Below are 72,089 nucleotides of genomic sequence, written 5' to 3' on the forward strand. Positions count from 1 at the left end.
AATAATTGTGATTATTTACTTTTAGCTCAAAATTGACCAAAGTTGATACCAGAGACTTTAAGCAAGATTGCAAACATCTTTTGTAAAGGCTCATAGAATTTGGATCACAAAATAGACCAAAACCTTGATAAAAACTGAAATCTATACTGATTGTCGAGAACTTGAGTGTGAATTAGTAAATCTTGCTCAAATTTAGTGAAAGTTGACTCAGAGGCTTAGATTGAAGTGTTAAACATGTCTATATGCTCAGATACCCAAAAAGATATAAAAACTTACCAGAAGTAAATAATTACTTTTGTCCTATTTTTCAACTTTTTTGACCAACTAAGCATACCACAAGTTTTATCATGTTATATTGAGCATTCATATCAAATTTCGTAAGATTTGGATGTATAAAGTGAAAATTGTGGTCAAATTTGTAAAGTCAGTCTGCGGATAGAAAACCGTTGACAAATTGAACGGTAATTATCCAAACTTGGTGAAACTTGGCTAGGGAGCTTAAGTTGAGTTGCTTTACCAGCTAGTATCAACATTTTGGCAAAAAGTTACAAAAAAATACCAGAAGTAAATAATCGTGATTATTTATATTTGCTTCAGAATTGAACATTTTTGCACAATTGAGGACACCACAAGGTCAATCATATCAAGTAGATTCCACAAATCAAATTTGGTGAAATTTGGATCACAAAAGTGAGACTTAAGCCAGATTCTTGAATTGAGTACACTACAAGATCAATCATACCAAGTAGATTCCACAAATCAAATTTGGTGAAATTTGGATCACAAAAGTGAGACTTAAGCCAGATTCTTGAAATCAGAGTCTGTGGATACTAAACAGCTGATAACTTGGACAAATCTTGTTCAAATTCAGTCAAACTTGTCCAGAGACCACAACAAGGTGATTACCTGGCAAAACAAGCCTAAAAAGTGTAAAAACTGAGAAAAGAAAATAATCACGATTATTTACTGTTGAGACCAGAGACAAGATTTTTGACTTTTGAGCTTATACAGTGTTAGAACAACATAATACAAGGCCACTGGTCAATTTTGGGTTCCATCGGATCCAAATTGGTACTTGTTCACTCAGTTTCCAGGTTGCAGAGAGATTAGTTCTTTAGCTCTTTGCAAGGGTAGAATCTGGAAGTCTCAATTGCTGACTTACTTAGCTTAGATTGAAGTTATATACATAGACCAATCTAATTAGCTAGCAAAAATTGTACAAACTTGTGAAAAAATTGCTAACTTATTTAAAACTGACACAGGAATCAGGTTGCATGTAAAGAATTGAGAGCTTGACAGGAGTTGCATTCAAGTCAAGTGAAAAATGGATAGCAATTTAATCCACCGATAAGTACTCTATCCAAGGCTTAACAAGTCTATATGAACCTTAGATCTGGTCGTATACTAGCAAATCAAGGCATATTTGGAGAGACCGCTAGTAGAGTATCCACCGGAGAGAGTGTGAATCAAGGTGATCACTTTGACACTATCTTTGAAGAAGTCTCAGATACCTATTCTGACTCAACATCTAAAATGTCTTCCTATTCGACTCATTCAGGAACCGGAACGACGGTGCAATATAAGCACATACTCACCTTTTATAAGACTAATGGCCATGGAGCTCAGGTTTACCTAGATCCTAATGAGGAGTATGCCATTTGCATTGATGACCATGACATAGAGTTTAAAGAGAAAATCAGAGCAAACAAACAAGGAAAAATGTATATGTATAAAAACGTGACTCAGTATTTAAAAGTTGAAAACCTTGATGTGATAAAAAAAATGGGGGTTAGAGGTGAATACAATCATTCTTGATATGGTAGCCAAAGAAGGTCCACCAATTTTAGAATTCAAGGGATACGATCAAGATGATCTAAAACCTTTGAAACTGCTTAGCACGGATAATCCTAGGATTAGAGTCTATGCTTGGGAAATAGGAATGTGAAGGATCTTTTATGGACCTCTCATGCCAAATTGGGGCAGTTAACACCCATGAAGATCATTTATATCTTCAAAATCAAAGACAAGGATTCAACAGATCTACCAACTTACCTTTTTAGGGATTGTTATAACAATAACTTTGCTATGATGAGTCCTAAAGAGGTAGAATAGACCAAATACCAATGATACTCAATAAGAGATTGGATATTGGGCCAAGGACCAGAAACTATTCCAAGAGAGGAACTCTGCGAGAGATATTTTGGGAGCAATGTTAAAAAATCCAAACTTACCTCATCAGAAGAAAACAGAGTGACATTAAAGCCAGTCTAGGGCTTCATGAGTCACTATCTCCAACAGATTGATTTGAAGGACTCGAGACAGAACCAACTGCCAGACCAACTGGAGTTGAGCCAAATAAACATGTCAGACCAGTTGATTTTCAAAAATGGGTCAGAAAATACAGTGGATCTGGGGATCCATATGACCACTTAGCAAGCTTTAAGCAAGTGCTAAGAGCAGAACGCTTATTTGATTTTCACACTCAATTTGAGGGATTTGGGATGACATTAGAAGGAAAAGCATGGACATGGTTCCAAGACATTCCACCAAGGTCAATCATGGATTTGAATACATTAGCTCAAAGATTTGTAGCTGCATGTTCCAAAACTGGGATCAAACATAATACAGTAGCTCAAATCTATAGCTTCAAACAAAAACAAGATGAGTATGTTAGGGATTGTGCAACTAGGATGAAGCAATACATTGCAAGATGCCCAGAACTATAAATACCTGTAGAAGAAAGATTAGTATCATTTTCCCTAGAAGGATTGCTCAACAAAGAACTTCATGCTATACTGTATAACAAGAAGCATATGACCCTAGAAGAGTGTGTATCAGACGCTATTGACTTGGAAGACAATTGTGATATTTTCAATGAAGAAGATGTCCCTAAGGATACTCAGAGTGAGAAAACAACATCCCAAAACCAACACAAGTGGGAACGACTACTGCAGCACCACTTACAGCCATAGAAGACATGCTCAAAAGGATGAACAAAATGATGAATAACATGCAAAAAGCACCTATGAGAGGACCAGGGCAAGGGATACCTCAACACGGACAACCAATTAGGCACAAAAATGGTGTGCTATCGAGTGTAAGTGGACCAACCATGAGACCAATGAGTGCTATTATCGACCAAAGTACGATGGAAATGGTGTGCTATCGAGTGTAAGTGGACCAACCATGAGACCAATGAGTGCTATTATCGACCAAAGTACGATGGAAATGTTCAATATGTGCACATGAGGCCACAAGGATAGCCCATGTACAAATATTAGCCTAATATGACCCCAGCACAAAGACCACCAATGGGTATGGAAAGACCACAACCGGGTCAACAACCTCCATATCCTAGATATAATGCAATGCATGTAAAGTACATGCATTAGAAGGAGTCATAGATGAACAAGCATTAGTGCATGTTACACCTTACGTTGAGTCTAGTCCATCTACAACAATGGTAGAAGGGGAGTGGTATAATTCACATCCACCTTCAATGGAATAAACTGTGACTTATGCTACACCAGAGCTTACACCGATGTACTATGTAGCTAATCAAGGTGTTAGACCTCCTGTGGTAAGACCTATGATTAAGCCAAGGATTGGAAATTGCCATAATTGTGGTGCAGATGATCACTGGAAAGCTGAATGCCCAAAATCTGACAAGAACATTAAGCCAGTTGAAGCTTTTTATATACAATGATGCAAAAAAGGTGGACACTTCCCTAAAGAATGTCCAAAAAATCCGTTAAACAAAGGAAAAGCAGTGGTGAATGTAGTCCAAGTGATACCTATTAGCTCTTCGGAGAGTGAACATATTGTTCCAATCAAGGTGATCACTAGAGCCCAGGCTAAGAAAAAGAAACATAACTCCTCTAATGAATCAAAGAATACTAAAATTTCCTCTCAAAAGTCCAAGAGAAGAAGAAGTCAAAGGTATGAGATGAGAAAACAAAAACAAAGGGATGAAATTGAGAAAAAAGCCAAGAAACTATTCCAGGAAAGAATCAAAGAAACTGGGAGTGAACTCATAGAAACCACAATGAAATCTAGAGGATCAATTTTGGTAGACAAAATTTTTGAGCCAATCAATGCAGCCTTGGAAGCTTTTTAAGCGGGACTTAAAGCAGGCCAAAACATGAAAAACAAATAAAAAAACTATCTTTCTCTAGATATGGAAGCATCTAAGCTTGAAGCTTATCGAAATTTGGCGAGAATTACTCAAGAAATGCTGGAAAAACAAAAACCCAAGTTTGAGAGTATAGCAAAACCCGAGAAGCTTGTGGTAGAAACCAGTAAAGAGAAATCCAAAGTGGTGGTAGAACCCCACCTTGAAACTAAAGAGCCATAACTCATAGTGCCTGACAGTGAAGATGCTTTAGATGGAATTTTGTTCGTGGAAGAAGACTGGCTAAGACATTTATGGAAAAAAGTGAGAGAGATTAATGATGGGAGCGTAACTTTGAAGTCGGCTCCTATAGAGGAAGTTTGGTTAGACAACCTACCTCCTGATATGGACAATGATGTACAATCCTTGTATGGGGATTGCGGCTCTGAAGCATCAGGAATGTCTAAACCAATGACTCTAGAAACACTACCCTCTTACTTAGGAGACAACAAAGATGAATCCATAGTGTGTAAAACCACTCACGTAAAAAGAGCAAAATAGACCCTAGAGGTAGACAACATCCATTCAATCATGTCTACACCCATTCAATGCACTCTTACCTTGGGAGAACTGTTAAAAAAAAAGTGCACATTTATGGGCAGACAAGGAAAAATTCTTGGACATATAGTGTCTAAAAATGGCATAGCGATCGATATGGATAAAATTCGTTATTGTTGAATTGCCTAGACCGGCAATAGTCAAAGGGGTTCAAGCTTTCATGGGACATTGTGGATATTATAGACGATTCATTTAGATGTATGCTATAATCGCAAAATGCATGTATGGCTTGATTACACTCTTTGTATGGACTGATGAATGTGAAGAATCCTTCATGAAGCTTAAAGAAGCTCTCACTTCAGCCCCAATATTAAAAGCACCAGATTGGAATAAGATATTCCATATACATGTTGATGCTTTCAATTTTTCGGGTGGATATATATTAGCTCAACTAGGAGATGGAAAATTTGATTTTCCTATTTCTTATGCTAGTAGATAGTTGAATGTGGTAGAGAAAAACTATACAACCACCAAAAGAGAAGGATTAGGGATGATCTATGCCATAAAAAGTATAGACATTACCTATTAGCCAACAAATTTGTGTTCTTTGTGGACCACCAAGCTTTATTGTACTTGGTCAACAAGCCATGCAACACAAGAAGAATAGTGAGATGGTTCATCATTCTTTTAGAAACTGATTACAATGTAGTTGTAAAAAAGGGCACCGCACACCAAAGAGTAGATCATTTATCGAGGATTATTTCAGGAGAACCACCAAAAGGGGTAGACGATGATCTACTAGGGGTTGAAGCAATCTCCTCATGCTTGGTATGAGAAAGCTGACACTCAATTGGTCAAACAAGGCTTTCGTAACAGTCCAACAGAAAGCACATTGTATGTAAAGTGTGAGGGTGATGTACTTCTGATTGTGGTTCTTTATGTAGATGATTTGCTGATCACTGGAACAAATGAGAGACATATTGTTGAATTTAAGGCTGATTTGAATGCTACTTTCAAGATGAAAGATTTGTGATTGTTGCATCATTATTTGGGCATACAGTTTAAGTAGTCTGATGGTGGTATTGCCTTGTGTCAGAAAAGTTACATAAAGACATTGCTATGTAAGTTTGGACTTGAGGATTGCAAACTATTGCCACTCCCATGGAAACAAGTTTGAAGTTGAGTCTACATGATGCTGGTGATCCTGCTGATGTCACTCTTTACCAAACTGTTGTTGGCTGCCTCATTTATGTATGCAACACGAGGCCGGATATTCAATTTGCAATCTCACAGGTCAGCAGATTTATGCATAGCCCAGGGTCTAAGCATTGGCAGGCTGTCAAGAGGATTTTCCGCTACCTTAGTGGCACTTTACATCTTGGCTTGTTTTATCCCAAGGGGGGATCATTGTCGCCAGACTTACATGATTTTTCAGACTCGGATTGGGCTGGTTGTTTTGACACACGAGTGTCCACAAGTGGTTTTTGTTTCATGCTTGACAGTTCATGTATATCATGGTTGAGCAAGAAGCAACCTACTGTGGCCACTTCCAGCTGTGAGGCTAAGTACAGGGAAGTCTTCATAGCTACGGTTGAGTGTGTATGGCTGAGATGCCTTATGGATGATTTGGGTGTTGGACACGACACTGCCAACACTATCTACACTGACAATCAGAGCGCATTGGCAGTTGCGAGGAACCCAGTTTTTCATGCTCGGACAAAGGGAGAGGCTCTTAGTAGGAGAGATCAGCTTGGCTTATGTGCCAACATAGGACAACCTTGCAGATCTTTTCACAAAGGCATTGTCTCATGAGAAGCTTGAAGCTTTCCGCAAAGCTTTGGGCTTACTCCCCTTTGTGGACTGATCATGTCCTCAGGGCATGGCACTTCCCTTTTCTCATGTGCCAGCTCTCGTTCACCGCATCACTCCAGGGGGGATTTGTTACCATATACATGTGGTAGTGATGTGTGTGAACACACTAGGAACGCCGGGGCATTTTTTCCCTCTTTAGGAGGTTTTTTCCCCCGAGCATTGCATATATGCCCATCACTCTAGGGCTATCTATCTTTCCATTGCACACTAAGTAACACAAAGTAACACAGTCTCTATTGTGTGCCTTGAGCTTCCTTCATCTTCTCCAAGCTGTGTGCGTTTCTCTACAACCTTAATTCCAACACCGTCCACCTTAAATTCGGCCTGGTAACATCCAACACATCACAATCCGCCGACTAGCCAACTCATTAGCTTTGAAATTTGGTGTCTCAAACCTACTATTTGACTCAACCAAAAGTCTGACCCCACATCCATTATATTACCAAGCTTCTCCCCTTGCATTGAGCTACAAGACGCAACACTATTCTTTTTCATGTCCTATCCAACACTCTGATTAGCACAAAGATTGCGAACATCCCTGTTTTCTGTAAGCTTCTTTGATTCAATCAACCCTACTAGAGGCCAATCCAAATGAGGTGGTTTTCCCTTTAAAAAAAATCAACTTGAAACCATTAACAGGATTCTCAACCCTGGTTTCAAAAACACCAACTATAATAAATGTACCCTAACCCAAATCTTGGACACTCTTATGTCTCAGAGTCAGCTTTCCTGGGTGTGGACCTAATCTAGAATTTTAAAGCATTACCCAAACTGACCCATGCTTTTCTCCTTCTCTCAAACACCTCATTGATGTAAGAACTAACCAACCTGTCGTCTTCAAGATGCATCCAAAATTTTCTCCTATATTTGACTAGCAGTTTAGGGCTCATGTTTTTTGCACTTACTTTGAGGCTTGGCACCACAAACTCCATGGGAACTACATATTCAAGACCATATACTAATTTGAATGGAGTCATACTTGTTGTTACCTTGAAAGCTGTTCTAAACGACCACAATGTTGAATCCAACTTTTGATCACATCTTTCTGATTCTCCTGAACAATCTTCTTCAAGATTTTGACCAATGTCTTGTTTGTACTCTTAGCCTATCCATTGACATGAGGATGATAAGTTGTAGATTTCTTATGCATGACCATATGAGTTTTTGTCAATTTAGAAATCACCTCATTGAGAAAACGACTTCCTCTATCACTCACCAACTCCATAGGGCAACCAAACCTGGTCATGGTATTATGATAAAGAAATCTAGCTACACTCTGAGATTTGTTATCTTTGAGAGCTACAGTCTCCACCCACTTGGTACGATAGTATGTAGCAACCAAAATACATTTGCATCCCTTACTTGTAGTGGGATTTATTGGTCCCACAAAGTCCAATCCGGACTTCTAAAAAGATTCCAAAGGCAATTTAGGATGATCAGACATCCTATCTCTGGAATCAGGCTGACCAAGATTTTGAAAAATAACACAGCTTTTTGCATGTTCATGAGCATCTTTCAACACTGTGGGCCACCACAATCTAGCTTGTAACGCCTTTTTACCTATTATGTCACCTGAAAAATGTCCACCTACTACTCTCGAGTGAGCTTCCTTTGCAATACAGCTTTCTATTCAAAATTTGGAACACATCTTTCGATCACTTGATTAATCCCTTTCCTATATAAAGCTGCTGTTATAACCAGAAAGGATCTACTTTTAAGGTCAAACTTTCTTCTTTAATCACCTGTAAAACCTATTGGCATTGTGCCATCTGTCAAAAATATCAACATCTAATCATACCATGATTCAAATGTTGCATTTTGAACCTCAAATAACTCAACATCACGTAGATCACCTTTAACACTTGTTGGCTCTTCTCCAATTTCAATTCTTCTTAAGTAATTTTCTATAGCATGCTCTTCACCAGGAGCATGGACAATCACAAAGTCAAACTCCTGCAAAAACAACAACCATCTAGCTAATCTCCCTGTTAGCAATGGCTTCTTAATCAAATACATCAATGCTTGATGGTCAACATGAAAAACTACCCTGTTGCTCAACAAATAATTCCTAAGTTTGTTTAAAGCATACAAATTCCAAAAAAAAAAAGAATGGGTGTGTGTCAAATTTGTGATGAATTAAAAGCAAAGCGAGACACAGCCAAAACATCAAAACAAAAAGGTAAGCTTGATTTGGATTTTGAAGTTTAAATATAGTTTTTTGGATCATTCTATTCAATAACTAATATTGTTCTTTTATTTTGAATAACCTATTCAACTTGCACTCAAAATCCATTGAGAACAACAAAGCGCAGAGCTCAAAGGACTTTTTAACTCTAACTTTGGAGGTCTTTAATGAAGCTAACCCTAAGGTCTTTTAAGCTCCATTAGATGCATGTTGCTCTTTGATAGACTACCTCCTTTTGGACCCCTATTGAGATGTAACCATCTCTCCTCTTGGTCCCTTGTTGAGGTAAATTTAGAAGCACTTATTGCACATTGCTCTTTGGTAGACCGTTTCCTTTTGGACCCCTATTGAGATGCAATCATTTTTCCTTTTGGTTCCCTATTGAGATAGGTCTAGAAGCACATATCTATATCCTAACTCCTGTTCCCCTTTTATCTTCCCATATTAAATGATTAGTCTAATATGAGAAAATCATTAGTACAGTTAGATATTATATTTTATGACATTACCTCTCTCTTGAAATCATAGTCGTCCTCGACTATGAGGTAGAGAAGATAAAGCCTAGTCATTAATCCATGTTTCTTAGCAGGTAGAGGATCGATCCCTTTTTACCCTAAGACATCATTCCAGAATGGATGACTAATCCATTTGGTGCTTGAGAGACTTAGCTACCACAAGCATGTCTACTCTTTAGTCCATATCATACCTCCAAAGTAGAGTGACAAGTTCTACTTGGTGTTTGGGAGACTTTGTCACCACAAACATGATCCTAAGCATGCATTCTTAAATTTTGTGCACAATAAAAGAAAGAGAATGAGTCTTATAAAACAAAAACATTGTTCATTTAAACTGCATTTTTAGTTTCTTACTCTAGTGTAGCATTGTAAACATTGACAAGGTTTATATTATCCTTAAGCATTGACAAGATATCATTGGATAGCATTACCATTTCTTAGTACCTTGTCTTTGTGTTGAAGAATCGATTCGGGCTGCAACACCTCTAGGCTTGATCTTCGATCTTTGGCAGGTCCTCCATTATTGGTTCTTTTTGTGGATCTCCTTTGTAAGGCTTGAGTAGACCCACATGGTTAGCATTGTGAATGAGCCAATGGCTGGGCAACTTTAATTGATAAGCCATCTCATTGATTGGCTTAAGAATTTAAAAAGGACCATACTATCTTTTTGCTGGTTTAGCATAATACTCTTGGTGGCCCGTTGGATTCTTGCCTGTAGTATGCCTTAGACGAGCCTTGAGAAACTTTAGCAAGACCCAATCATTTTTCTTAAAGGCTAAGGCTCTTCTATGCTTATTAGCAGCAACCCTTTTTGCCTTTGCTTTGAGATGTATATAACCTCTTTAATCTTTGGAAAAGATTCTTGTGAGTCTCGGTTATATTCATCAACAACAAAGATCCTCTCATGTACTTTATATGGTAAGGGACTTATGGATCTTCTCTCTTTAACCTCAAAAGGTGCTTTCACCGTAGAAGTATGTACAATATCATTGTACGCATACTCTATAAGAGGTAGGCACTTCTCTCATTGAGAACATTGATCTACTTCCATGACATAAGATTTTAGTAGATTCAAGAATCGTTAGATTAACTTTGGTCATCCGTTTGTGGATGGTAGGCCAAAAGAGAAATTTAATCTACTTCATAGATTCTCAAATAGACCCTTCTAGAAATTACTCGTCATTCTAGGATCTTTGTCCGACTCTATGGATGTTGGCAAGCCATGATACTTGAAAATTTGAGATCTAAAGAGGGATGCCGTTTGATGTGCCTTAATAGTCTTTTTGACAAGCATAGAGTGTGTTTTCTTGCTAAGACTCTCGACTGAAGCAATCCAAGTTGCTTCCCTCAATCAAATTTCAATTTTTGGTATACCACGCATTTTGAAACATACTCTTGTATGTTTACTTTTCATGGTAGATCAACAAAAATACATTTCTACTCCTCGAAGAGTAGATTATGGAATCCCTCTTTGCCTTGCATAAAGAGAAGCATGGAATTCATACATGACTTTCTTATTGTATTGGTGAGTAACACATAGCCTATTGCCGTTTCGAAGATAACATCCTTCAAGGTGAATGGTTCTTTTTTTCTTCCCTAATGAAAATGTTGTAATTACCTACTTAAAGTCTTGGTTAGTAGCATACTCATCTATCATAAAGATAGATCATTGTGAGTTGCTATAGACACCACATTTACCCTTGGCCGTTGTGAAAGTCCATCAACCACTTGATTGTGACTGCTAGCAATGTGAGCAATATGAAATTTAAATTGCAAAAGAAAAAATTCCCACCTCATTTGTTTTTCGAAGAGCTTGGTTTGCGTCATGAAGTTCTTGAGGCTTTGTGATCCATTCGTAGGATGAATGGATCCCCCAAGAGATAGTGCTTCCATGTGTCTAGGACATGTAGAACAATTAAAAGCTCTTTCTCATAAATGCCCAAGACTCGCTCATCCGTATTGAGCCTTTGGCTCTCATATGCTATGGCATGCCCTTCTTGAAGCAAGACTGCTCCAAGGCAATCACCACAAGCATCACATCGTACCTCAAATGGCTTTGAGAGATCTGGAAGCATGAGGACTGGTTCATCAAAAGCATTTGTCTCCTTAGCAATCCATGAATACTTAACATTCTTCTTTGTTAAGTCATGTAATGGTCCTGCTATTTGAGAAAATTTTGCTATGAAGCGTCTATAGTATGCACACATACCAATAAAGCTTCTTAGCTCATGTAGATTCCTTGGATTAGGCCATGCTTTTATTACCTCCAACTTTGATGGATCCATACGGATACCATCTTGAGAGATAATGTGACCTGAATATTGAATCTCTTGTAGGAAAAATACACTTTTCTTTTGATAATGAAAAGCTTATTCTCTCTCACAACTTGAAAGATTACCTGGAGGTGTCACTTGTACTCCTCAAGAGAATTTGAGTGGCATGAAGATTTTTGTCCATCATGAGTTTAAATGCGGCTAGAGCATTTGTTAGGCAAAAACTTGTAACTTATCAAATAGATTTTCTATCCGCAGCACGAGAAATATTTTTTTTTATAGTGATCGTATCTGGTGCTCTATAGTTGACACACATGTGATATGTGTCATCTTTCTTTTGCACTAAAAGTACTGGTGAACAAAATGGAGAGGAGTTAGGCCTCACTGTCCCTTTTTCCACCAATTCAAGCACTTGCCTCATGATCTCCTCTTGTTGAGCTTGTGAAACTCAATAAGGAGGTTTCGGTGAGCTTTCTAGTAGAAGCTCTATTGCATGGTCATCATCCCCTCGTTTTGGATGTAGCTCACTAGGGATGTCATCAACGAGAACATCTTGGAGTCCATTTAGGCAACTAAACTCTAATTCCTCTTGATTCTCTTTATTGCTACTTGTGAAAACATTAGAATCATTTACAGATTTTCTAACAAAAATCATGTATGCAAAAATAGAGCTTTTCATTGACTTATCAGAAGCAAGTGTATTTACCAGGAAAATGGTGTTCCTCGACTCATTGGCATCAATGTACATGCTCTTTTCCCTGTAGGTGAAGTAGATTCTCCTTTGAAGGAACTTCATGTTGGCAGCCATGCCCTAGGATAACATCCTCATGTTGGATAGGAGAGATAAAACAAATTCTTCTTTGTCGACATAGCTTTGGGAATGAAGCCTCAACTTCCCAATCAAGGGAGTAATGGAGGCTTGCTAACCCTTGAAAGCTCCATCGGCAGTTACAGTATCTCCCATCTCAAAAGCTTGAATGTGCAACTTGGTGACCAACTCTGTTGATATAAAGTTATGAGTAGAGTTAGGGTCAAACAAGGTGAAGGCATTATGCTCCCTTTTCCCCAAGCATAGGAGAATGATGAGCCTTTGCAATTAGTATCCTCTTTTGGAGCTTCAACCATGGAAGCTCTAGGAATGTCATTGAGTACATTTCTTTTGGGGCAAGAATGATAACCATATCCTTGCTCCCCACACTTAAAGCATTTATGGTCTTTATGAAATGCCTCTAATTCTTCCGGAGAGAGCTTATTTTTACCTTTGTAAGATCCTTTCTTCTTGGCCTTGTTGTTGTTTGTGTTGGTGTTGCCTTGGGAAGAGTTTTGAGCATTGCTCTCCTGCTTTAGCTTCATTTCAATCCTTTTTATCCATGGGCCTGAAATTTCTTCTTGCCCCTTGTTGGACTTGATCCTTGAAGCAACCATCATGTGGTGGATGACTTCGGTGATAGCGATAGGCCGTTGTGAGTTGACATACTCGGTCATTTCTTCAGGTAATACCGCACAAAATTGTTGCTTTTGTTCGGTGAAGTCTATCCTTTGAAAGACTGTAGCTTTGAAATGTAAATCACAAAACTTGTCTACATATTTGTGAATAGACTTGCTGAAGAGCAGCTTCAAGATTTGCCATTTGGTGAGAACTTTGTCGTTGGCATCGCTTGCAAGGAATTGCTTCATTATGGAAACTTGTAGAATTTTCCATGTCTTTGGGGCTTCATCGTTGCCATGAAGGCTAGACCACCCTTGACAAGAAGATTTCTAAAAGTGCATAGGCTACATGGTGTATCTTGGAGGACTCCGTGAAGCCCTCGTCTCCAAAGGCCACATCAAATTGTTGGTTGAAGGCCAATACTTTGTCAAAGGCACCAAAGGTGCCATCATAGTCCAAAAAGAGATACTATTTCCTCCCTCTTTAAATTTATTGAGCTTTTGAGACCTTCGCCATGCAGGGTAAGTTTTACGATGTCCTCTCCTCTTGTATTCTCTAGGAGAATAGTTGTTGCTTTCGTCGGAATAGGATGAAGGAGAAGAGGGTGACCTCTTTCTTTCCTTTTTCTTCCTTTGTTTCCTCTCTTCCCTTTCGGAATGACGAGGAGGACTATGGGTTGACTATCTCCTCTTGGGAGGAGTTGGCGACAGTCTAGACCGCCGTCTTCGTGGAGCCACATCTTCAGAGGAACTTAGGGATTTGCTTCTTTCTCATTCTTTGGATTCCTTCTCTCTTATGGGAGAGAGGCTTCTTTCAGGAGTCTCATCAAGAGACTTCCTAAGCTCTCTCTTGTCATAATATCTAATATCTAACCAACCCAAATGATTATCTCATATTAAACTGATCACTTAATGTGGGAGAATAAACGGGAACAAGGGTTAAGATATAGACATGTGCTTATAGATCTATCTCAACATGGGGCAAATGGTAAAGGGGCCCAAATGAGAGATGGTCTATCAAAGAGCAAGGCTAACCAACGGAGCATAAGACCTTAGGGTTAGCTTCATTGAAGACCTCCAATAATGTGTGTAAAAGTCCTTTGACCTTAGGTAATAAGCTAGGGCTGACCTTGAGGCGCGAGAACCCGACCCAGCTCGAGGTGCTTGTCCTGCTTGTCATGCTTGATTACTAAGGTGCTTGAGGTGCTTGACATGCTTGAGATGCTAGGGTTGCACTTAAGGTGAGAACCTAGCCCAAGCTTAAGGTGCTTAATGTTGGGGTATAGGCGTCTGTGCCTTGCCCGACTGCCCAGAGTCTGGGCGCCCACTGACTTGTATACCTTATACATAGCATAAGTGTATAGGGGGCTTCTCACTCTTTGAGTCTCCCCACCCACATTTGTGTGTGTGTCTCCTTCTCTCTCTCTCTCTCTCACTCGCCGTCTGTGGTGCTCCCCGATCCCCTTCAATTGGTATCAGAGCTATGGTGACCGCGGAGAGCACGACGGCTTTGAGAGCATCGAGACGATAGCTCGCTCGCTCTCGACGGTGGAGTTCGATCGTGGAGTTTCACGGAGAGAGATTTTAGCTTGAGGATCATTGTCTTTGGAGCTTAGGAGCTTGGTGTGGTCAAGCTTGGTCGAGGAGGCGGTTGCGGCTTCCTTGGTGAGAGGAGCTTTTGATCTCAGTGGAGCTCATTAGAGAAGTGCTCGGCAGAGGAGAGCTTGACATTCGAGTGCTTGGATGCTATTGTGGCAGAGCTCTTGCGTTGGAGCTTGCATTGAGAGGACATTGCATCACGCAGAGTGGAGCAGGAGCAGGTTCAAGACTGTGTGCAACTCGTTTTTGCCATTTTCGGGCTCTAAAACGCAGTTTTTTGCGTAGCTCCGTCATACAGAGTCAGATCTACATGATCCAGGAGTTTAGGTCAGGGTTTTGGCACGCTACGGACGCGATGGTGATTTCTATTTGCTGAAATTATGCTTTGAATTATAGCAGGTACAGCAGCAGGTTTATTTGTGCACTTTCGGGTCCCAAAAACACTGTTTTTGGTATATCTCACACACACGGAGTATTTTCTGTAGCAACCAGCAAATTCATAGGTGTACACAGGTTTTTGGATATGCATTTGTCCGGAGAGCCACTCATGCGAGAGTGAGCTATGTTGCCATGGTCTTGGCGGTTTATGTATGCCATATATGGATTTGTGTATTTGTTTATGGCTGAGATTATTTGAGATTTGGCTCAATTTATAGAAGAAAATCTGTTGGATTTTATCCAGGTTCTCGCCATAGCTTCTACGTATCCGTAGGTTGCTCTTTGACAGTTTAGTGGTTGAGTTTACTCCCACTTTGACAGGTGATTTTCAGTCATCATTTGGTTGGAGTTTGGAGTCACTTGTGTATGCCCTTGTGTGCCGTATTTCGTATTGCACATAGCGACGGATCATGCAAGGTTTTGCGAAATGTTGCTATAGTTATCTGGCATACATTTTCTCATCGATTGAAAGGTATTTTGGCAGAAATCATCACTCACATGTATGTCATTTGAGGTGCCGTTGAGTGGTACTCCGGCAAGAGCGGGTATGCTCATATGTATGACTTTGTGAGGTGATTCCGGTCGAGTTTATTCCCGGATTGGCCATTGTGGCATATATTATTGTCTCTTTGAGGTTTACTATTGAGATTTTGCTCTAGTTACAAAGGAGACTCTGCCAAAATTTTGTCAGATATTTATGCGCGATTGAGTCATATTGACTTGTGATTTTGTGAAAGGTTTTGCACGATTATTGGTGCAACTTTGCATCAGGTTTTGAGCCATATTTGCAGACTTTTTTTGATGTGATTCGAGCCAGTTTAGGGCTGATTTGGTTGACATTTGCTACTCATTGTTGGTTGCTCTTTTGCGAGCATTATGGCTGATTTTTCATTTGACTTCCAGCGTTATGGTCTGACACAGTTTGATGGTGCAGATTTTGTTGCTTGGAAGGAGCATATGCTTGTTGCATTGGCGGATTTGGGGCAGGATAAACCCTTGTGTGGTTTATTGGCGAAGCCCAAGTCTATGCGTGATGATGATTGGCAGGATCTTGATGAGTTAGCAATGTCTACGATTCGTTTGCATCTGGTTGAGTCTGTTGACTGGCAGGTCTCGAGGGAGACTACAACTCATGCTTTATGGAAGAGTTTACATGCTATGTACGCGACATCCATGCCTACAGGGGAGTCTAGTCCCACTTCTATGTCCATGGGAGAGATTGGTCCCACACGCAAGTCTCGACGGCATAGAGACTTGACATGTTGGCATTGTGGACATAGAGGGCACATTAGGCGTCGATGTTTCAGGCGTTTGAGACAACGGAGGTGACAGATGCGTGATGCAGATTTGGGCATGACAGATGCTAGTGAGATCAGTACGGTGGTTACTGAGTATGCTTGTGACGGCGATGTCACATTTACATCTAGCTTGTCTTCAGACGATCTTATGTCTACGGATTGCATATCGGATTGCACATTGTCTTCACAGTGGTTACTAGATTCAGATGCTACATTCCATGTCATGTCGCATCGTGAGTGGTTTAGCACGTTTTCTAGTGGGAGACTTGGTTGTGTGCACATGGCTGATGGTGTTGTGTATGACATTGAGGGTGCAGGAGACGTATGTTTGTCCTTGCCCAGTGGTATGAGATTTACCCTGCGTCATGTGCGTTATGCGCCAAATCTGAGACGGGATTTGATCTCACTCAGACAGTTATTACGGGATAGTGGATGTCGGGTATCGCTGCTTGAGCGATATTTTGCGTTGCATTTGGGTTCGCTAGTGATTGCGAGAGGTGCTAGAGTTGGCACATGGTACCCATTGTACGTAGTACTGGTGCGAGATGGTCGAGTCTCAATCTTGTTACAGCCATGCAGAGAGCGAGAGACCCGGATAGTCTCTTTTGCTCATGGGTTGCAGGGTACTTTGCATGGAGTGCAGAGTAGTGAGCTCGTTGTGCACATAGTTGGGGTACGACTTGAGCAGTCACACAGAGAGGTGACAGATGTTGAGATGTCGAGCTCTACACGTTGAGCTGGCATCCACTACGGGTCTTGGCCGCTTACTGCATTTACTCACTGGCGCGTTAGGTGACCGACACGGAGGATCTCTGCCAGTGATTCTACAGCTGGACTACACTTATAGTGCCAGCCTAGTACGCTTCTAGCGAGTTCACACTTAGTGACCGCATGTACATATGTGCTACTTTTCAGCTTTAGCACTTAGTCATTTTGTACTCTCTTTTCTGTGAAGAAGAAGAAGAAGCTTTCCATCTCTGTGTGCTTTGTGCTTGCCTTGTGTAGCTCTCTTGCATCCTCATTCTTTACATGGTATCAGAGCCTGGTGCAGGCAAGAGAGGCTAAGAGAGCAAGAGCATCACAATCCCTTTGTTCGCAATCCACGACCAGATGCCAAAGTTTCTGAACAGGTCTCCAAAGTGCAGTATACAGAGATTTACTGTACAAGTACAGTGGTTGTGAAACGCTTGATTGTGGACACTCGTTGAGTGTAGAAAGCGTTACAGGAACCACGATAGCAGGTTCAGCAGATTTGCAGGTTTTTCCAGATTGCAGCTATTTTGTCTTAGTGCTTCAAGATGTCTGACGGTTTCAGTCAGATTGTTACTGAGAAGCTTGAGAAAAATAACTACCCTGCATGGAAGTTCAGAATAACAAATTTCCTAAAAGGAAAAGGTTATTGGGACTATGTAGAAGGAGACAATGAAAAGGAACCAGAGATTCCCGAGGCAAATGCTACAGCAGAACAAAGGAAAGCTTTGAGGGACTGGCAACAAGGCCAGAGCAAAAGTGATGTATTGGCTGTCTATGAGCATCACAGATGGCATGATGGGCTATCTACAGGATGCTGAAACCCCCGCCATTGCATGGAGAAACTTAGGCAGAGTGTTCGAGGTGAACACCAAGGCCAGGAAGCTTCAACTAAAGTCGGAGCTAAATCAGGTTAAGAGGAACAACCTCTCAATCAATGATTATGCCTTGAAGATCAAGAGTATCATTGAGGCTCTTGGATCTATTAAAGTGTCAGTGGAAGACGATGACATTGTCCGTGCATGCTTGGATGGTCTAGGAGATGAGTATGTACATTTTAGGTCTTCCATGAATACAAGAGACGACATCCCTGTGTTCCAAGATTTGATTTCTATGCTTATTCTTGAGGAGAAGAACCTTGGCACATCTTCTTCTCATGGCAGAAATAATTCTGAACAGGCCTTCTATTCTAACTCCAACAGAGGTAGAGGTAGAGGTCGTGGTCGAGGCCGAAGGGGTTGCAGGGGCCAATTTCTAGAAGGTCAATCAAATCAAAACAATACAGGTGGCAGGGGAAACCAGTCTCAAGGCAGGGGGAGTCAAAGAGGTCGTGGTGCAGGATCAAGTAGGCAGCAACATACTCCAGATAGTAGAGAATGTTGGACTTGTGGTGAAAGAGGTCACATGTCACGTGACTGTCCAAAGGGAAAAGCAAGTAGAAAGAGAGAACAGGGCAACTATGCATCTACTAGCAGAGATGCAGATGACAGCAAAAACGAGCGCATGTTTGTTATGCAGCATGTAATGAATACAATGACTGCAGAGAATTCCACCCAAGATGATGTTTGGTATGTGGATTCAGGTGCCTCTAATCACATGACGTCTCGTGGAGAGTGGTTTAGAGATATGCGCAAACCAGATGTGTCAGGCTATGTGCAGACAGGAGATGATACAGCTCACCCCATTGCTCATGTAGGGGACATACCTCTAAATACGAAGAGTGGGAAATCAAAGTACTTAGCAGATGTACTTCATGTCCCAAACATTACAAAGAATCTTGTTTCTGTTGGACAAATGGTTGAGCAGGGTTTGCAGGTTCGCTTCAATCCAAATGGCTGTTATGTAGAAGATTTCCAGAATGGCTGTAAGCTGATCACAGAGGGCAAATGTGTGGGCAGAATGTTTACGCTGAATGTAGACATGCCTGAGGTAAAAGCTGCATTATTTACACAGGGCACAGGTGTTGTGGTTGATGTTGACATTTGGCACAAACGCATTGGCCATGTCAATGAGCAGAGATTGCGCAGCATGCAATCAAAATAGATTGTAAAAGGTTTGCCCAAATTCAAGGTGGATGGTATGCATAAAGTGTGTGCAGCATGCTAGTTTGGAAAACAGTCAAAGGGCTCATTTCCACATGAGCGCAATGTATGTAAAAGGCCACTTGAGGTGGTGCACACAGATGTTTGGGGTCCAACCGATACTGCAAGTATACATGGTTGCAGGTATTATGTCTCTTTCATTGATGACCATACAAGGAAAGTATGGGTCTACTTCATGCGTAACAAAAGTGAAGTGTTTGGTCACTTTCAAGACTTCAAAGTCATGATTGAGAAGGAGACAGATATGCAAATCAAGACATTGAGGTCAGATGGAGGGGGAGAGTACTTCTCCAATGATTTTTCAGATTTTCTGCGAATGCATGGTATACACAGGCAGTTTACACGGAGATATACTCCACAGCAGAATGGGGTCGCAGAAAGGAAAAACAGGCACATTGCAGAGGTTGCACGTGCATTGATGAATGAGAAGAACATGCCTCATCATTTCTGGGCTGAAGCTGTAAATACAGCTGTGTACATTATGAACAGGACACCTACAGGTGCGGTGCATGATGTAACACCTGAGGAAAAGTTTACAGGTACAAAGCCTGATTTGGCACACTTGAAAGTGTTTGGCTGCATAGCTTACGTGCATGTACCAGATGAGTTGCGTAGGAAATTGGATCCTAAAGCAGAGAAATGTATTCTTGTGGGATATTCCCTTGAACAAAAGGGGTACAGGTGCTACAATCCTACTACACGAGAATTATGAGTGAGCAGAGATGTAGTCTTTGATGAGATGAGCAGCTGGTACAGTAATGCACATGGCACTATTGGGGCTGATGTAAAAGATGATGTGGTTGTACAAAATGTGAGGCCACAGTCACAGGTTTTGAGTGGACCACAAGAGTCCTCTTCTCGTGGCTCTGTTGAGAAACCATGGAATGGTAGACTACGTACGCAGGTTACTCCACCAACAGGTACAGGGAATGTATCACGAAAAGGAAAGGAAAAGGTTGATGAACCTCCCTTTATGGTTGATGCATCATCAGGTTTTTCACATGTAGACATGGATTCAGATGGTTCTGAACAAAGTCTTGATGAGGAATTTGGAATTCCGGCTGTCAGGACACCTGGTGTAAGGAAAGTATAAGAAGATGCTAAAGGGCAAAGGAGTGACCAAGGACCGCGCAGATCTAATAGAGTCAGAAATCCAGTTCAGAAATTGACTTATGATGGGTATCTAGCGCATCACCAAGCCTACATGGCTAAGGTGATACAGGATGTGGAGCCCACATGTTTTGAGGATGCAGTTGGAAATGTGCATTGGGATGATGCAATGAATGAAGAGATGGCTGCATTGGAAGCAAATGACACATGGGAGTTGGTGCCATTGCCAAGTGGCAAGAAAGCTATTGGCTGTAAATGGGTGTATAAAACCAAGCATAAGGCTGATGGTAACATTGAGCGTCACAAGGCAAGGCTGGTCGCAAAGGGTTATGCACAAACGTATGGCATAGACTATGAGGAGACCTTTGCTCCAGTGGCAAAGATGACGACTGTGAGAGCTGTCATAGCAGTGGCTGCATCTAGAGGATGGATTATGCATCAAATGGATGTAAAGAATGCCTTCTTGAATGGTGAGTTGCAAGAGGAAGTGTATATGGATCAGCCACCTGGTTATGTCGATCCAGGTTACCCAGATTATGTATGCAGACTTCTCAAAACTTTGTATGGTTTGAAGCAAGGCTCTAGAGCATGGTATGACAGGATTGCCAAGTATCTTGTCAGTATTGGTTTTAGGAGAGCTCATGCTGATCATTCACTCTATGTACGTGAGAGTGATGTGGGGATTGTGGTCATTACCATATATGTAGATGACCTTATTATTGTTGGTGACAATGCTATGGAGATTGACCATGTGAAGGGTCTTCTCAAACAGGAGTTTGAAATGAAAGATTTGGGCGAGTTGCGCTACTTTCTTGGCATTGAGGTGATCAGGACTCCAGAGGGTGTATGGCTGTCACAGAGACAATATGCTTTGGACATGTTGTCAAAGTATGGTATGGCTGATTGTAAGCCGATTTCCATTCCCTTGGATGTGAATGCAAAGCTGAGTGCAGAGAAGGGTGATGTTGTTGAGGATGTCAATATGTACAGGAAGATGGTGGGTAGTCTAATCTACTTGACTATCACAAGGCCAGACTTGAGCTACACAGTAGGCTTGGAGAGTCAGTTCATGCCGCTTCCGAGGAAGCCACATTTGGATGGAGTACGACGCACACTTAGGTATGTGCAAGGGACTCTTGACTACGCATTGTTCTATGCAGCAGATGCACCATTAGCATTGTATGGGTATACAGATGCAGATTGGGCAGGTAGCATTGTTGATAGGAGATCTACGAGTGGCTTCATGTTCACTTTTGGGAGTGCTGCTGTTACTTGGAGCAGCAAAAAGCAGGCTACGGTTGCTTTATCGAGCACAGAGGCCGAGTACAGAGGTGCAGCAGTTGCGGCGTGCGAGGTAGCTTGGCTACGCACATTACTTGAGGACTTGGGAGTGCAGGTGGACCAGCAGATTGTCATTCATTGTGACAACCTCAGCAGCATGCAGTTGGCTAGGAACCCAGTGTTCCATGCTAGGACCAAACACATACAGGTCCATTACCACTACGTTCGAGAGCGAGTGTTGGCAAGCGACAACGACTTGGTCTACGTCAACACAGAGGAGCAGATAGCGGATATCTTTACCAAGGCCCTCGGAGCTGAGAAGCTTCGACGTTTTCGGACTATGCTTGGACTCTGCGACATGCAGAGCTCGAGGGGGAGTGTTGAGATGTCGAGCTCTACACCTTGAGCTGGCATCCACTACGGGTCTTGGCCGCTTACTGCATTTACTCACTGGCGCGTTAGGTGACCGACACGGAGGATCTCTGCCAGTGATTCTACAGCTGGACTACACTTATAGTGCCAGCCTAGTACGCTTCTAGCGAGTTCACACTTAGTGACCGCATGTACATATGTGCTACTTTTCAGCTTTAGCACTTAGTCATTTTGTACTCTCTTTTCTGTGAAGAAGAAGAAGAAGCTTTCCATCTCTGTGTGCTTTGTGCTTGCCTTATGTAGCTCTCTTGCATCCTCATTCTTTACAACAGAGTCAGACATGCATGCTTTGCTAGTGACTGAGCAAAGCAGAGAGTCAGTTGTGTGAGATACTTCTATGCAGGATAGACAGGTAGAGCGGTCTTGCTCTAGTGAGTCACGACAGGAGGACGTTGTGCAAAAGTCTATGCATACGGAGTTAGAGCATGAGAGCTCTAGTGAGTCACAGCAAATTGAGTGGTCATGTTTGCAGTGGATGATTGCAGAGGAGACTGAGATGTCAGCGATTATGTAGTCATTCCTTTCTATGCTCGACAGTGAGCATGGGGATATAGTTGTGCAGGATATGTCTTCCAGCAAACACCTAGAGCAGCTGGTTTGCTCTAAGGTTGCACGACAGGTTGATGCGTCTTTTGTGGACATTCAGGAGATGCATGTGGTTGACACGCCTTGTCAGTCAAAGATGCCTATTGCCAGGGATATATATGTTGATGCATGCTCCGTAGAGCTAGCAGGGCCCGCTAGCATTGCATCGGCATTCGGTGGTCTCATGTATGAGATGTTGATCTTGAGACCGGATATCGCAGCTGCAGTGGGAGTATTTGCAGTTGGGGTTGTCAGTCGTTTGTTGACTGATGATGGCATAGTGCACGAGGGAGATATGCAGGTATTGCATACATACTTGCAGTACGTGTGCGGTACGTCTGGTGGTGTATAGACTTACACGGGAGCAGGACAGCCGGATGCACACGATCACAGCCAGCCAGTGGGCATCGGTTGAGAGCGGTTTTCTCTCACCTTTTGTAGTCTTTAGACTAGGTTCCCTTGCTTAAAGGCATAGTCGCCTTTAAGTGGGAGGTTGTTGGGGTATAGGCGTCTGTGCCTTGCCCGACCGCCCAGAGTCTGGGCGCCCACTGACTTGTATACCTTATACATAGCATAAGTGTATAGGGGGCTGATCACTCTTTGAGTCTCCCCACCCACATTTGTGTGTGTGTCTCCTTCTCTCTCTCTCTCTCTCACTCTCCCTCTGTGGTGCTCCCCGATCCCCTTCACTTAACGGCCAAGCTTTTAGTGGGAACTGGGCCTATGTATGAGGGGCTTGAGGTATCAAAAAGTCAAATATTCAATCCCTACAAGGAGGGGGCGAGCCCTACATGAGGGGGGATGAGAGAGAACACCCACACACTCACACAAGGCATGCATGGTACAAAGAACGCAAGAGGGACACTTGTCAAGTTCCTCCTCATGTTGCCCTCATGGTGTGCCTAAAGCCTATTGGTTGGCCACCCAAGGGGTCCAATAATAAGTTAGGAGATTTAATTAATTGATTTAGCATTTATCTAGCCCTCTCTCTCAAAGGGGAAAGGGGGACACTTGTCTCAAGGCTACCCTTGCTGCTTGTAATGCCTCCTGCTTGTGATTCGCTAGGCCTGGAGGGGTCCAATTAGCTTCAAGCATGAGCTACAAGGGGGGGTCGACCCAAGCAAGCTAGGGGCTATACTCACCCACACACACTCACAAACACTCTCATTGTGTGCTATGCAAAGTGCAAGAGCTCCCTCTCCTTCTCCAAGTACGTGGAGGTTGAGAGTCTACACCAACACTCTTCGATATGGAGTGCAAATCCAACTAAGAGCCATGCTTCAATGCTTAAGCTTGCCATCTCCTTCTTCTTCATTACTATGCTATTATGTATGCTAGCAACAAGAGTTATGATAAGTGAGGAACTAATTATTTCTCCTACGAAATGTTTCTTCTTCCTCTTCCCTACCCTCATTCCCTGCTAGCTCTCTCCACCTTCGAAGGTGTTTGAGGTCTTGGGACTGAGGCTTGGGATAGTTAAAGCTTTCTTCAAGTTTATGTTATGTTTGTGATGCATGAAGCTTTCCATCTTCATTGCATCACCTAGGTCACAAGGAACACAAAGATTGTATTGTAACAAGTCTCTCTTAATGGGAGAAATCATAATACAAATGCCTATTGGAGGGGGGACCGGCTCCACATAAATCCGGTCCTCAACTGTTGTCATGTTCTCTAAATTCTCTCTCTTGCAAAAGTATTGTTCATGCCAAGTTAACTAATTGCTATGATTATGTTGCTATATTCAATTATGTTCACCCGCTATGCTCACAAAGAGCAGTTAAGTTGTCCACTCTAGATGCTAAACCAATGGAAAGCTGCAAGAATTGCCACCATACCAGTTGGAGCCAAGCTCTGTGAAAACGGAAAAGGCAACCTACATGTCCAAATAACAACTTGTTTTGAAGAAAACAACACTACAATCTTCATCAGTAGGTTCAAGAGTAAAGATGGACACCAAGTGGAGTTACAACTGCTACCCAAGGAAGTTTATGATGTAGTTGAAAGGCTAGACACTAAAGAAGCCAACAGAAGACTGGGACTTTGGGAATTCTACGACCAGGAGCCATGTGGAGTGGATTTCCAAAGAGCCTATGAACTGTTGCCCATAATCAAAGAAGATGGATCTGCTTAGATCACGGATAAGCAGGGGCAAAAAGTGGAAGTGGTTAAAGACATAGTGGTCGAGGCACTGAAGCTGCCAACAGATGTTATGACAACGAGGGCCAGGGATAGGAAAATAACAGAGATACATTCACCAAGGATATACCTGCCACCACCTTCTCTGATCTCATTCTAAGGCAAGTGGAGGATCCATCTTGTCTTTATCACCAACACTTCCACTTCCTACTCCAAATCATGCAGTTGCCACTACTTTCACGCAAGTGTTGAAGTCAACAACAAACCACGGATGGTCGACAAACATCTTCCAACAGTGCACATAGGAATTCTTCTCAGGATAGCAAGCGCTGTGATATGCAGATCAGGGGGGCTCTTGTTGGGATGCCTATTTTGGTAGTGGCGAGGAGGGGGGGGGGGGGGGGGGGGGGGGGGGGGGGGGGGGCTATTTCAAAGTGTACCACTCCAACTGCAGAGGATGAGGACTATCAGTGATGTGTCCTTGTCAAATATACATGGGTGCTACTATAGGATCAAATTTGGTGCCGAGGTTGATTTTGACATTGCGCTAGGGTAGGACTATCAGTGATGTTGTTAGTCCCGGCTATGGCAGGTGAAGGTGAGACATGCTGCAACGTACAGAGTGACGAGAGAGAGAGAGAGAGAGAGAGAGAGAGAGAGAGAGAGAGAGAGAGAGAGAGAGAGAGAGAGAGAGAGAGAGAGAGAGAGAGAGAGAGAGAGAGAGAGAGAGAGAGAGAGAGAGAGAGAGAGAGAGAGAGAGAGAGAGAGAGAGACTCGTTACAGTAAGACAAGACAAAAATAACACGCTATGATTATTGATTAAAGTCTATTACATATATAACCACAAACTTATATCATGCAAACTCCACTAAACCGGTGGTCTATAGCTGCATGTATTATGAGACTTGTTCCCACAGGCTTAGACACCAGACAAAGGGCTTGAATCCCCAACAGATGTGTCCTTGTCAAATATACATGGGTGCTACTATAGGATCAAATTTGGTGGTGAGGTTGATTTTGGCACTGCGATAGCGTAGGGAATTTTGGTACCACTTATAGATTTTTATGCACTCTTCGACGTAAAAGAATTGTTGAAGTTCAAAAGTCAACATCTCGATCATGCACGCTATATTGAGGAAGCATTGCATGCTCGCTTTTTGAATCCCCCCAATGAGTGATTCTCCATGCAATGGTTGGAGGGGTATATAAAGAACGTTCTAAAAAATAAGCAATCAAGTGTATGACACACTCTAGCCAATCAAGCCGCAAATCTAGAGTGGAGCTTTCGTGGTGACAACATGGCTAATGTAGAGTGGGAGTAGGCCATGCAGGAAAAGAGTGATGAAGTGGCAATGAGCTCATCCCATAGACAAAAATGCGAAGCTCGAGCCAGGCAAGCACCCACGGACTATGGTTCGAGAGACAAAGCAGCTTAGAAAGATAAATATGTAAGTTATTTCTAATTATACAAACTTCTATAGAGGAGATATTTTAGCTTATGAAAATTTTTGGTTACCTTTAACTTAAAAAAATATCACCATGACTCGTCCTACTAGAGACACATGAAGTTCAATATTTTGATTTTGTTGTTGGAAAACAATCATATCTCTCGTGAGCAGTTTGATTCTGCAATTAGATCTCTACAAATGGTAAATATAGTTCATAAATATTGTAATAATCATTTTTAAGTTATTGATTTATCTATAATTTGATTTTGGTTATTGGTGAGGAAGAGGAGGACTAAGGTTGATATTCTTTTAGTGCAATGGCACAAGAAACTCTCATTTGTATATAAAACTCATTTGAAATTTTGGCTTTATTTGCAAATAAATTTTAATATTGTTCTTTTGTGCTTCAAATAATGTAACGAAAATGGCCTATGTACTTTGAGAATAGCGGAATCAAGAGAATTAGAGAGAACAATTTTGTGAGACTACTTTGAGAACATAGAGGGTGAACTTAATTGATGGTAGCAACATAATCATAGCACTTAATTAACTTGGCATGAACAATACTTTTGCAAGAGAGAGAGTTTAGAGAACTTGACAACAATTGAGGATCGGATTTATGTTGAGCCGGTCCCCCCTCCAATAGGCTTAATTTGTATTATAGATTTCCCCATCAAGAGAGACTTGGTACAATACAATCTTTGTGTTCCTTGTGACCTAGGTGATGCAATGAAGATGGAAAGCTTCATGCATCATGAGCATAACATAAACTTTGTAAAAAGCATTAACTATCTCCAGCCTCAGTCCAAAGGCCTCAAACACCTTCAAAGGTGGAGAGAGCTAGTGGGGAATGAGGGTAGGGAAGAGGAAGAAGAAACATTCATAGGAGAAAGATATAGTTCCTCACTTATCATCACTCTTCTTGCTAGCATACATAATAGCATAGTAATGAAGATCGAGAAGATGACAAGCTTAAGCATTGAAGCATGGCTCTTGGTTGGATTTGCATTCCATAGCCAAGAGTGTTGGTGTAGGCTCTCAACTTCTCTACTAGCTTGGAGAAGGAGATGGAGCTCTTGCACTTTGCACTTCACACAATGTGTGTGTGTGTGTGTGTGTGTGTGTGTGTGAGAGAGAGAGAGAGAGAGAGAGAGAGAGAGAGAGAGAGAGAGTACCCCCCAAGCAATTCCCCTCCTTGCTTTGCTCGACCCCCTCTTCTAGCACTACCTTGCACATGATTGGACCTCCTCAAGCTTGGCCAATCACATGCTTAGTGCATATCAAGCAACAAGGATAGTCTTGGGACAAGTGTCCTCCTTTTCCCTTTGAGAGAGAGGACTTGATAAATGCAAAAAAATTAAATTAATTCAACTAAATTATCATTGGACCCCTTGGGAGGCTAACCAATAGGCTTTAGGAACACCATGACGGCAACATGAGGAGGAGCTTGACAAGTGTCCTATTTGGTTTCTTTGTACGAGGCTTGCCTTGTGTGGGGGTGTGTGTGTTCTCTCTCTATCCCCTAGAATGAGGGCTTGCCCCCTCACGAGTAGGGGTATGATTTGACTTTTGAACACCTTACCCTCAAGCACCTCAAGCACCATAGTTAGCAACCACGACAAGCACCTCAAGCACCTTAGTCAGCAAGCACGACAAGCACTACAAGCTTGGGCCGGGTTCCCCACCTTAAGCTTAGCCCTAGCTTACCTAAGGTCAAAGGACTTTTAACACTAACCTTTGGAGTTCTTTAATGAAGCTAACCCTAAGGTCTTTAAGCTCCATTATCTAGCCTTGCTCTTTGACAGATCGTCTCTATTTGGACAACTTTTGCCATTGGCCCCATGTTGAGATAGACCTGTAAGCACATGTCTATATTCTTATCCTTGTTTCCATCTATTCTCCCACATTAAATGATCAGTTTAATATGAGAAAATTATTTGGGCTGGTTAGATATTAGATTTTATGACATTACGTCTCTCTTGAAATCATAGTCATCCTCGACTCTATGAGGTAGAAGAGATAAAGCCTTAGTCATTAGTCAATGTGTCTTAGCGGGTAGAGGATCCCTTTTTACCCTAGACATCATTCCAAGATGGATGACTAATCCATTTTGTGCTTGGGAGACATAGCTGTCGCAAGGATGAGTCTAAGTACGCATACTACTTAAAATATTGGTCATTTAAAAGAAATTGTACATTTGCTTACTCTAATGTAGCATTGTAAGCATTGACAAGGTTCATACTATCCTTAATTTGTATTCCTTGCATCCATCTAGCATCTTCAAAAGGATAATTTTTAAACTTAATAAGATATCATTGGATAATCTTACCATTTCATAGTACCTTGTCTTCATGCCGAAGGATAGCTTCGGGTTGTAGCACCTCTTTTTGGTCTTCGATTTTGGGAGGGATTTCAATAATTGGTTCACTTGGTGGTTCTAATTTGTAGGGCTTAATTAGGCTCACATGAAAAGAATTGTGTATGAGCCAATGGTTGGGCAACTTGAGTTGATAAGCCATCTCATTGATTGGCTTTAAAATTTGAAAAGGACCATAGTACCTTTTTGCTATGGCCCGTAGGATTTTTGCCCGTTGTTTGCCTCAATCGGGCGTTGGGAAATTTAAGTAAGACCCAATCATTTTCTTTAAACATTAAGGTCCTTCTATGCTTGTCAGTAGCAGCTTTTTGCCTTTGTTGACAGATGGATATAGCCTCCTTAATCTTTTGAAAAGATTCTTGTAGGTCACAACTATACTCACCACAGCAGGGAAGATCTTCCCATGTACTTTTGGTCTTCCCTCAATGATTTCAAAAGGTGCTTTTCCCGTAGAAGTATAGACAATATTATTTTAGGCAGACTCTACAAGAGGTATGTACTTTTTCCATTGTGAGCGTTGATCTACTTTTGTAACATTAGTTTTTAGTAGATCGAGTATCGTAAAATTGGCTATCTTACTTTGGTGATCCATTTGTGGGTGATAGGCCATAGAGAAATTCAATCTTGTACCTAGATTTTCAAAGAGACCTTTCCAAAAATTAATGGTCATTCTAAGATCTCTATTTGATACGATGGATGTTGGAAATCCATGGTGTTTGAAAATCTAAAATATGAAGAGAGTTGCTATTTGGTGTGCCTTAATAGTATTTTTGACAAGAATAAAGTGTACTTGCGTGCTAAACCTTTCAACTATTTTCCACATTCTTGTATTCCCATGGAAAGACTTAGGTAATCCAAAGATAAAATCCATGGATATACTCTCCCATGGTGAATTTGGGATAGGCAATGGTTGGAGTAACCCAAGTTGCTTCCCTCTATCATACTTAGTCTTTTGGCATCCTACACATTTTGAAACATACTCTTGTATGTCCACTTTCATGGTAGGCCAATAGAAGTACATCTCTACTCCTCAAAGAGTAGGTTGAATGCCTCTATGCCCCGCATAGGGAGTAGCATGACATTCATACATAACTTTCTCACAAAGGGAGTGGGTAACACATAGCCTATTGCAATGGAGAAGATAACCATCCTGCAAGGTGAATGGTTTCTCTTTCTTCCCCAAAGCAAGGACTGACATTATGTCTTCAAAGTGAGGGTTAGTAGCGTACTCATCTATCATAGAAGATAGACCATTGTGAGTTGCTATAGACACCGCATTAAGTTTTGGTCGTCATGAAAGTGCATCGGCCACTTGATTATGCTTACCAGCAACGTGAGCAATATAAAAATAAAAGTAGGAAAAAAAATTTTCCCACCTCATTTGTTTGTCGGAAAGCTTGGTTTGCGTTATGAAGTACTTGAGACTTTGGTGGTCTGTTCGTAAAATAAATGGAGTCCCCAATAGATAGTGCTTCCATGTGTCTAGGGCATGTAGAACAACTAAAAGCAAAGCTCTTTCTCATAAATGTATAAGACCCATTATCCGTATTGAGCCTTTGGCTCTCATATGCTATGGCATGCCCTTCTTGAAGCAAGACTGCTCCAAGGCAATCGCCACAAGCAACACATTGGACCTCAAATGGCTTTGAGAGATCCGGAATCATAATGACTGGTTGGGAGGTAAGCTTCTCGTTGAGTTTGTTAAAAGCATTTTCTCCTTAGCAGTCCATGAGTACTTAACGTTCTTCTTTGTTAAGTCATGTAATGGTCATGCTATTTGAGAGAATTTTGCTATGAAGCGTCTATAGTATGCACACATACCAATAAATCTTCTTAGCTCATGTAGATTCCTTGGATTAGGCCATGCTTTTATTACCTCTAACTTTGATGGATCCATACGGATACCAGCTTGAGAGATAATATGACCATTACGAAGAGGATGAGGTCTAGGAGGGTCTCTTTATTTGCCATGAGATTATGGAGGTGATTAACATTTTGATGAATAGGTGCATGCCATGTGTGCAAGAATGGTGGGTGTGTAAGAGAGGTGTAAGAATGGTCAAAGGATGCACTTTTTCCCCCCAAAAAGGGGAGGGACAACTTTATGATTTTTGGCCTTCCATAACTCCTACATACGATCTCCAATTTGAGCGGAGATTATAGATCTATAATCTACATGTGGAGCTCTTTTCGTAGATATGTTACTTGATATAGTTTTTTCCGTTAGATTTTAAATTTCATTTTGGGGGGAAAATTTGAATTCAAATAAACTAGCCGTTTTGCCTGTTTGAATTCAAAAGCTCTCCTTGGATTGCTTTCTTAATACTAGACCTTTGACTTCCTTAAACTGCCAAATAAAGAGGCCCTCCTAGACCCCATTATCTTCCTAATGCCTAAGTATTGAATCTCTTGAAGGACAAAATTGCTTTTCTTTTGATTGAGCAAAAGCTCTTCCTCAATGCTTGAAAAATCACTTGGAGATGTTGCTTGTGTTCCTCCAAGGACTTGGAGTAGATGATGATATCATCAAATAACACTCCAATAAATTTGCAATAGGGTCTAAAGATTTTTTCCATTAAACAATTGAACATGGCTGGTGCATTAGTCAAGCTAAAAGGCATGACTAGATATTCATAAAGACCAAACATTGTACGAAACGCGGTCTTTAGGATATCTTCATCCACTATCCTTATTTGATGATAGCCACTTTTAAGGTCAATCCTACTGCAGTAGGTAGAACCTTGTAGCTTATCAAACAAATCTTGTATCTGAAGCACGGGAAATCTGTTTTTGATAGTGATATGGTTTATTGCTCGATAGTCCACACCCATACGGTATGTACCATCTTTCTTTTGCAATAAAAGGACTAGAGAACAAAAGGGAGAGGAGCTAGGCCTCACCATCCCTTTGTCTACCAATTCTTGTACTTGCCTCATGATCTCCTGTTATTGAGCTTGGGAAACTCGATAAGGAGGCTTGTTAGGCGGTGAGCTTCCTGGCACGCGCTCAATTCGTTGGTCATCATCCCCTCGTTTTGGAGGTAAGTCTATAGGGTTATCATTGATAAACACATCTTGGAATCCTTTTAGAAAATTAGACAAGTCTAACTCTTCTTGATTCCTACCATTTACATTTGATGAAACATAAGGATCTTTTAGGGACTCTTTGACAAAAATCATGTACACAGGAACTGAGCTCTTCATTGATTTATCAAAAGCAGGAGGATTTACAAGTGGTATAGTACGACCATACTCACAAGCATCTATATACATACTCTTTCCCTTGTAGGTGAAGTATATTCTCCTTTTAGGGAACTTCATGTTGGCAGCCATGCGGTTGAACCATGGTGCCCCTAGGATAGCATCCTCATGTTGGAGAGGAGATATGAAAAAGTCTTCTTTGTTGACATAGCTTTGGACATGAAGCCTCAACTTCCCAATCAAGGGAGTAACGGAGGCTTGCTATCCCCTAAAAGCAGTATCGGCAGTTACAGTATCTCCCATCTCAAAATGCGCAACTTGGTGGCCAACTCCGTTGATATGAAGTTGTGAGTAGAGCAAGGGTTAAACAAGATGAAGGCATCATGTTTCCTTACCTTTCCCCAATCATAAGAGAGAGGTGATCCTTTGCAATTAGCATCCTCTTTTGGAGCTTCAACGGTGGAAGCTCTAGGAGTCTCATTGCTTGCATTTCTCTTGGGGCAAGAACGATAACCATGTCCTTGCTCCCCACACTTAAAACCTTTATGGTCCTTGCGAAAAGCTTCAAGCTCTTCAGAAGAGAGTTTGTTTTTAACTTTGTAAACTCCTTTCTTCTTGGACCGATTGTGGTGGTTGTTGTTGTTGGAATTGCCTTGGAAAGAATTTTGGGCATTGTTTTTCCGGTTTGCATCAATTTTGTCTTTGCTTTCCATGGGCTTGACATTCCTTCTAGCCCCTTGTTGGAAATTGATGTGCAAAGCAACCATAGTATGGTGGATTACTTCGGTGATAGAACCATGCCATTGGGAGTTGACCTACTCGTCTATCTCTTCAGGTAATCTCGTTGTTGCTTTTGCTCGGCAAAGTCTATCTTTTGGAAGACAATAGCCTTGAGATGTGAAACCCAAAACTTGTCCACATATTTGTGGATAGACTCATGAGAGAGAAGCTTCAAACTCTTCCATTTGGTAAGCACTATGTCCTTTGCATCACTTGCATGGAATTTGTGTGACGGGTTTCTAACCTCACTCCTATCTTATTGCAGACATAGCAAGAACCATGAACATAATTGTCAATCTATGGGACGAAGCTGACTCGACTAGTGCATAGAGGCTACAAAAGGGTGTCAATATCTTGGAAAACAATAGACAACTCGCATCTAACACAAGCTACACTCAAATGACCAAAGTCACCAAAAGCTAATCACTAATCGAGAAACAAATCATAACCGTTACAACATCAAACGACATCCGAATGTTACGAAACTTATAGGACAAGTATATAAGACCTAAACACACATGCTTATGGTCTCAAACCTCACTTTTGATGAAGTGAAAAATCTTCAATATCTTGGAAAACAATAGACAACTCGCACCCAACACAAGCTACACTCAAATGACCAAAGTCATCAAAAGCTAGTCACTAATTGGCAAAAAAATCATAACCGTTATAGCATCAAACGACATCCAAATTTACGAAACTTATAGGACAAGTATATAAGACCTAAGCACACATGCTTATGGTCTCAAACCTCACTTTTGATGAAGTGCAAAAATCACAATTATTAACAGCAATGAGTTTTTGACCGAGTCCTTTTTTTACCTTGAATGCATCTAAATGCTTAGCAATGATGCCCCAATACCCCGCCTATGCTTACTTTGTGATTTCCTAGCTTAACCTCCTACTTATGATGAAATTAGGCTGCGGGTCGGTGATGCCAAAAGCTACAGTTTACCATGAAATGTTTACGTCAATGCGTAGAGCTCTTACCTACGATTGCAACGCAATACACTGCACTGCAATGTGGGGTGAAAGCTTGACTGGGTGGTACACTTTTATGGGTTGATTACTAGTTTTGAATAGTTGCACTATTAGACGTGGCGTGCGGTAAAATTTTTGCAAATTAATTCTAAATTTGGTACCAAACAGCTTTTTAGATTCTCCTCTTCAAGAGCTATCCAATGATATATCACACGCCTTGGGTTCTTCTATCTTTATCAAACATATAACAGCTATTAATTTGCCAAATAGTGATGTCCCGGACATAGCTTTGGTGTCCACCTAGTCATGCTTTCACCTTGTGACAACCGACATGAGAGTGGGAAGCATGAGAAGGAGAGAAGTGAGCACCGTTAGCTCACGCTATGTTTCTATTATCCAAAACTTGAAAATAACTTACAAAACTAATAATTTGGGAGCTCTAACTAAGGATAAGTTGATACAATCTGGAAGCTTATAGCCCCGGCTCATCGATTACAATATCCACCTGGAAAATAGAAGTTACAATATTCCCAATTTATCAAAAGACTAAATGTTTTTATAATAAAAACTCCTTAAAAAATGATACATGGGTTAGCTTGCTGCTAACCTTCCCCCCCTCCTCAATTGTGTCATCCCTTGACACAGTTTCATGGACTGAAGTAGTCTTTGGGTTGATGCATGGCGAGGCGGTCTTTAAGTGCATGTAGAGCTTTTTCAGATTTGATGCGTCTTTCTTTGTCAAAGACTTGTAAAAATTGAATCGTGACTTTGTTTTTAAGTTGGATAGCAAAATAGCCAACAAACCTTGATGTCAGATTGTTGATCACTGTCCCGAAAATCTTTGTCCACCATGTGAAGAATCCATTATAAAAAGCCTCTTCGAATGCCAATATATTTCTTGATGGCAAGAACATGCATTTGGCGTAGAAGCCGTAGAGGAATTTTTCTGAAGGCTGTCCACTCAAATCATAGCATAATCCTTTGTTACCTTCTAGGAAAGACATCCATGGGGCTCCTGCTTGCTCAGGCTCATGAAAAGCTTAAATGCATGTAAGCAACATGTTGCAGATTCTATAGAGAATTGCTCATGAGAGGCGAGGGAGGCTTTTGAAGAAGTTCATGGCACCCGTTAGGGTTTTCACCTTGTAGTCCTCCATTGCTGGTCCTTGCTCTGAAGTTGGCAGTCTTGGGTAGTTGAGCCAACTTGGTCTCTTCTTCCTCAATGCATTGTGTGCCTGCCATGTCCTTACCCTTGGTACATGACAGAATGTAGGGTCTTTTTATATTGCTGCAGGTGTTCTTGTAAACAGAATACGTACCTTGAGTTTTTGTTGAGTCAGTTCTTCCTCCATTTGGGTGGAGAGCATCTGACCCTTCTTCTTGCATATCCTTGTACAATCTTTCTTTGACTTGCAGTAGCTCCACCTTTATCAAAGGGTAGGGTAGTGACTGTTAATGCCATTGAGCATTGATTTGGTTGGGAGTGAGCTGAGTTACATTGACTAAGTGGAGAACTCTCAACTCCCAATCCATTGCCGCTTTCCATTTAGCATCTACCTCATGGACTATCTGTTCTTTCAATGCTTCTTCTTTAGCTTTAGAAAGTTGGACCATTGGCACTTGATCTTCTTCAGTGATTGGTACTTGAAACTTCGAATCTCTTGCTAGCTTTTGATGGCTGTGTTTCCATATCTGCAAAGGACACTGATGGTATGTCTATGATTGGCTAATCAGAGTTTCCTACCTCCTCTTGAGCTTCTGTATGTACTTCTCTCAAGAGTTGGTTAGCTCTTTTTAAATCCTCTATCTCCTTGAGCAATGCTCTTCTCTTTGTACCCGCATTAAGGCAAGGTCTCGTTTTTGTGCTTGCTCAAGCCTCAACTCAAGTTCCAGATCCTTGTTTCTCTTTTCCAAAGTCTTGTAGACTTCATCTGTCCCCTTGAGTGAAGCTACGGCTGGGTTTTCCTTGATCTCCCTTAGGAATACCGCTTGGTTATTCATTCTTTGCTTGGATTATTGCAATGAGGCATTGGCTACATCTAATTGCACTTGGATCTTTTGGACTGATTGAGTAGTAATTAAAAGTTCATTGGTCACTCCGTCAGCTGTTGGTCCTGGATTTTGCATGCATCCGATAGCTTCGTGAGGAGCTCCCCTAAATCTTCCATCTCTTTTTGTTGCCTTTCCTTGACAATTTGGTGTTGTTTTGCTTTAGTTTTTAGCTCTTTAATCTGCCCTTGGAGATCTTCAATGATGTTCATCCTATCCTCGAGCTCACCTTATAGAGCATGGATTACCTGTTCCAATTATCTAGCCTTGGCACTGTGGCTAAGTGTTGATGTTCGCATCTTTTTTGTCATTAGCTGCATTTTGCTTTGCATACTCATTAACCTGAATAATGCCCTCATCCGTGGTTTCCCATTCTTCAGGCTCTACTTGGGATTGCTTAGAGGTTTCAATAGATTTGGTTTGTGGCTCTTTCGACGGTGCAACAGATTCTGCTTGTGGCCTTGTAGCTGGTTCAACTGATTCTTCTTGAGGCTTTGTGGCTGCCTCAATTAATTCTTCTTGGGTTGTTGTAGAAGGTCCAGCTTCAGTTTTTCCTGTTCCCTTGGGATGTTCAAAATTGGCCTCTTCTTGTTGCTTCTCTTTTCCCTTTGCATCCTTGCCTTCATTGGATCTGGCAATTGTTGAAGGGCTTGGACTTGTCATGGGATGGTCTTCTTACTCTGTAGTGGGTGAAGTGGGTCTTGAAAACATCTCTCCTTGTTCATGATGTGGTTCACTTTTCTTGTGCAGCTTCTGCTTGCCTTTGTTGTGCAGCCAATTCTTCTCTTGCTTTCCTTTACGCTTCTAGAGCTTCTATATCTTCAAGGCCTCGGCTTCTGGATACATCCGCTCAAGTAAATCCTTCGGATCTTCTGGGACTTTCTTTGCAGGGTTATTGGTCCTTGGATTCCTAATCTCCCTCAGACTTCATGATTCCGGGTTTTCTCCTGCAGCTTGGCGGCTTCTTTCATACGATTGTTTCTCTCTTTCAAACCTGACCCTTTTCTGTTGAGGTTCTTCTTGATGGGCTGCCACTACTTTCTTCTTCATTTCTTCTCTTCTTGCCCTCATTTCTTCATTGTCAGAGATTTCACTGTTGTGGGCTTTAGGTGACCTTTCTGCTGATTCTTCATCTGATTTATATACCCTTTTCTTCATTGATCTAGTGGTTCGTGGAGAAGGTTGACTTGATACTATCCATGTATTCTGAACCAGATATGCGATTCTTGTTAGGACTTCTAGAGAACCTAGATATGTTATCTTTCCTTCCTTCTTTGTGCTGAGTGTTGTAAGCACGTACTGCGAGGTTTGCAGTGGCCTGCTGGGTTTTTCCTGTCTCATAGGAGGGATGTCGGGTGATCAACACAGCTCACGGGGTAAGCCCTTCTTCATTGCTCAAGGGCGGCCTACGTTTTGGGTTGCAGAGGAGCCTTGACTCCACACTTGGGGCACCCAACCTAGGTTAGGGTTGGCCCTCATAATTAAAGAAAATTTGAGCAAGGGAGGGTGATGGTCCGGTCCCCCCCCCGGGGCAATCTACGGCAATTGCTTAAGCCGAAGATTGAGAATTCAAAGGTAGCGGAGATCAAGGCACGAATGTGTTGTATAATTTTTGTAATTTCAAAAAAGAATATCACAAAGGTTCTAGAGCACTTACTGTAAGTATTCAAGAGGATTCAAGTTGATTCAAGGAGGGCCTTCCCACGGTGAAACCGCAGCAATTGAAGCCGATGACTGTAGCTATCGCCAACACAACAAGATCAGCAAGGAGGTTGGTGAAGGGAAGCAAGTTAGAGTTGTTTCCTCATGGCTTGTAGCAGCAGTTGAAGTGTCGATGATTGTAGCTATCGCCAACACGTGGCAAGATCAACAGGGAGGTCGATGAAGGGAAGCAAGTTGGAGTCGTTTCTTCATGGTTTGTAGCATTACAAGCCACCACTTTATCATGCGGCAAAGTATAGCAAAGCTATTTTTGAATGCATGCACTTTTCTTTAGCAATGCAGACAAGAGGTGACAAATTTATCTATATGGGCTCCAAGATCAAGAAGATTGATGGGATAATGTATAGGTGTGATGTTTAATGTGATTAATGTTTTCTCTCTCTCTCTCTCTCTCTCTCTCTCTCTACTTTAACACTAATTTAACATTAATCATTAAATATACGCTAATCTCTCTTTCTCTCTCTCTCTTTTCCTCTCTCCCTAATCACATGCCTACAACAAGAAATCAAGCAAGAAAAATAATCGCAAGCAAGCACCTACAAACTATCTCACACTACAATAAGCAATCAAGCAAGCAAAGTGATCGCACCAAGCAAGCACCTACACCAAACATGCAAGAGGTATGAAATCTTTGGGTCTATCTTTTCTAATGTGTGTGTATTTAAGATAATAGGCATGGGGGGAGGGGGGGGTTGTTGAATGTGTAGAAGCTTACTTCTTGTGGTCAAGCCTTCTTACGGTCCTCTTGTGCAATGCCCTCTTGCGGCATGTCCTCTCCTCTCCAACGATCACTGACCAAGTGATGGAACTCTTCACCAAAAATTGTTTGTTTGCGCGTGCGTGTGTGTGTGTGTGTGTGTGTGTGTGTGTGTGTGTGTGTGTGTGTGTGTGTGTGTGTGTGTGCGCGCGCCTCAGACAGTGATAATCGTAGATGGAAATTGATGATTGAAGACTACACTTGGTATCCGTTATAGAATAGATTAGTGTCGATATATTAGGCCAAAGGATAAATGTGTGTGTGTGCGCGTGCATGTGTGAAGGAGAAGGGGAGAGAGAGAGAGAGAGAGAGAGAGAGAGGTAAGCTTTGATAGGGAGAGAAGGAGAGAATATGGTTGTAGGTGCAATGGCGGGAGGAGTAGAAGAGCAAGGTATGCTACAAAAAATGTGGCATACCTTGCTCTGCTTCTTTATTAAGAGTGCCAAGTATTATCGTGCTTGTTACTGCTTGATACTGCGGATATTACCACGCCTTGTATCGCTAGTATTACCGCGCATATTACAATGATCTGAATTTCTTAAACTCTTGAAAAAGAATCCAAAGTTATAGACCTAAACACTATTTAACCACCACTCAATGCGACATTACGTAGTATTATTTTTAGCTTTTTTAAACTTTTTATTGTTATTTATCTTTTCACACTTATTAGTTTTTTTTAAATTAGTGCTTTAATATTTTCATTCACTTGTCGCATATTAGCTTTATTCTAACATATTTACTATTCACTTTTTAGGAAGACTTAATATAGCTCTCCTTTGTGCGTGTGTAGAGCGATTGAGATGAACGTGGTCTATGTTTAAAAGCATATCTACGGTGGAGCTTCTGACATGGCATGCCAACCACCACTCAAATGATGGAATGAGGCATATAGAAACTCAATGGCCAGAGTTTATGCTAGAGCCTCAACACTTAAGTCTTGGGTTGACAAGCGACCATGTCCATCCCTTCGGCACCACGTCTACATTATGGAGCACTTGGCCACTGATGATTATCAACTACATGGGAGACAACCAAGAAGGGTAATATACTTGTCTCTTTGCTTGTCAAAGAAGTACAGAGTGGAAAATATTACTGTCTACCTCAAGCCTCTCATCGAGAAGTTGAAAGATTTATGGAAGGGCATCTCCTTGTGGATGTAACATTCTTAAGGAAAGAAGAGAGGCCATTGTGAGGGTATCCTTCTGTGGACTATGCATGACTATCCTGGCCTCGGAGAAATTTCTAGTATGTTGTGTTCATTTCTCTCGCTCTTTATTATTTCAAGAGTAGAACCTTTTTCTAATGATATGAGTGTAGGATTGTCCACATCGGGCCACAATGCTTGTTCTACTTGCACTCCATCATTGGTGACGGAGCGGCCAGATGCCTTGCACACGATAATTTATTCAAACAGCCATCATTTCATGCCTCAAAGTCATAGCATATACAAGGCTTCTACAAATAGAAAGAACCCCCTAAAGTGCACAATGACAGATTGGGCAACCATTTGGGAAGAGCACTATAGCAGTGATTGACCCCTATCTACTCCCCAAAAGTTATACCAAGGTACTCCATTTTTTTAAGGCTTCCATATTGGAAGGACCTAAAAATTTAACACTTCTTGGATCCCATACACATGTTCAAGAATGTGCATGGGATCGAAGAATGAATCCCTTTGGGATCACATTACAAGCAAAAGGAATTCATTGGAGGTGAGGGAGGATTTGAGAGCCTTGAAATGTCTCGCCGCATCAGCCACTCCACATCGAGGTCCCAATGGAAAGATTATGCTTTCTAAAGCCCCATGGATTCTAACCAAAGATGAGCTTGATTGAGTGAAGGGTTCCATTGCGACTATGCGTACACCAACATGATGCATAAGATCACTAAACGGAGCTTTCACAACAACAAAAAAGGTGAAGAGTTCAATTGAATGGGCTGAAGTCTCACGAGTGGCAAAAGATGTTATAAGTAATTCTTCAATGTTTATGTTGTCCCTCATTTAGTTTAAATCTTCAATTTTGTGTATTAGTAAAACAATATCTTTAATTTTTTGACATTGTAGTTCATTTTACCCATGAGTATGTGCGGGTGTGGGAACAAGAAAGTGAGAGAAGCTATTTTCAAACTCGACGAGTCAGTAAGGTACATCATATCTCTAATCCACTAAACTATTCTATATACACTAAATCCTCAGCATGCACTAAAACTATTCTATATACATTAAATTCTCAACATGCACTTAGTGTACTCTTGAGGGTTATCTTGTAGATTTGTAAGCTCCAAAGAAATAGAAATAGATGCCATCCTTGCTACTCAAACGATTGCAGTAGAAATAGTGCGTGCCATTGAGAATGTATTCCCTTGATTCGTTCATGTTAATCAAGTCCACTTCTTGGTTTATGTGGTTGAGGAGATACTTTATATGCAGATTAGTGCATGCATGATGGATGTTCTTACTTGAGAGGTTTTTAGAAACTCTCAAAGATTTTGTGTGACTACGGGCCCAGCCAGAGGCATGCATGGGCGAATATCTCACAGTATTTGGTTTCTATTGATCCCTCTATGCTTTGGATGTGGTCAAATGAAGAGGATGCAAGGACGATTTCACACTTGCCAAATGGAAATGGAAAATTAATTACCATGGACATAGATCTATGCCAAGTGGTCAACAATTTTTGCATCCTCAATGCAAATATTATAACCAAGTGGTGGACTTGTGGATAATGGCAAAGGCAACACATTTGCAAGAGAGAGAAGCATGGAGGCAAGCTCATGGAGATAGGAGGGCACCCCCGGTTCCTTGACACCTTGCATGCTTTCGAGATCTCATGAATCCCAAGTGGATCCATGAGGGAATGACCGAAGCAAAGGCACACGGAGAGGATGTCACTAACAAAAAATGGGAGTATACACAAGATTGCATGCCAATGGTAGAGTAACTCATATACTTAAATCATATTGTAGTTTTTACTTGATTTTATCTTTATAATTTATTGTATTCTTTTTTCTATTCCATAGTTTCATTCAACTCTCTGTGGTCAAAGGGTCAACACTTTTGTACATGCCACATTGAAGAGCGTTGAATCATCGTGGATTTGGTGTCATGGGCAACTTTTGACACTGAAAGTGATGAGACCACATATTGTGGGACTATTGAATGGATACTAAAGGTCAATTTTAAAACCTTTCATACCTACATCTTCGAGTGCAAGTGGTTTGTGAATGTGTCTAGATAGCATGGGAATGAAACCTACATGGTGGACTCCGATGTGCATCACACAGAGAGGTACGACAACTTAGTTGTGCCTTACAATTGTGAGCAAGTGAGTGATTATCAAATTTACCTTTATTTGTTTGTACCATAATACCAATGTGACTCACTTTGAACTTCTCTTCTACAAGTCATCTATATCCCATCAATCTACCAACCAAAGTTTTGGTTCATAGTTTCAGTAACACCTTGAGGAAGAACCACGTTTGCCTCTAATAAAGTGAATACCGCCTTCAATCCTCTCCCACCTACTCCTTTGGATGAGGAGGAAACCAAGAAGAGAGATTGATGAATCAAGCCCCACCACCAATCTTAGTGAAGAGGATGATTGTGATGATGATGATGATGAGATGGAAGATGACGAATTCAAAAATGCTGAAGTCAACACATCTACAAATGGCGATTCAATTTCTCTCTTTGTTGATTTAGGAGCCATGGGTTTAGATCTAGATGATGTCATTTGTAGAGATCTTTTTCAAGATAATTCATAAACATTTTGTATATTTTATTCTATAAGATTTTATTGTCATGTTGTCCCTTCCTCGCTATGTGTGTGTGTGTGTGTGTGTGTGTGTGTGTGTGTGTGTGTGTGTGTGTGTGTGAGAGAGAGAGAGAGAGAGAGAGAGAGAGAGAGAGATATATATTTTATCATGTTAATTAATGGTAATCATATGTATGTGATTAATTTAATGATCAAATGTCTTACCATTTTCTTTGTTCATTTTTAAATGCCATGCTCTATTATTTTATTTTATTTGTAAAATAGAAAGTACCCAAATTTGATTTTTTTTTAGCTCCAAAGCGTTTCACGGTTAAAAACACAATATAATAGCGGTTAAAAATTCGGTAATGATAGCAATAACAAGCGCGGTAATAATAGCAATAATGTTTAATTTACAAAAATACTCCTTTCCGTCCCCCTCTCCTCTTTGGCCACCACATTTTGGACTCTCACTACAAAACATGGTAAATGGCTGCATCAAACTTTGAAAAAGTTTTATAGTGACTGATGGAACCTACACCCTTCATTTGATAGTCACTATCATAATCCCCAATCCGTAGTACATAGTTTGCGTGTTCTTTCTTCCCAAGTGGCCCTCATTATCTCTGGTCTACAATTCACAACTTACTAAATATTTCGCCCCAAGTCTTGATTCATGGCTATACTCGTGGCCCACATTCTCCTTAAGTCCTCTTCAAGTCTCGCATTAGAATATGTCACAAACCACTTTGATGGCTTCACTCTGACAATGAATTTCCATCTCGACACCTCAACCTCCCAAGGGCTGTGGAAGCCATCTCAATGACCAAACTCCTACCATAGCTTCCCCGATGAATCACAATCCCCTCCAAAGAGGGTCCCTCTATTGTCAATGACCTTACCCTAGACCCCTACAAGAGCCTCACCGATGAATTGGAAAATCTAATCGAAGACTTCTTTGATTTCTCCCCCAACCCACGACACAAGACACTCTTAGAAGAACCTGGAGAACAAAACAATAATCCGGCTCAACCAAAGCCCCACTAATAAGCCCTCCTATAGCCCAAACCCCTATGAGAAGAAATTTCCCAATCGCCAGATCATCCTCGCTACTATCAAACCAAATCACTCCACATCTTTACCTTCAAACTCCTCTCTTGATTGAGCCCTCCAATCCAACCTCCTTCGGGCTACCCTCTCCTAGCTACCTTACCCTCCTCACAAAGCCTAAAGAATTCGAAGAAATCACCAACTTCTCTCTAAGGATTCATCAAGGTCCTACCCTTGGAAGAACTTCATAAGATTGAGTTGACACCTACTAGCCTTAACATGAAATCGCCCGACCTTCATCAAGAAGATAACCAAGTCCAAGCTCTCCTTAATGCTAAACTTACCACTCTCACAACCAAATACCAATTAGGTTATACCTTAGGTCTTATTGAAGATCATCATCAAAAACCTCAAAAAAGAACTTAACGATTATCACACTATCGTCACTAATCGTCTTTCTAATCTAATCAACAAACTTTCCATCATCTCCCTACCCCTAATCACCAATGATTGGCAACACTACTTGAAAGACCGAAAGGAATGCTCTCTTCAACTACTTCTCTCTCAAATGCAAAGCTTCATTGTAGATTCACATTTGGCCACCACCAAAGAAGCAAAACTACGCAAGAGATCAATTAGCTCGACAAAGGAGTAACTTACCCACCTTGCTAAAGAGCGAATATTAAGGAGATTGTGGAACTTGACATTTACAAGAAATTGAACTCTCTCCCTCTATCCAAAACAGCCACCTTCCACAAACCTATTGGAATTCCTTCACACCCACACCCTACCAAAGGCGCTTTACTTCCCCATCCTGATAAGCTCCTTTCTTTCCCCCTAGATTCCTCTCACCAACCACAAAACTATTATTGATCCTTCAAAATGAAACACCCCCTTCACTCCCACCACCTCTTCAATCACCCTCCCACCAATCCAATCTTCCCTAAACATCCTCTTCACCAACCTCCTCGTGCCCTTCCGAAAAGCTCAAAATATCTCTCGTCCCTTCTATGCCCAAATACCCACTCAACCACATCTAAACACTTTTCTCATCTAAACACCCACTTACTACAACCTACAACCCTTTACCACACATGCAACACACATTATAAGAATCCGAACAAAACTAAACCTGCATCATGAATGGAGCGCACCGAAACACATCAACCCCAAGGACCATAACGTTTGGTCTCATGCCCTAGCCTCCCCTACTCCTATCTCCCCTGCTTCTACAAAGTCAACTTTCACCTCTTACCTACATCTACAAAAACCATCAAAGAAGACAAATTTTGGCTCCCATTCACCAACCCTTGAGATTACAAGGGTAAGCAATAGGCCTACCCCATTGATAATGCTTTATCTTGGGTACTTGTGCACACACATCGTGAGCCCTTTCATGCAGCAAAAAGATGTGTTTTGGGCCTCAAATACATTTCCCCACCTCCAAATCCTTCCCCAATACCCTCTTAGAAGCACATAATAAAATGAAAAGAAGCTTCCAACTGAAAATGTTTCTCAGTGATCATGAAACCCCACACGTCACTGTACAAGGCACCCAACCCACTTTGGATGCCCCCTCACTAGATCCATCTCTACAATCTATCACCCTTCAAAATCATCAGAATCTTAATCCTCAGTTCCACTTAAAAACTATTTACCACTGCAGAGCTCTCTAAGAGCGAAACGCATTTGGTATCCCACATGTCCCTAACCCGCCGCCGCCGCGCCGCGCCGCGCCGCGCCACCCCCCCCCCAAAAAAAAACCCTCTAGGGTAGTGATCCACACGCTCGACGACATTTACTGTATTTTACTGAAGATTGGCAATGTCATCTGAGCATAAAGGGGAGTCGACTATATTTTTTATGGAATTGTTACCCCAATCTACATATATGATGTATGTCAACCTTGCAAGTCCACGATACTTTTCCTAAAATTGTAACCCCATTGAATATATGCCACAGACAAAACTCAATCCAACTCTAGATACTGCTTTATTACATTCATCATTTCACTGCCTTGGAAGCGTCCCAAGCAGCCCTTTGCTGCTGCTAGTTCATCAAAAGACAACACAGAATCACCAGCAACGCCACCTTTTCCATCACTCTCGAGCTTTTGTACCAGCAGAACTTTCACCTGCTCATTAGCAATAGCAAATTGCTCCATTGAGACACTATTGACAACATCTGTTCCACCTCTTGCTTTGACAAAATCTTCTAGATGACAGAGGGTGAAGGGAACGGGCTCAAAGCTATGGTCCCCATACTCCACAGGAGTTGAATGATCGCCTGTAACACAAATAGAAAACTTGGCTGCACCACGACACTCAGCTTCCCAAAGCAGACGAGCCAGCTGGCCTATCATTTTATCAATGGATTCCAAAGCCCCGACTTTAAGTGCGGTCGCTTTGTCGTGACCTGCATCATCTACTGCCTACGCACAAGACAAAAATCTCCTCTCAATACCAATTTCAACAGGAGGAAAATTTTAAGAACTTTCATGCAGATTAACAAATTGTAACCTTGACATGCAGAAACCCGAAGTCATAGCCATCGCCACGACCTGGACGAAGGCTGTCATCGCCAGGAATAAATATTCGAGGCACACAACTCATGGGAGCTGCCAGTGCCTCTGATATTGCAATTGCCTTTGAAGTCAGCAATGTTCGGTAATCTCCTGTTGCGCCGGGTGCCTCAAGTATATCGATACCTAAGGATAAGCCAAGACCTGCAATTATCTTGGTCGGAGCCACCATACAAGGATGCAGACCATGCTTCTCATTAAAGAAAGGCACCTGTTGAGAAATTAATGATGATCAATTACCCTTCAAACAGGTGGAGAAAGTTTATAAAGAAGTAATAAAATTACTAGACCTGGATGCAGATTCCACACCCCCGTAAAAGTACGACATTAGCCACGTTCTTTCCTTGAGAAGAACGCTCTTGGTTAAGTGGATGAGCTCGAAGTACTTGCCTCATTTCATGAGATAGCTCATTTACCACTGCAGCGGTATGTTTTGCAGCATCGGTGTCATCCAGAGGCTCCACCACCTCAAGAGGCCTGCGGTCCTTCAAAGGATCAGTGCCAGATATATTTCCACTAAGGTTAGGCCCTTTTACCACAACTCCACATCTATGCTCAGTCGCATATCTGTCAAAAGAACACTTGTGACTAAGAGGCCAAACCTCAATGACAGAATCAACATAAGAAAGTACAAAATATAAAAACCCTAGTTGTTTAATTTTGCACCTGACTCTTACTTCATAATCAGGAAACGACGGAAGCTTTATCCGATCAAGTGCCGAACATAAGATAGGGCCCTCCTCTTCGAAGTGTCTGTCAGCCCGTCTGCTTGTTACTATCCCAGTTGCATCATCAATGGTTGCAAAATTACACTACAAAAGCAAAACACTGGACTAACATCGGTTTATTGCCAACTAGAGAACTCTCTTAAACTCAATATAGATAGACACAAAGCCAAAATGTAAATGGACTCAAGACAGATTAAACCTAACTGTCAATGAATTTTTTAAAGACTATGCTGTAAGCTAGCCTGCCTTTCAACTTATGAGTACGCATATGTAATGAAGAAACCAGGAATACTAATTGGTTAAATCTATAAAATACAAAATGCAAAAAGCTGTGTAACTCCTTACCTTACAAATTTAACTAGATACACAGTTTTTGGAGGCACATCTGCTTTTGTCCCCGTTCACATTATTGGTGGGAATTTTCTTAGTATTCACCCAAATTATTGCAGGAAAGGGATGGCGTCTCTTGAATCTTTAGCAAATGACCTTCGTGAGTGCACTCTCTGAATTTGGCCACCCTCAGCGAGACTTCCATTTTACAGCCTCAAAAAGACCAAAAAGCACCTACATTACCGCCAACCTCAAACCTCATAACCCTAAAGCAACAGGACAGAAAACCTACACGATCAGCCTCTCAAATCGAGTCTTCATTCTTATGATGAAGTTTTCAAGCATGACAAACAGTCCTACTACATCACAAGACTCAAGGTTTCATGAATGGCTCATCAAGTAAGATATGCAAACTCGGCAAGAAGGCTGGACAATGCTAAATGAGAAAAACATAACCTGTTATCAAAACTCTTCACAAGGCATGATACGAAAATGTGTATACATCTCACTAGATCTACAATTGTCACAAATCCTTACATATACAGAGACATGCAAAGTCCCATCTTGATTTCCTGAAAATATACACATTGTGCATGGCTCTTCCATCAAAAAGAACAAAAGGTGATGTAAGAAACTAACCTTGAAGGCAATGTCGCCCGGGGACATCGCAAGGCCGGCGCCCATAGACTCAAAAGCACCTCTACCACGGTAGTATGTGCGGGGGTCATATCCAAGCAGGGAAAGATGAGCGGTATCACTGCCACATGCCAATCCGGGCTCTACTGGATCCATGAGCCCATTGATGCCAGCATTTGCGATGGCATCCAAATTGGGCGTATCAGCAGCTTGAAGAGGGGTCCGAAACCCTAAGGAGGGAATGGACACATCGCCCATCCCATCCACCAGCACCAATGCTACCCTCCTCCTGGCTTGCTGCCCTTCTCCTCCGGTCATTCTCTCCCTCTCTCTCTCTCTCTCTCTCTCAGATCTTCGAGGACAGTATCGTGGCTAGCCACAGAGAGTGCAATTTAACAAAGGCAAGGTGTGGGGTCGCAGTGAGTCGTCGAAGGCAGAAAAGAGGCATTCGGAAGAAGGGCATATTTTCATCCTCCACTTTGGCATAGGGTGCAATGATTGAGCACCGCATATCTCCGGCAAAGTAAACTCGGTGGGATCACGGCGGGGGATTGTGGGTAATCTAGGGTACCCTAGACTAGGGTATCTGCGTTTCGAAGTGATCTAGGGTACCCCATTTTGCGGGCGTGGGGTTTGAACCAGTGACCTCACCCATGGGAGGCACATGCCCTAACCACTTTGCCTTTCGCGCGTTTCTGAAGCATGGGGGCCCTAATTTATTTAAACACGTGTGCAAGGCGGCAACCCCCGAAAGTAATCTAGGGTACCCCAGATTACTTTCGGCACTGCCGCCCAGATCTATGGCCCACAATCCCCCCATCGTAGATTCCACCCCCCCCCCCATGCTCGTGCCACGTAGTCCCGAGGCCCCTCGTCAATAAGTGACACAGGGCAGTGTCAAGGGATCAATGACGGGCGTATGCTTGGTAGGGCGGGCGTATGATTTGGGCCGTCCAATCATCGTGCAAAGGGGGGACAGGATTTTATACGCGAGACGTCTACTATTGTGCATCAAAACGCGCTAGCTCAGATGAATAGAGCTCGAGACTGCAAAGGGGGACGTCGTGGGTTCAAGGGGTTTCCGCGACGCAGGGTAACCCTAGTTTTTTTCCCTCAACGGAATGAGATCAACGATGGATTGAGCCCTCGCCGTCGATCCTTCACTTCCTCAGCGTCACATATAGTCGAGGCGGACCCACAACCTGGGGGATGAGAGCCATGTTCCTTAACCAAGTCACCCGCACATGCCACTTGTGAAATGTAGACATTTTCGTCAAGTTTTGACGTGCCAATGTATCGGGATAGGAGAAAGTAAATTTGTAAACTCGTGTACGTAAGCTTGAATATTTTTGTAAACTCGGGCACCCCAATTTACAAAAATACACGAGCTTACTTTTGCAATAAGATCTATGGCACTCAGGGCCCTAGATTGATGGGAGCCTTTGATCCCATCTCCCATGCCCGCGTTAGATATAGTTGAGGCTCCCCTTCCAATAAAATATCACAACCATGTGTGCATTGCTGGAAGCGATGTGGGTTGGAGATAACAAAATGCATTCCATGAAATGTATTTGAGGGCTCTCTCATAGGCCCTCTACAAGAGCTTTGTAGGGCCCTTCAGCTATCGTGACAATGCCCCATAGCATTGGATGTGGTTGGTGGTGTTGTGTTGCTATGAGATCACTATGAGAAACAATCAACAAATGTTTTATTGTATTTTTTAAACATATAGGAGTGAAAGCGTCTTATTTTAATCAATTCGCATTATAATTTAAATAAGAATTCTTAAAATTTTAAGAAATTTTGATTATTTTTATAAATTTTTGCTTTATTAAAAAATAAAAGAAACTTCTAAATTTAGAGCTTCATGCAAGGTTTTAAGCTAATTTTAGCATTCATTTAAAAAGCAATTACTTTTGGAGAAGCATAAGCGACTCACGAGTTCGCGTCTTTCACGATCACGGTTTTTGTTACCATATACATGTGGTAGTAATGTGTGTGAGCACACTAGGACCGCCGGAGCATTTTTTCCCTCTTTAGGAGGTTTTTTTCCCCGTGCATTGTATATACGTCCATCACTCTAGGGCTATCCATCTTTCCATTGCACACTAAGTAATACACTCTCTGTTGTGTGACTTAAGCTTCCTTCGTCTTCTCCAAGCTGTGTGTGTTTCCCTGCAACCCCAATTCCAACAATTGGTATCAGTCCAGGTCACGTCCTCTCGAGCTTAGGCGCCAGCGTCGCCTGAACACCCCTGCTCGTTTTCTCAGATTTCAATGAGCTTTGGCGAGCGTCAGCAGGCAGGTCGACAAAAAATTTCATTCTAGGCTCATTTCGACCTCCGTTTCCACTACAGTGAGGTCGACACAAGCAATTTCTTCATTTTGTGCAGAATTTATGTCAATGCAAATTATTGCATAACAGGTCCCATACAGTCTATTACGAATTGTGCTATATACCACGTGCTAGTCTCACTCAATTTCTCCTCATTTTGGACAATTTTCACATCAGGTGCATGCATTTTCCATGGTTGACAACAACACACATGTGTTCAAGATGTTTGCTGCTGAGGACAGATTGGATGGGGACAATTACTCTATGTGGTCTTACATGATGCAACATGTACTTGTATCAAAGGGAGTTTGGAACATTGTGCAGGGCATTGATGTACGTCCTGGTACTGTGGATGCATGCGATGTTGAGGATGCTCCAGGTTTTGCTGCCACGGTTGCTACTGTCAGAGATGTTTTGCCTACGGCTGAGCAGGCTCGTTGGGTAAGAGATGCGCAGGCTCATGCATTGATTGCATTTTTTGTGAAGCACACTATCACTCCTCACATTCGTTCAACAAAATGTGCAAAACAGGCTTGGAATATTCTAGCAGGTCTTTATGAAAGCCGCAATGAGGCTAAAGTTGCTTTATTGTGTAAAGAGCTGGAATCAAAGGTTATGCATGAGGAAGTTGAAATGGACACTTTCCTTGCTGGTGTCAAGGATGTTAATGAGCAACTAATTTCTGCACGAGAAGTCATTTCTAACAGTTCACTTGTGCAGACTGTTCTTGATGCTTTGCTAGATTCTTACCAGACTTTTGCTAGTACTTGGAGACTTATGACCCAAGTGCATTATGCACATTGTTGTTGTTGTTAAGTATGGAGCCTGATTTACCCCTTGTAATTTTTTGTAATAAAAACGCACATTTGTTAAGGCCCCCATTATGAGGAGAAGCCATCGTGCGTGAAGGAAAATCACTCGTCGGAAACCAAAATTTTCACAGCCATCGGAATATTCCTTTTTGTCGGAATATTATGGCCGGACGACGGCCGAAAAGTGGTCGAAAAACCACTGGTTCGGTTGATCGGTTGGCCGGTGGCCGGTGGTCGGAAGTCAATGGCCGGTGGCGGGTGGGGCCGAATTCAAAAGCGGAGTTGTCTTCTCAAGGGCGGCCACACATGGGTGGATTGAAGGGTCCGATTTGGACTTCTCTACACAAGGGCGGCTACACATGGCTGCCTCTCATGAGAGAGGGCAGCCCTTCTGGTCTAGAAAAGGAGGCCATTTCTACACACATTTCATAGTAAGAAGTTGATGCAACAAGGTGGGTGTGAGGTGGTGAGAGTGAAGCAAGGTGGAAGCTCTATTAAGGGTATAATCCCTTTGTAAACTACTTCTTGTTTTGAAGTACTAAAGCCATTGAGTGGCTGCTTTCCCGTGGACGTAGCCCACATTGGGTGAACCACGTATATCGTGTGTACTCTCTCTCTCTCTACTCTATAATCTTTTGTGTGTGAAATTTATCTCTCTCCATTAAGTAATCTACTCAAATATCTATTTAGCTACGTCATATTTCCTAACAACTGGTATCAGAGCAAGGTTTTCTCGTAGATAAATTATCTCAAGGAAAGGATTCCTTGAATTGAGTGGGAGTTATGGCGGAGGAAGGGAAGCTCAAGATTGAGAAGTTCAATGGCAAAAACTACCAACATTGGAAGATGCAGATTGAAGACTATCTCTACCAGAAGAACCTCTATTTGCCACTATGCGGTCTTGCGAAGAAGCCTGCAACAATGACAGATGAAGCATGGATTGTCCTTGATCGGAAGGCACTGGGAACAATCTGATTAAGCTTGGAGTCAACGGTGGCCTTCAATGTTTCAGAGATGAAGACCACGGAGGACTTGATGAAGTCACTTGACGACTTCTACAAGAAACCATTGGCATCCAATAAGGTATTTCTTATGAAGCGCTTGTTCAATCTAAAGATGGCAGAGAATGGTTCAGTTGCAGAACACCTAAATGACTTTAACACAAACATAAGTCAACTTCGATTGGTGAAAATCAATTTCGATGACGAAGTGCGAGCTCTCCTTATACTATCATCTCTATCGGATAGTTGGGACAGCCTTGTGATGGCTGTAAGTAATTCTATTTCTGGCACAAATACTCTTAAGTTTGATGATGTTGTGGGTGTTCTCCTAAGCGAGGAAATACGAAGGAGAAGCACAGGAGAATCATCAAGTGCTGCACTGTCAGTGAAAACAAGAGGAAGGCCTAAGGAGAGGTTCAAAAACCAAAAGGGTCGTGATCGCTCAAGACGGAGCAAGTCATGCACAAAGGCAGTTCTTGAATGTTGGAACTGCGGTAAGAAGGGCCACGTCAAGAAGGATTGCTGGTCCAAGAAGAAGAAGGAGACTGAGTCTCAAGACAACAAGCCAACATCGGAGGCCAATGTGGCAGGTAAAGTAGAGCAAGATGCTCTAATTGTCTCATTAGACAATGTGTCTAATTCCTGGATAGTAGATTCCAAGGCTTCATTCCATGCGACACCACACAAGCAACATTTCCAAGATTACACCAAAGTTAATTTTGGGTATGTATACTTGGGAGATGATGAAGCTTGTGAGATTGTCGGCAAAGGTACAGTTTCTGTCAAAACTGCTAACGGAAATGAATGGAAGCTTAAATATGTTAAGCATGTTCCTTCTCTTCGAAAAAAGTTTGATCTCTGCAGGACAATTGGACGATGAAGGTCACAACATTGCATTCGAAAAAAAATGGTGGAAGATCTCAAAGGGATCTTTGGTGGTTGCCAAGGGAGAAAAGGTCGGTACACTTTACTTGTGTACTATCAGCACACAACCTTCAGCTTGTGCAGCAAATACATAAGTTGACAGTGCGGTGTGGCACTACCGGTTTGGGCATATAAGTGCCAAAGGATGCAAATCCTTCAAATGAAGAAGCTTCTACCAGGTTTGAAAGAAGTGGACTTAGAGTTTTGTGAAGATTGTGTTTATGGTAAACAAAAGAGTGTAAAATTTCAAAAATCAGGAAATGAAAGAAAAAAAAAACTTGAGTTGGTTCATGCTGATGTTTGGGGTCTTGCAAGTACACCATCACTAGGTGGCTCATTGTACTATGTAACATTCATAGACGATGCGACTAGAAAAACATGGATTTATGTCATGAAGAATAAGTCCCATGTATTTTCCATATTTCAAAGGTGGAAAGCCTTTGTGGAGAATGAAACAGGTACCAAGGTTAAATGCCTCAGATCAGACAATGGAGGCGAATATTGTTAGGAAATAAGGCGTAGCTAAATAGATTTTTGAGTAGATTACTTAATGGAGAGAGATAGATTTCACACACAAGAGATTATAGAGTAGAGAGAGAGAGAGAGTACACACGATATACGTGGTTCACCCAATGTGGGCTACGTCCACGGGAAAGCAGCCACTCAATGGCTTTAGCACTTCAAAAGAAGAAGTAGTTTACAAAGGGATTAAACCCTTAAAAGAGCTCCCGCCTTGCTTCACTCTCACTACCTCACACTCACCTTGTTGCATCAACTTCACACTATGAAATCTGTGTAGAAATGGCCTCCTTTTATAGGCCAAAAGGGCTTCCCTCTCTTAAGAGAGACAGCCATGTGTAGCCGCCCTTGTGCGAATAAGTCCAAATCGGACCCTCCAATCCGCCCATGTGTGGCCGCCCTTGAGAAGACAAGTCCGCTTTTGAATTCGGCCACCGGCCACCGACCAACTGACCGGTTGTTTTCCGACCACTTTCCGGCCGCCGTCCGGCCATAATATTCCAACGAGGGAAAAAAAAGTCTCGGGGGGCTCCCGCCCCCGAGGCCTCTAAAGTTGCCACTGATTCTGGCCCGGAAAAATTTTGGTTTCCGGTGAGTGATTTTCCTTCACGCACAATGGCTTCTCCTCATAATGGGGGCCTTACAAATGTGCGCTTTTACCACAGAAGATTACAAGGGTAAATCAGGCTCCATACTTAACAATCTCCCACTCGGAGACTGACCTCCAAACCAAACCTGTGACTGCTTTCCATTCTGGCTTCTTATCCTTGAATGCCGATTGAAGATGAGCAAAAGCTCAACTTCTCCTTGTTGACCACCTTTGTAAACATGTCTGCAGGATTTTCACTTGTACGCACCTTTCCTAGCTTTAGATGTCCCTCTTCCAAAAAGAGTGCGTATGAAGTGATATCTCACCTCAATGTGCTTTGTCCATGAATGAAAGGCTGAGTTCTTCGCAAGATGGATAGCGCTTTGGCTATCACTGTACAAGACACAATTGTCTTGTTTGAATCCAAGCTCTTCTAAGAATCTGTCAAGCCACATAATTTCTTTGCTTGCCTCCGTCATTGCTACATACTCTGCTTCCGTGGTAGAAAGTGAAACCACTTTCTGCAGCTTTGAAGCCCAGCTTATCGTTGTGCCCCCAGCCGTGAACACATAGCCAGTAGTGCTCCTTCGAGTATCTTTGTCACCTGCCATATCTGCATCATCATACCCTTCTAGAAAAATATCAGTTCCTCCAAAATACAAAGCATTTGTTGTTGTCCCTTTTAGATACCTAAGTATCCACTTCACAGCTTGCCAATGCTCTTTACCTGGTTTGTCCATGAACCTACTCACAACTCCCACTGCATGTGCAATGTCTGGCCTTGTCCAGACCATAGCATACATTAGAGAACCTACCGCTGCAGCATATGGAACTTTAGACATATAGGCTATCTCCTCTTGTGTCTTTGGACACATATCCTTCGTTAGTTTAAAATGACCAGCCAAAGGTGTAGAAACTGGTTTTGCATTTTGCATTGCAAACCTTTCTAGTACCTTCTTGATGTAATCTTCTTGAGATAGCTTTATTATCTTCTTCGTCCTGTCCCTTGATATTTTCATACCAAGTATCCTCTTTGCAGCACCTAAATCTTTCATTGAAAAAGATTTAGATAGCTCCTCTTTTAGGTCTTTGATGTCCTGCATGTTAGCACTTGCAATCAACATGTGATCAACATACAACATTAGGATGATGAATTTCCCATCTCCCAAATTCTTCGTGTAGAGCGGCAGTGATCCGAGTTGCATCTTGTGAATTCATGATCCAACATCCATCGATCAAACTTCAAGTACCATTGTCTTTATGCTTGCGTTAAACCATACAAGCTCTTCTTTAATCTGCAAAGCATTTTTTCCTTACCTTTTACTTCATACCCCTTTGGTTGAAGCATGTAGATTTCCTCCTCTAAGTCACCGTGAGGGAATGCCGTATTTACATCCATTTGCTCGAGATTTAGATCATGAGCAGCCACAAGGCTTAAGACAAGCCTAATTGAGTTCATTTTTACAACACGAGAAAATATTTCATTGAAGTCAATACCTTTCTTTTGAGAAAACCCTTTTACCACAAGCTTAGACTTGTACCTTTTCTTCCCACCTTCTTCTTCCTTCACCTTGTACACCCATTTGTTTTGAAGTGCCCGGTTACCTTTAGGCAACTCAACCAACTCCCATGTTTGGTTGCGATGTAGTGAGTTGGTTGCGATGTAGTGAGTCCATCTCCACTTGCATGCTCTTCGTCCATTCTTCTTTGGATTCATGTTGCATAGCTTCTTCGTATGATTCTGGCTCTCCAGAATCTGAGATCAAGAGATGGTTGAAGGAAGGAACAAACCTTTCTGGAGGTCTACTTGCTCTTGTAGATCTTCGGAGAATAGGTTGAGGCTCCTCATTTGGTTGACGTTGTTGCACATTGTCACCGTTTGCAGTCCTTGAGTCTTCACCGTCCTCAAGCTCCATGTACTCATCACCTGTTTCTTTTGTTTGTTTTCTTTCCAAGTAATCTTTGTACATATTTTGTTCGTTAAAAATTACATCCCTACTCCTTAAGATTTTACCATCTTCAGGATTCCATAGGCGATACCCAAAGTCACCTTCTCCATAGCCAATGAAGAAACACTTTTTGGACTTTGCATCTAGCTTTGATCTTAGGCTTCTATCTATGTGCATGAAAGCCTCACACCCAAACACTTTGAGAAATGCATAATTCACCGGTTTACCTGTCCATGCCTCTTCTGGAACTCCCCCATCCAATGCCGTTGAGGGTGACCGGTTGATTAAGTACATAACGTACTTACAGCTTCCGCCCAAAGCTCAAGCGGTAGGCTTGCATGTAGCCGCATGCTTCGTGCTCGTTCCATGATTGTCCTGTTCATCCTTTCCAAAATCCCATTTTGTTGAGGTGTCCTTGGGGTTGTCCTTTGCCTCCGAATGCCATTGCTAGCACAAAAGCTTTCAAAAGCTTGGCTGCAATATTCGCCTCCATTGTCGGATCTGAGGCATTTAACCTTGGTACCTGTTTCATTCTCCACAAAGGCTTTCCACCTTTGAAATATGGAAAATACATCGGATTTATTCTTCATGACATAAACCCATGTTTTTCTAGTCGCATCGTCTATGAATGTTACATAGTACAATGAGCCACCAAGTGATGGTGTACTTGAAGGACCCCAAACATCAGAATGAACCAACTCAAGTTTTTTTATTTTTTCTTTCATTTTCTGATTTTTGAAATTTCACCCTCTTTTGTTTACCATAAACCCAATCTTCATAGAACTGTAAGTCCACTTCTTTCAAACCTGGTAGAAGCTTCTTTGTTTAAAGGATTTGCATTCCTTTGGTACTCATATGCCCAAGTCGGTAGTGCCACACCGCACTGTCAACTTTTGTAGTTGTTGCATAAGATGAAGGTTGTGTGCTAATAGTACACAAGTAAAGTGTACCGACTTTTTCTCCCTTGGCAACCACCAAAGATCCCTTTGAGATCTTCCACCGTTTGTTTCCGAATGCAATGTTGTGACCTTCATCGTCCAATTGTCCTGTAGAGATCAAATTTTTGCGAAGAGAAGGAACATGCCTAACATCTTTAAGCTTCCATTCATTTCCGTTAGCAGTTTTGACAGAAACTGTACCTTTGCCGACAATCTCACAAGCTTCATCATCTCCCAAGTATACATACCCAAAATTACCTTTGGTGGTCTTGGAAATGTTGCTTGTGTGGTGTCGCATGGAACGAAGCCTCGGAATCTACTATCCAGGAATTAGACACATTGTCTAATGAGAGAATTAGAGCATCTTGCTCTACTTTACCTGCCACATTGGCCTCCGATGTTGGCTTGTTGTCTTGAGACTCTGTCTCCTTCTTCTTCTTGGACCAACAATCCTTCTTGACGTGGCCCTTCTTGCCGCAGTTCCAACATTCAAGAACTGACTTTGTGCGTGACTTGCTCCGCCTTGAGCGATCACGACCCTTTTGGTTTTTGAACCTCTCCTTAGACCTTCCTCTTGTTTCCGCTGACAGTGCAGCACTTGATGATTCTCCTGTGCTTGTCCTTCATATTTCCTCACTTAGGAGAACACCCACAACATCATCAAACTTAAGAGTATTTGTGCCAGAAATTTACTTACAGCCATCACAAGGCTATCCCAACTATCCGGTAGAGATGATAGTATAAGGAGAGCTCGCACTTCGTCATCGAAATTGATTTTCACTGATCGAAGTTGACTTATGTTTGTGTTAAAGTCATTTAGGTGTTCTGCAATTGAACCATTCTCTTTCATCTTTAGATTGAACAAGCGCTTCATAAGAAATACCTTATTGGATGCCGATGGTTTCTCGTAGAAGTCGTCAAGTGACTTCATCAAGTCCTCCGTGGTCTTCATCTCGGAAACATTGAAGACCACCGTTGACGCCAAGCTTAACTGAATTGTTCCCAATGCCTTTCGATCAAGGACAATCCATGCTTCACCTGCCATTGTTGCGGGCTTCTTCGCAAGACTGCTTAGTGGAAAATAGAGGTCCTTCTGGTAGAGATAGTCTTCAATCTGCATCTTGCAATGTTGGTAGTTTTTGCCGTTGAACTTCTCAATCTTGAGCTTCCCTTCCTCCGCCATAACTCCCACTCAATTCAAGGAATTCTTTCCTTGAGATAATTTAGCTACGAGCAAACCTTGCTCTGATACCAGTTGTTAGGAAATAAGGCGTAGCTAAATAGATTTTTGAGTAGATTACTTAATGGAGAGAGATAGATTTCACACACAAGAGATTATAGAGTAGAGAGAGAGAGAGAGAGAGAGAGAGAGAGAGAGAGTACACACGATATATGTGGTTCACCCAATGTGGGCTACGTCCACGGGAAAGCAGCCACTCAATGGCTTTAACACTTCAAAAGAAGAAGTAGTTTACAAAGGGATTAAACCCTTAATAGAGCTCCCGCCTTGCTTCACTCTCACCACCTGACACTCACCTTGTTGCATCAACTTCACACTATGAAATGTGTGTAGAAATGGCCTCCTTTTATAGGCCAAAAGGGTTGCCCTCTCTTATGAGAGACAGCCATGTGTAGCCGCCCTTGTGCGAATAAGTCCAAATCGGACCCTCCAATCCGTCCATGCGTGGCCGCCCTTGAGAAGACAAGTCCGCTTGTGAATTCGGCCACAGGCCATTGAATTCGGCCATCAGCCACCGGCCATTGACTTCCGACCACCGGCCATCGGCCATTGACTACCGGCCATTGACCAACCGACCGATTGTTTTCCGACCACTTTCCGGCCGCCATCCGGCCATAATATTCCGGCGAAAAAAAAGTCTCGGGGGCCTCCGTCCCCGAGACCTCTAAAGTTGCCTCTGATTCTTGTCCGGAAAAATTTTGGTTTTCGGTGAGTGATTTTCCTTCACGCACAATGGCTTCTCCTCATAATGGAGGCCTTACAAATGTGCGCTTTTACCACAGAAAATTACAAGGGTAAATCAAGCTCCATACTTAACAAATAAGACATAGCTAAATAGATAATTGAGTAGATTACTTAATGGAGAAAGACAAATTTACATACACGAGATTATAGAGTAGAGAGAGAGAGAGAGAGAGAGAGAGAGAGAGAGTACACACGATATACGTGGTTCACCCAATGTGGGCTACGTCCACGGGAAAGCAGCCACTCAATGGCTTTAGTACTTCAAAACAAGAAGTAGTTTACAAAGGGATTATACCCTTAATGGAGCTCCCGCCTTGCTTCACTCTCACAACCTCACACTCACCTTGTTGCATCAACTTCACACTATGAAATGTGTGTGGAAATGGCCTCCTTTTATAGGCCAAAAGGGCTGCCCTCTCTCATGAAAGGCAGCCATGTGTAGCCGCCCTTGTGTAGATAAGTCCAAATCGGACCCTCCAATCTGCCCATGTGTGGCCGTCCTTGAGAAGACAAGTCCGCTTTTGAATTCGGCCACCGGCCACCACTGGCCATTGACTTCCGACCACCCGCCACCTGCCATTGACTACCGGCCACCGGCCAACCGACCGTTGTTTTCCGACCACTTTCCGGCCGCCGTCCGGCCATAATATTCCAACAAGGGAAAAAAAAGTCTCGGGGGCTCCTGCCCCCGAGGCCCCTAAAGTTGCCACTGAATTTTGGCCCTGAAAATTTTGGTTTCCGGCGAGTGATTTTCCTTCACGCACGATGGCTTCTCCTCATAATGGGGGCCTTACAAATGTGTGCTTTTACCACAGAAGATTACAAGGTAAATCAGGCTCCATACTTAACAATCTCCCACTCGGAGACTGACCTCCAAACCAAACCTGTGTGACTGCTTTCCATTCTGGCTTCTTATCCTTGAATGCCGATTGAAGATGAGCAAAAGCTCAACTTCTCCTTGTTGACCACCTTTGTAAACATGTCTGCAGGATTTTCACTTGTACGCACCTTTCCTAGCTTTAGATGTCCCTCTTCCAAAAAGAGTGCGTATGAAGTGATATCTCACCTCAATGTGCTTTGTCCATGAATGAAAGGCTGAGTTCTTCGCAAGATGGATAGCGCTTTGGCTATCACTGTACAAGACACAATTGTCTTGTTTGAATCCAAGCTCTTCTAAGAATCTGTCAAGCCACATAATTTCTTTGCTTGCCTCCGTCATTGCTACATACTCTGCTTCCGTGGTAGAAAGTGAAACCACTTTCTGCAGCTTTGAAGCCCAGCTTATCGTTGTGCCCCCAGCCGTGAACACATAGCCAGTAGTGCTCCTTCGAGTATCTTTGTCACCTGCCATATCTGCATCATCATACCCTTCTAGAAAAATATCAGTTCCTCCAAAATACAAAGCATTTGTTGTTGTCCCTTTTAGATACCTAAGTATCCACTTCACAGCTTGCCAATGCTCTTTACCTGGTTTGTCCATGAACCTACTCACAACTCCCACTGCATGTGCAATGTCTGGCCTTGTCCAGACCATAGCATACATTAGAGAACCTACCGCTGCAGCATATGGAACTTTAGACATATAGGCTATCTCCTCTTGTGTCTTTGGACACATATCCTTCGTTAGTTTAAAATGACCAGCCAAAGGTGTAGAAACTGGTTTTGCATTTTGCATTGCAAACCTTTCTAGTACCTTCTTGATGTAATCTTCTTGAGATAGCTTTATTATCTTCTTCGTCCTGTCCCTTGATATTTTCATACCAAGTATCCTCTTTGCAGCACCTAAATCTTTCATTGAAAAAGATTTAGATAGCTCCTCTTTTAGGTCTTTGATGTCCTGCATGTTAGCACTTGCAATCAACATGTGATCAACATACAACATTAGGATGATGAATTTCCCATCTCCCAAATTCTTCGTGTAGAGCGGCAGTGATCCGAGTTGCATCTTGTGAATTCATGATCCAACATCCATCGATCAAACTTCAAGTACCATTGTCTTGATGCTTGCGTTAAACCATACAAGCTCTTCTTTAATCTGCAAAGCATTTTTTCCTTACCTTTTACTTCATATCTCTTTGGTTGAAGCATGTAGATTTCCTCCTCTAAGTCACCGTGAGGGAATGCCGTATTTACATCCATTTGCTCGAGATTTAGATCATGAGCAGCCACAAGGCTTAAGACAAGCCTAATTGAGTTCATTTTTACAACACGAGAAAATATTTCATTGAAGTCAATACCTTTCTTTTGAGAAAACCCTTTTACCACAAGCCTAGACTTGTACCTTTTCTTCCCACCTTCTTCTTCCTTCACCTTGTACACCCATTTGTTTTGAAGTGCCCGGTTACCTTTAGGCAACTCAACCAACTCCCATGTTTGGTTGCGATGTAGTGAGTTGGTTGCGATGTAGTGAGTCCATCTCCACTTGCATGCTCTTCGTCCATTCTTCTTTGGATTCATGTTGCATAGCTTCTTCGTATGATTCTGGCTCTCCAGAATCTGAGATCAAGAGATGGTTGAAGGAAGGAACAAACCTTTCTGGAGGTCTACTTGCTCTTGTAGATCTTTGGAGAATAGGTTGAGGCTCCTCATTTGGTTGACGTTGTTGCACATTGTCACCGTTTGCAGTCCTTGAGTCTTCACCGTCCTCAAGCTCCATGTACTCATCACCTGTTTCTTTTGTTTGTTTTCTTTCCAAGTAATCTTTGTACATATTTTGTTCGTTAAAAATTACATCCCTACTCCTTAAGATTTTACCATCTTCAGGATTCCATAGGCGATACCCAAAGTCACCTTCTCCATAGCCAATGAAGAAACACTTTTTGGACTTTGCATCTAGCTTTGATCTTAGGCTTCTATCTATGTGCATGAAAGCCTCACACCCAAACACTTTGAGAAATGCATAATTCACCGATTTACCTGTCCATGCCTCTTCTGGAACTCCCCCATCCAATGCCGTTGAGGATGACTGAATGATTAAGTACACAGACGTACTTACAGTTTCCGCCCAAAGCTCAATCGGTAGGCCTGCATGTAGCCGCATGCTTCGTGCTCGTTCCATGATTGTCCTGTTCATCCTTTCCGAAATCCCATTTTGTTGAGGTGTCCTTGGGATTGTCCTTTGCCTTCGAATGCCATTGCTAGCACAAAAGCTTTCAAAAGTTTGGCTGCAATATTCGCCTCCATTGTCGGATCTGAGGCATTTAACCTTGGTACCTGTTTCATTCTCCACAAAGGCTTTCCACCTTTGAAATATGGAAAACACATCGGACTTATTCTTCATGACATAAACCCATGTTTTTCTAGTCGCATCGTCTATGAATGTTACATAGTACAATGAGCCACCAAGTGATGGTGTACTTGAAGGACCCCAAACATCAGAATGAACCAACTCAAGTTTTTTTATTTTTTCTTTCATTTTCTGATTTTTGAAATTTCACCCTCTTTTGTTTACCATAAACCCAATCTTCATAGAACTGTAAGTCCACTTCTTTCAAACCTGGTAGAAGCTTCTTTGTTTAAAGGATTTGCATTCCTTTGGTACTCATATGCCCAAGTCGGTAGTGCCACACCGCACTGTCAACTTTTGTAGTTGTTGCATAAGATGAAGGTTGTGTGCTAATAGTACACAAGTAAAGTGTACCGACTTTTTCTCCCTTGGCAACCACCAAAGATCCCTTTGAGATCTTCCACCGTTTGTTTCCGAATGCAATGTTGTGACCTTCATCGTCCAATTGTCCTGTAGAGATCAAATTTTTGCGAAGAGAAGGAACATGCCTAACATGTTTAAGCTTCCATTCATTTCCGTTAGCAGTTTTGACAGAAATTGTACCTTTGCCGACAATCTCACAAGCTTCATCATCTCCCAAGTATACATACCCAAAATTACCTTTGGTGTAGTTTTGGAAATGTTGCTTGTGTGGTGTCGCATGGAATGAAGCCCCGGAATCTACTATCCAAGAATTAGACACATTGTCTAATGAGAGAATTAGAGCATCTTGCTCTACTTTACCTGCCACATTGGCCTCCGATGTTGGCTTGTTGTCTTGAGACTCTATCTCCTTCTTCTTCTTGGACCAACAATCCTTCTTGACGTGGCCCTTCTTGTCGCAAGTCCAACATTCAAGAACTGACTTTGTGCGTGACTTGCTCCGCCTTGAGCGATCACGACCCTTTTGGTTTTTGAACCTTTCCTTAGGCCTTCCTCTTGTTTCCACTGATAGTGCAGCACTTGATGATTCTCCTGTACAGCTCCTTCGCATTTCCTCGCTTAGGAGAACACCCACAACATCATCAAACTTAAGAGTATTTGTACCAGAGATAGAATTACTTACAGCCATCACAAGGCTGTCCCAACTATCCGATAGAGATGATAGTATAAGGAGAGCTCGCACTTCGTCATTGAAATTGATTTTCACCGATCGAAGTTGACTTATGTTTGTGTTAAAGTCATTTAGGTGTTCTGCAACTGAACCATTCTCTGCCATCTTTAGATTGAACAAGCGCTTCATAACAAATACCTTATTGGGTGCCGATGGTTTCTCGTAGAAGTCGTCAAGTGACTTCATCAAGTCCTTCGTGGTCTTCATGTCCGAAACATTGAAGGCCACCGTTGACTCTAAACTTAACCGGATTGTTCCCAGTGCTTTTCGATCAAGGACAATCCATGCTTCATGTGCCATCGTTGCGGGCTTCTTTGCAAGACCGCCTAGTGGCAAATAGAGGTCCTTCTGGTAGAGATAGTCTTCAATCTGCATCTTCCAATGTTGGTAGTTTTTGCCATTGAACTTCTCAATCTTGAGCTTCCCTTCTTCCGCCATAACTCCCACTCAATTCAAGGAATCCTTTCCTTGAGATAATTTAGCTACGAGCAAACCTTGCTCTGATACCAGTTTTTAGGAAATAAAATGTAGCTAAATAGATAATTGAGTAGATTACTTAATGGAGAGAGACAAATTTACATACACGAGATTATAGAGTAGAGAGAGAGAGAGAGAGAGAGAGAGAGAGAGAGAGAGAGAGAGAGAGAGAGAGAGAGAGAGAGAGAGAGAGAGAGAGAGAGTACACACGATATACGTGGTTCACCCAATGTGGGCTACGTCCACGGGAAAGCAGCCACTCAATGGCTTTAGTATTGCAAAACAAGAAGTAGTTTACAAAGGGATTATAGCCTTAATGGAGCTCCGGCCTTGCTTCACTCTCACCACCTGACACTCACCTTGTTGCATCAACTTCACACTATGAAATGTGTGTAGAAATGGCCTCCTTTTATAGGCCAAAAGGGCTGCCCTCTCATGAGAGAGGGCAGCCATGTGTAGCCGCCCTTGTGTAGATAAGTCCAAATTGAACCCTCCAATTCCGCCCATGTGTGGCCGCTCTTGAGAAGACAAGTTCGCTTGGCCACCGGCCACCGGCCATTGACTACCGGCCACCGGCCAACTGACGGTTGTTTTCCGACCACTTTCCGGCCACCGTCCGGCCATAATATTCCGGCGAGGGAAAAAAAAAGTCTCGGGGGCTCCCCCCCCCAAGGCCCCTAAAGGTTCCCTTGATTTTTGGCCCTGAAAATTTTGGTTTCCGGCGAGTGATTTTCCTTCACGCACGATGGCTTTTCCTCATAATGGGGGCCTTACAAATGTGTGGTTTTACCACAGAAGATTACAAGGTAAATCAGGCTCCATACTAAAAAAATATTGCAGCCAAGCTTTTGAAAGCTTTTGTGCTAGCAATGGCATTCGGAGGCAAAGGACAATCCCAAGGACACCTCAACAAAATGGAATTTTGAAAAGGATGAAGATGACAATCATGGAACGAGCACGAAGCATGCGGAAAATGTTTCTTCATTGGCTATGGAAAAGGTGACTTTGGGTTTCGCCTATGGAATCCTGAAGATGGTAAAATCTTAAGGAGTAGGGATGTAATTTTTAACGAACAAAATATGTACAAAGATTACTTGGAAAGAAAACAAACAAAAGAAACAAGTGATGAGTACATGGAGCTTGAGGACGGTGAAGAGTCAAGGACTGCAAACGGTGACAATGTGCAACAACGTCAACCAAATGAGGAGCCTCAACCTATTCCCTGAAGATCTACAAGAGCAAGTAGACCTCCAGAAAGGTTTGTTCCTTCCTTCAACCATCTCTTGATCTCAGATTCTGGAGAGCCGAAATCATACGAAGAAGCTATGCAACACGAATCCAAAGAAGAATGGACGAAGAGCATGCAAGTGGAGATGGATTCACTACATCGCAACCAAACATGGGAGTTGGTTGAGTTGCCTAAACGTAAGCGGGCACTTCAAAACAAATGGGTGTACAAGCTGAAGGAAGAAGAATGTGGGAAGAAAAGGTACAAGTCTAGGCTTGAGGGTTTTCTCAAAAGAAAGGTATTGACTTCAATGAAATATTTTCTCCTGTTGTAAAAATGAACTCAATTAGGCTTGTCTTAAGCCTTGTGGCTGCTCATGATCTAAATCTTGAGCAAATGGATGTAAATACAGCATTCCCTCAAGGTGACTTAGAGGAGGAAATTTACATGCTTCAACCAAAGGGGTATGAAGTAAAAGGTAAGGAGAAAATGGTTTGCAGATTAAAGAAAAGCTTGTATGGATTAAAGCAAGCATCAAGACAATGGTACTTGAAATTTGATCGATGGATGTTAGATCATGGATTCAGAAGATGCAACTCAGATCATTGCGTCTACACGAAGAATTTGGGAGATAAGAAGTTCATCATCCTTATGTTGTATGTTGATGCCATGCTGATTGTAAGTGCTCACATGCAGGACATCAAAGACCTAAACTAGAGTGCTACATCAGCTGCATTCGCATTGAATTGAGATCGAACAAAATATTGGAAACTGTGTGTGTGTGTGTGTGTGTGTGTGAGAGAGAGAGAGAGAGAGAGAGAGAGAGAGAGAGATTTCATGAAAGCGTGTTAGATTTTTCTACCTGAGAGTGTTTAGGATACCATGATCGTCGTGGTTCACAGGTGTACCTCCGCATAAATTGGATACCGATCATAGTGCTTCAGAGGGGTACCTCGCCAAAAACCATAAGGAGTGTTGGAGTTTTGTCAAGCTCAATGTTGATGATCATACAAGATGTGAATGTTATTAATTGTTTGTTTTTCCATTTTTATGTTTAAAAAAAAAGAAAACATGCAAGTCTCCTTGCATGGCGGAGTTTCTCCCCAATTTTTATAATACGAGGGAACGTGCCATTCCCACGGTAACGTGCAATTTTCAGTGTGTTCATTAACTGCGTTCTCAGTGTCAAAAATCAAAAAATGATAATGCTTACTCATCGCGCGATTGAATGTCTATCGCCAATGCACTTCCTTATATCAACGATGTTGAGTATCTCCTGCACTTAACCCGCTGCAAGAGACGACATCCCAAGGAGGATACCCTTCAAGAAGTTTTTGTGCTATTGTGAGGACACCACAATTGTAAGATTCCCTTTAATAGGGGTTGTTGGAAAAAATTGTTGTGCTTGGCAATGCCTTGGATGATTGTAGGCTATGTCCGACAAGGGCCGCGTTAGGAGCTCTGTGTTGTTTTCTGCAAGTGCTTGAGGAGCTTACTCTTCGGAACGGCGGTAACTGATTGCGGATACGCGCATAAAGCCAAAGCCTCTCTCCAGATGCAATCACATACGCGTGCATCTTGATGTACGCAAGATGCCGATATGGGATTGAAAATTCACTTTAATAGGGGTTGTTGCAAAAAATTGCCGTGCTTGGCAATGCCTTGGTCGATATGTATGCCAAATGTGGTGCAGGATGTTGTCTCTTGGAACGCTATGATTGTTGGATATGCCCAACTTCATTGTGACAATGTAGCTCTGGAAGCGGATGCAAATGGAAGACTTTTCTCCAAATACATTCACCTACGCTTGCACCTTGAAGGCCAGTGGCCTTATGCAAGCTGTTGACATGTGTGAGAGAATTAACGAGAAGATACCTGGTTTGGTGCTGTCGGTAAAGGATGTCATGCTTGGCAACGCTTCGTTGATATGTATGCTAAATGCCAGGTGGACGAACGTGGAGCCAGGGTTGAGGATGGTTGGAGGTCATCATCCGGGAGGCATGGGTGATTGTTGGTGTAGGAAGTTTCCAAGTTGTTGAGGGCATTCGGTAGAGCAAGGGACAACAACCACTAATCGATGGTGGCAATTGTAATGCAAGTGACTGTCAACACACCCAATGTTTTCGCAAGATAACCAACAGAAGAACTTTAAAGTAAGCTGTTGTGAACGACCTCACAACAGGTTGCTGCCTGTGATGATTCTGAAGGTTGCTGCATGTGAGGATTCTAATCCGCCTTCTGGCTCTGTGCTAACCTTCTGAAGCTTTCAGCCCATCATCGCCTTTGCATCGTGATTTGGCGTCATGGTGTAAGCTGATTTTGGGCAATAATTTCAAAAGAATGCTTGAGGTTGTTAGTAAAAGAAAGCCTCTGGTTCATCCTCCAGAGCGATAATTCTCTTCGAGATATTTGGCAAACATTTATGCTTCTCATTACTTTTCTCATGTGTCATCTCTGTATTGCACCACCTCAAAGGTCTGGCGCACCCTTCTTTGAATGTTCAACTTGAAATCTTGCTCTACTGCCGATGCTTTGGTGTGCAGCCGATGAGGACTGGTGTTGTGATGATGATGATGAATAGGACTGCAGGGCAGCCGATGTGATGATGACGAACTGTATTATTGCAATCTCCATCTCCAAATTGTGCTGACTACACAAAAAATCCAACAGCTCATTCTCGAGCAAAGGTGTCTCCAACTAGCCAGCTCTCCAAAGACTTCTTTGCCAAAATATCATTGTGGATTCCTTTGCCCAAATTAGCATCTTGTGTAATGCCACATGCCTTAAGATGCAAGTGTACGTAGGTGATTGCATTTGGAAAGATGCGATCTCTTGAAAACAACCCAGGGCTTCCTGGCCCTGTCCCTGTTGGGCGAGTTCCACAATCAATGCACTCCAAGAGATGACATTTCGAACAAGAAGCTCCCGAAGCAAGTTTTGTGCTTTCTGAAGTACACCACATTTGGCATACCTGTCGACCAGTCGACCAAGGTAGTGTCAAGCACAAAAGCGTACGTGATTGCATTTGGAGAGATGCCCTCTCTTCTCATATGTTGAAAATAACCCAAAGCTTCCTGGCCCATCCGGCTCCTGTTGGGTAGATCCAACAATCAACGTCCTGCATAGTGCCACATGCCTTCAAAATGAAAGATTAGGTGATTGCATATGGAGAGATGCCATCTCTTTGCATCTGCTGAAAATAGCCCAAAACTTGCTGGCCCTGTCCTTCTTGGGCGTATCCCGCAATTAGTGTGTTCTAAGGAATGACATTCCAAAAAGGAAGCTTGTCAAGCACTTTTCTGAGCCAACTTGGCATTTATGTCAACCAAGCAATAGCCCTTGACTAAAAATATCATCGCGAAACCCTTGCCCATATCAACGTCTTGCGTAATGCCACATGTCTTTAAGATGCAAATGTACATAGTTGATTGCATCTGGAGAGGTGCCATCTCTTTGCATTTGCTGAAAGCATCCTAGAGCTTGCAAGCCATGTCCTCAAGCAATTTTTGTGCTTTCTGAAGTACACCACATTTGGCATACATGTCGACCAGGTGACTAAGGCAATGTCAATCACGAAAGCATAGGTGATTGCATCTGGAGAGATGCCCTCTGTTATCATACGTTGAAAATAGCCCAAAGCTTCCTGGCCCTTGTTGGGCAAATCCTGCACAATCAACGTCTCGCATAGTGCCACATGCCTTCAAAATGCAAGCATAGGTGATTGCATCTGGAGAGATGCCATCTCTTTGCATCAGGTGAAAACAGCCCACAGTTGTCCTTACTGAGCATATCCCGCAGTCAGTGTGTTCGAAGGAACAACATTCCGGACATGAAGCTCGTCAAGCAATTTTTTGAGTCATCTTAAGTATTTGGCATACATGTCCACCAAGCAACAGCCTTTGACTAAAAATATCATCATGGATTCCTTGCATCTTGGGTATTGCCGCATGATTTTTAGATGCTAGTGTGCGTAAGTGATTGCATCTGGAGAGATGCCATCTGTTTGCATCTGTTGAAAATAGCCTAGAGCTTCTTGGCCCTGTCCTGTTGGGCATATCTCGCAATCAATGCACTCCAAGAGACGACATTTCGAACAAGAAGCTCCTCAAGCATGTTTTCTTTCTGAGGTAGACCACATTTGCCATACATGTCGACCAATCAACCAAGTTAGTGTCAAGCACAAAAGCGTAGGTGATTTCATCTCGAGAGATGCCCTCTCTTCTCCGATGTTGAAAACAACCCAAAGCTTCCTGCCCTGTAAGGCCCTGCCGGCCCTTGTTGGGCAAATCCTACACAATCAGCATCTTGCATAGTGCCACATGCCTTCAAAATGCAAGCATAGGTGATTGCATCTGGAGAGATGCCATCTCTTTGCATTAGGTGAAAACATCCCACAATTGTCCTTATCGAGCATATCCCACAATCAGTGTGTTCGAAGGAACAACATTCCGGACATGAAGCTCGTTAAGCAATTTTTTGAGTCATCTTAAGTATTTGGCATACATGTCCACCAAGAAACAGCCTTTGACTAAAAATATAATCATGGATTCCTTGCATCTTGGGTATTGCCGCATGATTTTTAGATGCTAGTATACGTAAGTGATTGCATCTGGAGAGATGCCATCTCTTTGCATCTGCTGAAAATAGCATGGAGCTTCTTGGCCCTGTCCTGTTGGGCATATCTCGCAATCAATACACTCCAAAAGACGACATTTCGAACAAGAAGCTCCTCAAGCATGTTTTCTTTCTGAGGCAGACCACATTTGCTGTACATGTCAACCAATCGACCAAGTTAGTGTCAAGCACGAAAGCGTAGGTGATTGCATCTCAAGAGATGCTCTCTCTTCTCAGATGTTGCAAACAACCCAAAACTTCCTGCCCTGTAAGGCCTTGCCGGCCCTTGTTGGGCAAATCCTACACAATCAACGTCTTGCATAGTGCCACATGCCTTCAAAATGCAAGCATAGGTGATTGCATCTGGAGAGATGCCATCTCTTTGCATCAGGTGAAAACAGCCCACAATTGTCCTTATCGAGCATATCCCGCAATCAGTGTGTTCGAAGGAACAACATTCCGAACATGAAGCTCGTCAAGCACTTTTTTGAGTCATCTTAAGTATTTGGCATACATGTCCACCAAGCAACAACATTTGACTAAAAATAGTATCATGGATTCCTTGCATCTTGGGTAATGCCGCATGATTTTTAGATGCTAGTGTACGTAAGTGATTGCATATGGAGAGATGCCATCTCTTTGCATCTGCTGGAAATAGCCTGGAGCTTCCTGGCCCTGTCCTATTGGGCATATCTCGCAATCAATACACTCCAAGACGACATTTCGAACAAGAAGCTCCTCAAGCATGTTTTCTTTTTGAGGCAAACCACATTTGCCATACATGTCGACCAGTCGACCAAGTTAGTGTCAAGCACGAAAGAGTAAGTGATTGCATCTCGAGAGATGCCCTCTCTTCTCAGATGTAGAAAACAACCCAAAGCTTCCTGCGTTGTAAGGCCCTGTTGTGAAAATCTTGCAAATCAGCATGTTGCATAGTGCCACATGCCTTCAAAATGCAAGCATAGGTGATTGCATATGGAGAGATGCCATCTCTTTGCATTCGCCATGCTGAGCTATGACACGCGCGATGAGAGGGATGGCGCAATGGTGAATTGTTGAGGGAGGCCCATGCTTGCTCACAGATGTGCGGACCTTCAGAACGGCGCAAGAATTGCTCACAGATGTGTGGACCTTCAGAACGGTGCAAGAAAAGTATTTAACTTCAGCGTTCTGTAGAGCCACGTGGACGAATGAGAGGGCGGAATTGAGTTTTGGCTCTTACGCTAACGTAGTAAAGAGGAGCTGTCTAAATCTTTTTCAATGAAAGATTTAGGTGTTGCAAAGAGGATACTTGGTATGAAAATATCAAGGGACAGGACGAAGAAGACAATAAAGCTATCTCAAGAGGATTACATCAAGAAGGTTTGCAATGCAAAATGCAAAACCAGTTTCTACACCTTTGGCTGGTCACTTTAAACTAACGAAGGATATGTGTCCAAAGACACAAGAGGAGATAGTCTATATGTCTAAAGTTCCATATGCTGCAGCGGTAGGTTCTCTAATGTATGCTATGGTCTGGACAAGACCAGATATTGCACATGTAGTGGGAGTTCTAAGTAGATTTATGGACAACCCAGGTAAAGAGCACTGGCAAGCTGTGAAGTGGACACTTAGGTATCTAAAAGGGACAACAACAAATGCTTTGTATTTTGGAGGAACTGATATTTTTCTAGAAGGGTATGCTGATGCAGATATGGCAAGTGACAAAGATACTCGAAGGAGCACTACTGGCTATGTCTTCACGGTTGGAGGCACAGCAGTAAGCTGGGCTTCAAAGCTGCAGAAAGTGGTCTCACTTTCTAACACGGAAGCAGAGTATGTAGCACTGACGGAGGCAAGCAAAGAAATTTTGTGGCTTCACAGATTCTTAGAAGAGCTTGGATTCAAACAAGACAATTGTGTCTTGTACAGTGATAGCCAAAGCACTATCCATCTTGCAAAGAACTCAGCCTTTCATTCAAGGACAAAGCACATTGAGGTGAGATATCACTTCATACGCACTCTTTTGGAAGAGGTACAACTAAAGCTAGGAAAGGTGCATATAAGTGAAAATCCTGCAGACATGTTTACAAAGGTGGTCAACAAGGAGAAGTTGAGCTTTTGCTCATCTTCAATCGGCATTCAAGGATAAGAAGCCAGGATGGAAAGCAGTCACATGTTTGGTTTGGAGATTAGTCTCCAAGTGGGAAATTGTTAAGTATGGAGCCTGATTTACCCCTTGTAATTTTTTGTGGTAAAAACGCACATTTGTAAGGCCCCCATTATGAGGAGAAGCCATCGTGCGTGAAGGAAAATCACTCGCCGGAAATAAAAATCACTCGCGGGAAACCAAAATTTTCACGGCCACTGGAATATTCCTTTTTGCAAGAATATTATGGCCGGATGGCGGTCGAAAAGTGGTTGGAAAACGACCGGTATATTGGTCGGTTGGCCGGCGGTCGATGGTCGAAAGTCAATGGCCGGTGGCTGGTGGCCGAATTCAAAAGCGGAGTTGTCTCCTCAAGGGCGGCCACACATGGGCGGATTGGAGGATCCAATTTGGACTTATCTACACAAGGGCGGCTACACGTGGCTGCCTCTCATGAGAGAGGGCAGCCCTTTTGGCCTATAAAAGGAGGCCATTTCTACACACATTTCAGAGTGTGAAGTTGATGCAACAAGGTGGGTGTGAGGTAGTGAGAGTGAAGCAAGGCGAGAGCTCTATTAAGGGTATAATCCCTTTGTAAACTACTTCTTGTTTTGAAGCACTAAAGCCATTGAGTGGCTACTTTCCCGTGGACGTAGCCCACATTGGGTGAACCACGTACATCGTGTGTACTCTCTCTCTCTCTCTACATGCTTCAGCTCATTGTATGTGCGCGCGTGCAAATGGACAGTGTGCTCATGACTCTTGAAATGTTTGAGGATGCTAAGATGCCTTTATTTTCATAACTAAGCAAATTGTTTAACCTTGTGAATTTTGGAAAAATTTATAGGCATTTGGGGAATCTTATGAGGGGTATTTTGGGACTCGCCTCGTAATTTTCCTAAAATATATTTTATAGGTTGATCTCACTGCGTGTCCTCATGCACCGATGGAAAATGTGCTCTTAACTCTTGAATTGTTCGAGATGAAAAATTGAGCACACACGAGTGCAGACAAACAGATTGTTCATGAGTGAGATGCCCATGCACGATGCCAATCTTAGCTGCTTAAGAAGAAAACGTGAGCACATATGGGTGCAAATGAGTAGTATTCATGAGTGAAACACCTGAGAAGAAAAATTGAGCACA

The 72,089-nt window shown here is 42.3% G+C and overlaps 1 protein-coding gene across 1 annotated transcript; it reads right to left on the reverse strand.

Moving 5' to 3' along the window:
* Window positions 1-44,624: 44,624 nt before the first annotated feature.
* On the reverse strand, window positions 44,625-47,524 carry LOC147446971 (uncharacterized). Its single transcript, XM_086522885.1, has 5 exons — window positions 47,071-47,524; window positions 46,040-46,185; window positions 45,664-45,940; window positions 45,312-45,584; window positions 44,625-45,223 (listed from the first exon to the last, which is right to left on the reverse strand). Exons 1-5 carry the CDS (start codon window positions 47,383-47,385, stop codon window positions 44,762-44,764), a joined length of 1,473 nt encoding a protein of 490 aa, XP_086379011.1. The 5' UTR covers window positions 47,386-47,524; the 3' UTR covers window positions 44,625-44,761.
* Window positions 47,525-72,089: the final 24,565 nt, after the last annotated feature.

The sequence above is a fragment of the Adiantum capillus-veneris genome, chromosome 11 (genome assembly GCF_014529385.1).
Source record: "Adiantum capillus-veneris isolate H3 chromosome 11, ASM1452938v2, whole genome shotgun sequence".
Taxonomy (NCBI): Eukaryota; Viridiplantae; Streptophyta; class Polypodiopsida; order Polypodiales; family Pteridaceae; genus Adiantum; species Adiantum capillus-veneris.

Coding starts and splice junctions, on each gene's coding strand:
- LOC147446971 (XM_086522885.1), bottom strand. CDS start 47,385: ATGACCGGAGGAGAAGGGCAGCAAGCCAGGAGGAGGGTAGCATTGGTG. Junction 45,585..45,663: donor GGTGTGGAATCTGCATCCAG/GTCTAGTAATTT, acceptor ATTTCTCAACAG/GTGCCTTTCTTTAATGAGAA. Junction 45,224..45,311: donor TCGGGTTTCTGCATGTCAAG/GTTACAATTTGT, acceptor TCTTGTGCGTAG/GCAGTAGATGATGCAGGTCA.